General features: G+C 40.1%; 1 long non-coding RNA gene across 1 annotated transcript; it reads left to right on the top strand.

Moving 5' to 3' along the window:
• The first annotated feature begins 41,511 nt into the window (after positions 1-41,511).
• Positions 41,512-50,980, top strand: LOC142077734 (uncharacterized). The gene is made up of 3 exons (XR_012671987.1): positions 41,512-41,642; positions 48,792-49,110; positions 50,378-50,980. It is a non-coding gene; the product is annotated as an uncharacterized LOC142077734 (long non-coding RNA).
• The last annotated feature ends 21,109 nt before the right edge of the window (positions 50,981-72,089 follow it).

The following is a 72,089-nucleotide window of genomic DNA, read 5'->3' as shown; positions in this document are numbered from 1 at the left end:
ATTGCCTTTACTTCTCTTTTAATCCTAGACTGGTGTAGAATAGACTTTGTCCTGATTGCAGTTCTTTGATCATCTCTAAAATGCTTTTAAATATCTTTATTATTGTTTACATATTTTTCCCCTTTTAAATTCTTCCTATTACTGATTAGGCACAAACTTCATAGAATCATAGAATCATAGAATCATTAAGGTTGGAAAAGACCTCTAAGATCATCGAGTCCAACCGTCAACCCAACACCACCATACCCACTACACCACGTCTCTAAGCGCCTCATTTACACGTCTTTTAAATACTTCCAGGGATGGTGACTCAACCACTTCCCTGGGCAGCCTGTTCCAAGGCCTCACCACTCTTTCAGTAAAGAAATTTCTCCTAATGTTCAGTCTAAACCTCCCTTGGTGCAACTTGAGGCCATTTCCTCTCGTCCTTTCGCTAGTTACTTGGGAGAAGAGACCAACACCCACCTCGCTACAACCTCCTTTCAGGTAGTTGTTGAGCGCGATGAGGTCTCCCCTCAGCCTCCTCTTCTCCAGACTAAAGAGTCCTAGTTCCCTCAGCCGCTCCTCATAAGACTTGTGCTCCAGGCCCTTCACCAGCTTCATTGCCCTTCTCTGGACACGCTCCAGCACCTCCATGTCCTTCTTGTAGTGAGGGGCACAAAACCAAACACAGTATTCGAGGTGCGGCCTCACCAGTGCCGAGTACAGGAGCACGATCACCTCCCTGCTCCTGCTGGCCACACTATTCCTGATACAGGCCAGGATGCCATTGGCCTTCTTGGCCACCTGGGCACACTGCCGGCTCATGTTCAGCCGGCTGTCAATCAGCACCCCCAGGTCCTTTTCCTCTGAGCAGCTTTCCAGCCACTCTTCCCCAAGCCTGTAGCGTTGCCTGGGGTTGTTGTGGCTGAAGTGCAGGACCCGGCACTTGGCCTTGTTGAACCTCATACAACTGGCCTCAGCCCATCGATCCAGCCTGTCCAGGTCCCTCTGCAGAGCCTTCCTACCCTCGAGCAGATCAACACTCCCGCCCAACATGGTGTTATCTGCAAACTTACTGAGGGAGCACTCGATCCCCTCATCCAGATCATTGATAAAGATATTGAACAGGACCGGCCCCAAACCTGAGCCCTGGGGAACACCGCTCATGACGGGCCGCCAACTGGACTTTGTTCACCACAACTCTCTGAGCTCGGCTCCAGCCACTTTTTTACCCAGCGAAGAGTGTACCTGTCTAAGCTGTGAGCCGCCAGTTTCTCTAGGAGAATGCTGTGGGAGACAGTGTCAAAGGCTTTACTGAAGTCCAGGTAGACCACATCCACAGCCTTTCCCTCATCCACTAGGCGGGTCACCTGGTCATAGAAGGAGATCAGGTTGGTCAAGCAGGACCTGCCTTCCATGAACCCTTGCTGGCTGGGCCTGATCCCCTGGTTGTCCCGGACATGGCTTGTGAGCGCCCTCAAGATGAACCGCTCCATCATCTTCCCCGGCACTGAGGTCAGGCTGACCGGCCTGTAGTTCCCCGGATCCTCCTTCCAGCCCTTCTTGTAGATGGGCGTCACATTGGCAAGCCTCCAGTCGTCCGGGACCTCCCCTGTTAACCAGGACTGCTGGTAAATGATGGAGAGCGGCTTGGCAAGCTCCTCGGTTAGCTCGCTCAGTACCCTTGGGTGGATCCCACCCTGCCCCATAGACTTGTGAGTGTCCAGGCATAGCAGGTCATTAACTGCTTCGTCTTGGATTACGGGGGGGTTTATCCTGCTCGCCGCCCCTGTCTTCCAGCTCAGGGGGCTGAGCAGCCTGAGGATAACTGCTCTGACTATTAAAGACTGAGGCAAAGAAGGCGTTAAGTACCTCAGCCTTATCCTCGTCCTTGGTGGCAACGTTCCCCCCCCCCCGCATCCAATAGAGGATGGAGATTGTATTTATCTGTTTGAAAGTGGCCAGTCTAAAGTGGCGTGTGTAAGAATTACTGGTTGTGTTACATTCTATTTGCATGCAATGAATGTAATCAAGTTCTCACTTTCATTTAAGGAATGACTACTTTTAGTCCTGGAATAAATTTTGATTTCGTTTTCAGGGTGACATCTAGTACAAAATTCTCTAAGGAGAGACACAAAACTTTTTGATTTAGGAAAATTTTATCAATCAATGTTCAGAATTTCAAAGGTATTTTATTACTGGAAATGTCAAACCTGTAGAGCTACGTCTTTCAACCTGATATTCACCAGTGAAAAAGCTTTTTTTAATGCTCCTACAGCAGAGACTCTTCTCTCTTCTTCCTCTCCATAGACGTTGTAAGTGGGGGTTTAAGGGACCGGTCATCCTGCTCCGTAGGGTAGTTTGATGGTACGTAGCTGCCTGCATCTAATTACCCTTGTCGCACTCTCTGTGTTGGGAGATTGATCTGTAAACACTGAAAGCATTTACTACATAGTTGCAGTGGGTTGAAATTGGTTATTGCCACATACTACCTTTTCTCCTCTTCTCTTGCCACTGTGTTTTTCCTAAATTGCTTATAGCAAGTGAGTTTAACATTCCTATCACAGAAATCTTCCTTCAAGTTCCAGTAATATCAAGCAGGTCAAATTCGTTCTCATAGTCCGAGTAGTTCCTACTCTTCCTGTTTACTACACAAGCTCCTGCCACTCATGAATAGGCAATTAAAGAATTTATTTTCCTTCTGTCTTTCAGTGTCTTGATTAATTTTGTTCTTGACAACTTGACTGTGCTAAATGAGTGTTTATTTGCTGCCCCTTTTTAATCTCCCCTTTTGTTGTAAGTTTAATGCCATTATTACTAGTCTAGTCAGCTTGTCCCCTGTAAAATTGATTTCCCCTTTAATGAGCTGGAGGCAGTGCAAACCACATAACTCCTCAGTTAGAAAATGGCTCTACAGTCCACCAAACTAAAATCCTTTCTCCCTCTTACACCTCTTTAATTGGCAGTTTATTCTTAAAAACTCCTGATTCATGTGTTCATTTCTGGGACAGGAGCAACCTCCAAAAAGCTCATTTGGGTATTTTCATATTTCAGCAGCTTTCTGAACTCTCTGAAATCATTCATAACTGGCGAGGAGACACATGAAGCATAGCTAGTACCAATACATACCACTACTAAATTAAATCTCCCCCACTCAGTTGGGTAGGGATTTTTTTTCCTTCATTGAAGAAGAGTTGAGACTCTGTAATAAGGAGTATCCTAAAAGCCTTATTCTATAGAGAAAACTGGTAGTTTTGACTGCAATTAACCTGTCCAATACTTTCTATTATATAAGGTTATTGAAAAATTCCTTGAGTACTTTCCCTTGTTTGCAACCAACTTTTGATATTTTGCAGGAGGAATGCTTTAGGGCAACAGAAATATCTTTTATCTGTTGCATGAAATGCCTTTCAGCTTTTCTTCTTGCAGGTACCCTTTGGTCCAAGCACATGAACTTAGAAAAGTACTTCTGTTGCTGAGGAAAGGTAAAGCACACTGTTCCCATAATAGCCAAGCTCTTTAGGTCTGTGGAATACAAAAGAAGAGAGAAAGAGCCAGACTTCTTCCCCATGACTACTTCTTTCATTCAGTGCGTGAACCATCTCTCCATCACCCTTTTGGGATAACACAGTTCTGTAGCTGCCATCTAGTTGGTTAAAATGAAAACAGTCTGTGCTGCTGTGCTGCAAGCCCAGAGGTAAAACCATGCTGTATATATATGTGGGTTGTTGAAGTTGTGCATTATCAAGTTTACTCTTTACCTTTGTCTTTAAAGAATGCCAGAAAAACATATACATTTGTTGGTTGATATTTTAATGTAGATTTTGCATACGGCTTTAATACAATGTTAAATACTTGAAAGTTAGAAAATAGTCCTAGGTTGCCTGTGTAAGTACACTCAAGAACTCTTGCTATAAAATACTAGCAAAGGGGTTGTGTAGTACATTTGTAAATGCTGTATCCTAATTACAACACAGAAAGGAATCACATTAAAGCTCCATGAGAGCATCATTTCCTGACTTTTATGTAATACCACCTCAGTAACCTTATTTGTCATGCTTGACATTGGTATGTCTTTGAAGGTAGATAAAGCTATGGTGCCCCTGGTAGTAAAATCACTTCTCATTAAAGCTACACATTCTGTTGAGGCTCGTTATTTCCTCTGTTAGACTAAGGCAAAGGATGGAAAGTCATTGTACAGGATAAAATGGAGAAGTGACACACAGAAAATTTGAGCTCTGTACCAAGAAACATGTTACCTCATGCAAGTCTCAGAGCTAGATTTTAACACCGCGACTTCCCCAGAACGGACACAGCCTAAAAGCCCTACCCAACCCATAAATGGCCTTCTGAAAAAATCATAGTTTTGTACTGCCAGCCAGTGCCTGGGCTGCCCAGCTTGGCAGTGATGCTAGAGTGCCCTGAAGGTGACACTTGCACCATTTTGTATCCTTTCCCTTTATGCACTTCTAGGACATCAGTCTCTCTAGACTATAATCAGCAATGCACATAGCCAGCAGAGGAAAGAAAAGCTGGAGGGAAAACCTTCTATTTTTTACTCAGTTGAGAACAGGGAAAGTGGACAAGTGACAATTTTACCTTTAGTAAGCAATTTACCCACCACAATTGTGTGTGATTGTATGTGCTTTAGCACTGAAAGGCTCCTTTCAAAACATGATTCCAGTTTCTCTATGCCTCAGTTTCCTTATGTCTAAACCAAAGATGACTCCACTTCAACAAAATATTGTCAGTAATGTTTGTGAAGTTGTGAAGTGTTCTGTAATCTTCACATGCCAGCTGCTCTCTCATCATTACAGTTTATTTGTTATGAACTGCCTTGTTTTGTTTTCCATAGGCTAGGAGGCTTAGAAATTATTGTAAAAAAGATGCCAGTGAGGTTTCAAATTATACTTATTTGTTTCAAAATAGAATTGTGGTTAAACCTCGTCAAATCCCCTCTATTGCCTTTCTTGCTATTGCTGATTAGTTAAGAAGCAGAAGGGAACATTGCACTGTAAAACATCCATTTATCTGCCAGTGTCAGGTTCTCCTGACATGATGTGCTAATGCAAAGCACATTAAGCATTAGCAGCAGGTGCTCCAGACCTAGCAGTTCCTAGACAGGCATTAAGAGACCTCAAATGAGTCAGTGTCACTCTATGGTTTAACCTAATACCAACCCCTTAGGGCACCCCTATCAAATGTAAGAGAAATGAAAGGTTTTAAAGGCTATTAATCCCAGTGACTCTACATTAGAAGAGCACAAAGTTATTTGTCACAGGTCTTTTTGTCATCCTGATATTGTGGTAAAATGTGAAGTATTCGGTATTCCTGAAATTCCTTCTTCCACGTACTTAAGCATGGAGGTCTGTTGATGATACATTTATAATGCTGAGCTGTGATACCTATCAGCTACTGGCTGTAACTGGCACTGTCTGAACTCCCTTTTTTTTCTCAGTGAATTCTTCTCATATCTACAATACATGAGAAGCAGCAAAAACATCTTTAGAAAACAAGCTTTGAACTGAAAGGTATCCTGTTTACTGTAAATAAACAAGTAAGCGAACTCTCTGCCCTCAGACAGACACCATTACAGCACATGTAAGAAACATTAAATCGCAGCTGAATCTAATGCAAGGTGTTAGCTTCTTTTGCCATACTTGTTATCTGGAGCTGCTTTATTTCTAATGTGATAGATGTTTTGTTCTGTGTTTCTTACCTTGAAGTTGCTGAGACTCAGGAATAATCCTGTTGTTTTAGAAATCTCTGATCCAGTGTTTGCATGGAAAGCTGTCTCAGATAGCTGGTCGTCTGGCAGCGGCTGCTTCAAAGGGTCTGGCAGCCGAATGTGAGCAGCTCAGGTTTTACTGGAAGTGGTGACAGTTACATGACTTCAAACTCTTGCCAGGGTCTGAATTTGTATATTTCAAATTCACACACATTCAGTTGACAAAAATTGTCCAACCATCAGATTGCCACACTGGCAGGCACTCTGGCTTCAAGCTTTACCTCTGATAAAAATGCAGTCCCTTTAGCTAAACACCCCTGCTTTGATATTTGTAAAAAGGTTCATGGGGTACTTAAACCCGTAAAGTGTTTTGAAACCTATTGATGGAAAGTCTATGCAAGTATTAGGTTCTTTTATTGGCTGACCTGCATAGTAGCAAAGATACACAGCTTACAGTGTGTGTTCATTTGTGCATACATATGTATATCTGTGTTTATGCGTGAGGTAAGTGTGTACAATTCCTTGGCTCCAAGGCGTTAGTCAATATTTTAAGCTTTTTCAGGATGCGCTGAAATCAATTGTAAACATCAGTCATCGGTGTTTATACAAACGCAATCCTATTTATTTGAAAAGAGTCTGGGGAAAATCCTGTACGTCTGAACACAGTAGGAAAAAGCAGTCGGAGCACAAGAACGTAGTGACGGCTGTTCCAAGTCGGACCAGAGGTCCATCTGCCACAGTCTCTGATGGTGGCCAAAACCAGAGGCCTGCAAAAGAGATTAAGAGCAGAACAAGTGTATTTGATACTTCCGTGTGTACTCTCCTACCGACCAGTAATTTGTGGCTCAGAGCCAAGATTTACTTTAGAGATTTCTCTTCTGTGAAGTCGCCCAGCTGCTCCCTGAACCCGTCTACAGTGAGGGCTGTGGAGCAAGGATTTTGGCAGTTTAAAACCACAGTGTGTGTAGAATCACTTTGTTTCATTTGTTTTGAAGTTACCAACTGCTAGTTTCATCTGATGACCTGTAGATTTGGTACTAGAAGAGCTAGCTCTACCTATCCTATACATTCTCCTGTGCCATTTGTGGTTTTACAGACTTATGTCATATCATACTCTCTTTTCCAGCCCCGTACAGAAGCTGTTCCACAACTTCAAATGTGCTTTTCACTCTGCCATAAGTCTTTCTAATAATTCCTAAATTTCACTTTTTTTTTCTTCCCCCCAACTACTACTGAACACTAAGGTGAGTTTGTCCTGGGTCTATAAGACCAGGGTCTCATAACTCTGTAATTATTAGTCAGCTCAGAGCTCATTCTTCAGTACATAAAGTTAGAACCTTCTCCCCCTCCCATGATCCTCCCTTTAAATTTGCCTATATTGAATGTCACTATTTCCTTGCCTAGTCACATAGTCCTTCTGGATTTATCCTAGCAAATGAATCAGGGCCACAAATGCTTTCCGGCACTGTGCCACTGGGATTAGCATTTATGCTGGAAGATATAATAGACCAAATTTGATTGCTTCTCCCTGAAGACAAGTAGCATTCCTTGTGAAAATAGGACTAAAACAGGACTAAGCTCTTTTTCTTAAAAAAAAAAAAAAAAAAAAAAGAGGGTGGCCTTCTCCTTACTGTCTTCAGAGCATAAGTTTGCTGGTTTAGACTAGAAAGCATCCTTGGTCTATTGCTTTCCCTCCCAAACTGTACCAAGGCATTATCTGGGAGAGTGTCAGGGAGCACCATGCTGGCAAATGACAAAATGGGCAACCATGTGCCAGGGCCTAAGACCATGAAAGCCCTGAGTTAAGCTACTGCTTAATTGCTAGCATGTCTTCTGATATGCTTTTGATCCCTGCCAACTAGTACAACTAGTACTCTCCAAAACAATGCCCATTCATGGTTTGGAGACAGCATGCGCTGGGTGAGAATGCTCTAGTTTTGGTTCCCTCCATCCCACATAGTTTTCCAGCAGTATATAATGCAGACTTTTTACTCTGCAACATCCATATCTACCTTCAAGCCAGAGGCAGGGTGTACAATAAGTATACGGTTTCTTGCTAGACGAATGACACTCTGACAGAGAGTAACACTGCCCTCTCATTTTTGTATTCACTTTGAACATAAATTAAAAAAAAGAAAGAAAACCAGTTCATATTTTTTAGGGTATCTGTATGAAGATCAGATGAGATCCAATGCAAAGTGCTGTATAATGTGGATACTACCAGCCTGTATCACTTGAATCAGGGCTGGAAAACAGTGCTTGTTTCTGTTTTATTTAGTAGTATGAATATACTTATATGGCCCTTCTGCTATTCTCCACAGTCAATCTAGAATAACTAATATTGTGAGTGATCTTGGTTCTTTTGTCCCTTTTTCCACATTGCTTATGAATATTTTAAACAGCCCAAGCACCTGAGCAAATTCCAGTAGGACACAGCTCATGGTTTCGCCTTACTGGGAAAGCTGACCATTTACTCCCACACTGTTTTCCACCTTTTTGCCAGTTGTTTATACATGTGAGGACCTTCCCTGCTATGCTATGACAACCTAGGCTCCTTAACAGCCTTTGGCGAGGGACCTTGTTAAACATCTTTTGGGAATCACAGTAAGCTAATGTCTACTTGCTTTAGGACCCCCCTCAGAGAATTTCTGGAGCTTTTATGGTCATGACAAGTGCTTTCTCTTTGTTAAAGAAACTCTGCTGGTTTTCAGCATGTGATATTTATCCATAAGCCATCTTCATCATAGTTACTCATTCATTCAGTGCGTATGCTAGATCTATTGGTCTGTAGTTTCCCAGTTTTCCCTGTAACTTCTTAAGATTGATGCCACATTAGCCACCTTCCAAGACTTCTGATAACAAGGCAGCTTTAAATGAGGATTGACATACAGTGCTGAGTTATTCCGCTATTTCAACCTTAAATTCCTTTAGAACTGATGATATGTGACTATTCAATTGATCCATTTGCTTCATAAACTCTTTTGCTAATACAATCAGCAAATTGCTCAGTCTGAGGCAGATCTTCTGATAAACAAGAAGTATGAAATGGGAACTGCCTCAGATTCCTTCACACTGCAATGCAGATACAGAAAATTCCTTGACTGTTTTCTACTCTGGATTTTTCTTCGTTGTGTGCTCCTTGATTATGTTGACACTCTGGCCTCTACTTTCTTGTGTTAAGTAAAGGAAGCTTAGTGGGTGAATCCTTGTTCCAAGGCCAAGTGGTACCGCCTGTCTTACATCCACCGTGCTTAGGGCCCTAGGGCAAACTGGTCCTAGAGATGGGACTTTCAGGCAAATCAAAACAGAGGCAAAGAACGAGCCAGGAATTAAACAGTAGAGACTACAGCAGTCCAGTGTTTGAGCTTGTTCCCCCCTCTCTCTCATTTATCAGAATAAATGTAGGCACAGACTCTCCAGCAATCTTCCTGTTCCGGTGTGTTAGAAAAGGATTTATCAGAAGACTTAATGCCTTTTTTTCAAGTTCAACCTCCAACTCTTTTCAAGGTGATGGGAGATGGGTTTTTCTGCCCACATGTTTCATGGAGAGTCCTGTTCTCTCAGAAGTTCATCTTCTGCCTTCTTTCATGGCTGTGCTTCGAGGTGTTTATCTCAGTGTCTCCTGACATTCTCTTCCTGGCTCTGCTGCCCAAATCTTGAGGGAAGCAACTGGCCAGCCTTTGGATTTACAATCAAGGGAAAAAGGAAGCCATCCCATTTTCCCTGAGTTAGTTCACTCCCAGGTTTCAGTCTGGCCAGTTGAAACAGTCACTTCTACTGTTTCAGCACTTTTAGTACATGAAGGAGTTCAGTGGTTTCTTCCACTTAGCCTAAATGGCTAGCACTCTCAACAGCTTTAATTATGTCTCTGATATTGTCTGTAGTTCAAAGACAGGCTTGTTAGCAGCCATTAACACCTTGCAGCGCCAAGAAGGATAGTTCAGTAATAATTATAGAAACCTTGAAAATAGAAAGTGTTACAGAAACAATTGTACTTATTTGTCAGCTGTACGTGTTTACTCTTCCTTCTGCTGGCACAGTGGGCTTTCTTCTGTGTGACTACAGGCCTAGTGGCTTGGCACGTGTTAATGTGTGTTCTGGTTTCAGGTTAATATAGCTTTAAAATTATTTTATTACAAAATTAATTATAAAATATTTTAGAGCGAGAAAGAAATCTTATTATTTTCACTCCTCAAATTTCCTAAGGTTTCTTCGCAGTGATAAGATTGTCACAAGGGTGTCCGTGATATCCAAGTCTGGGCGGCATGAGCTTGTCGCCCTTATGATGAAGCAGACAGCAGTGCAGATCTTTTGTATTTGCACATGTCAGGATGAAGTGAGATTCAAGAGGCAGCTAATTGGCAGCCATCACGATTCTACACTGGGCTCCAGGGCACTAAAATTTAATATAGATGTGATCATGACTTATCATATCTAAGTGATAAGTGACATGGTCACAACATCTACTTTCAACTTCATCTTAATCTGCATTGGTTGAAAAGATGTAGGAGACAAAGCACACATTTGTTTTACATGCAAACTAAGTATCTCCGTAAAAACATCTCTGCTCTCAAAGTGCTCACTAGCTGCATCTTATATTGAATTTAATGGAGGCAACTGAGACCATAGGGGTGTTCAGGTATATATTTAACTGACTAACTTTTGGCACCTACAGTTGAACATAACTTATATACAGTGTAAGGCCTTGAATTACAAAGACCACTCTACTACTAAAAATATTCATAAGTCACAGTTGCTGGGTTTTGTATTTTTTTTGTAGAGACCTAATTTAAAGCCCACCAAAATCAATAGAAAGACGTTTTCCCACTGGCATCATTGATCGGGCCATAGGACAGTGGTGTGCATACATCACCTTTAGACACCATTAAATCCCTTTTCATACTGAGCTGAGAAATACACAATAAGGATTTCATTCCTGATTGAAAAATTGCAAGCAAGAAAGTTATCATAACATTTCCCATGAAAACCTTATAAAACACAAATGAAACAAAAATATTAACAGTTCCCTAATGTGTACCTAGATAGGTATGTATGCATTTAGATGTATTTATGTTGTTAACACTTTGCATGTACAGGAATAGAGAAAGAGCCAGCATAAGAATTAAATAAATAACAAAATAAAATCTTAGAGAAGAATGCACATGAGAATAAAGCATTTTCTTTAAGAGGGAGAGTTAACTCATAGCCGGTTTCCTGAATGGTGAAGCATTTTTATGTAATTATCTTGCTAAGGAATGAAGAGTCAGCTATAGTAATGTGCTCTAAGCACTTTTTCACTGACTGCTACATATAGTCATGCAGAATTTCTTAAAACAACCAGTTAACAATGGCATGAACATGCTTTTGGTGACTAAAACAAAATAAATTGTAACTGAAAATCAAGCAGTGAAACAAATGTCCACCTATCCCAGCTAAAACTGTTTAAGTGAAAACCATTCCAGGAGACTTTCCTTACCGCATTAGATCCATGAAATTAATTAACATCCTTTACTTGTGGATGGATATAGGAAGAGGAAATGTTTCCCTCAGGATCCTGCCATTAAGTCTGCTTTTTCCCTTCAGTATGTATTATTGGCATCATGTTTTCTAGCCTTCCCTAGTCACAGCTGACTTCTTCCTCATGTCAGATCCTGCCACTAACTCACACTGAGTTGTACATATTCTCAGGCAAAGGTTTGCATTCATTAGTCCCATGGAATCAATGGAATAACTACTCCTCTACTCACTGCGAGTAAGGGAGGTAGACTAGGATTTCATATAAATGAGCTTGTCACATGAAGCAGCAGCAAACAATAAGAGAATGTGCATCTGGCACCTCATCATCACGAATGTTGCATCCATTTTTTGTGATCTTGCCGTTAAAAGGCTATGCAGATGGATAGTAAAACTGACTGGAGTAGTGTGCACTGCGGCAGAGTATAGGTACCCATGTGAGACAACATGGTAAAGCACAGAATTATTTGCAGCTTTATTCACAGGAAGCTGGTAAGAAACATACTCAGAGCAGCTATCAAAGGTAAATGAAATCATGCAAAGATTGTCTTGTGAGCCATATGTTTCACTCATAGAGCCAGAGACCGCTCCTTTCCCACTTCGAATCTTAGAACTTCCTGTTGCAAATTCAGCTTGCAAGTTATTGTTTTACAAGTGAAAAAGCAATTTTAGGAAAAAATGCTTTTTGTTGAGTGCTAGAAGGTTTATTTTTAGCTGTCCCTTAAAGTGCTTGAGCCGCTGGGAAAATAAGACAGAAGGGACAAAGCCACGTGGCCAATTGTACACAGATTGCAGTTTGAGAACCCCTGATATTGTAAATGCCAGGCTGCTGCACCTATTTACCCTATCCTTTACTACAAAATCAATCAAAATCCCTACCCTCTTTAGGGTAGGGATCGTGTCATCTGGGAACAAAATCAGCAAGATGCCTTATGTTTGTTTGTTAACTTTCAGCTTTAGGTCGCTGTTGGATGCAGGAAATTTGACTAAATGGAGTATTGAGAGTTAGTCCAGTATGAAATGCTCTAAGAAAATTGTCAACAAGCTGCCGATTTCTGTCCTGCGAGATGATGCCAGAATACATTTGAGAGGCACACGTTTCCAACCTGGCATTTACTTTAGACTGCCAAAGATAAAAGGTTTCAGACAACAGAAGACTCTAGCAGTGTCAAGAATAATTCATTACGCAGCACTATGACATTCTTTAATGAATATGAGGAATTTAGCATTGCGTCTTGCTAACATCTCTGTTGCAGACATTGTTTTGGACTTTTGAAAACATTGTTCACATGCATAAAGCAATTACTGAGTCATACCATTGATTGTGTATCTGTCTATTTTTATGAGCTTTCCAGTATAACTCTGTGATGCCTATTAGGCTAAATTTACTGAACGGTGCCCTTCTTTCCTTGTTTTGTTTTGTTGATTTGCTTGTTTTTTTTCTTGGATAATCAGCTCTTGGTCTGTGTGGAGGCTGGGTTGATGTCTGTATGGAACAAAACATCTCCAGCTTGCCCTAGCTATTCATTTGGTTCAGTAAGCAAGCAAGGAAAAGTATAAGCCTGTAGCCCTGTGGTGTAGCTGACAGCCCACAGGTTCAGCTGTTTGTGCTCCAGGGCTCAGGTTTGTGAAGCACAGCTGTGTGACCTTGGCGCAGCTTTACTGAGAAAAATTGTTGTTGAGTTGTGCAAAAAGTATATAAACCAAAGCCACTCAAGGTAGGAAAAATAAAAACAGAGAGAAGTTAAATTGTTGTGCTGGTAATTGTAACTCAAAGACTCAACAGAAGAATACTGACATGAAAAGGTCTAAAACCCTGAGAGAAATGTAGAGAGGCGGAAGATGATAGGATCTGCCTGTTCTGCAGGGCAATGGGGGCTGATGCTTCCCCATGCTGCCGGCTGGCTTGCAGAGACTCACCTGGTACACGCGGCAAGGTTGGTGAATATATTACTGATCTGTCTGGTTGGATCCTATTAGCCAATAATTGTTGTGCACTCATCAAACTGTGTATATTTCTGCTTCCAAATCTCTACTCATGGTAAAAGATGCCCAAAGAAAAACAGCAGCAAATAGAAGGTTACAATGGACAGCGTGTTGAGGTAGAAAAGGTGCATGCTGAGATATGAAAAAGTGAAATATGGTATGATGAGAACAGATAAGGTATGATAAGGCATTCCTAGGTATCTACGCCAGTGGACGTTCCTGGTTTTACCTAAAGATTGCTGAATGTGAAATATATGATCAGTCTAAGAAGCCAAACTTTGAATTATGTTACCTCCCCTTCCTTTTCACCCATGCGTTTTTATGGAAATTGCTATAATTCTCTCTGCTAAGATATATGTGTACACAGTGTTGATATGTGATGCATTTACTTTGTGTAGGGAACTCTACCTGGAGCGGTATGACCAAGGAGAGAAACGGGCTATATTCAGGCGGAAGCATAACTTCAGGTATCCTGACTCTTTGTGCACTGGCTGTGTCAGGATCCAAGGTCTGGCAGCCATGGATGGCAGCCAGTCTGAATCACTCATTGCTTCTTTGAACTTTGATGCCAGAGCAGCCTCCTAAACAATTTTTACACCTATCTGTGTCATTCAGATAAACTCACTCCTGTTCCAGTAGAATAAAAGAAACATAGAAGCTTTCCAAGAAAAATCACAGTTCAATAGTATCTTTAAAGCACATTTATTTTTCATTTTGTTGAGGACTTCCCACTTGGAAAAGATATTATAAAGCCTGCCTTTTTCTAAATATGGATATACTGTGTGGAGGAGGAAAGAATCAATTTGTTCCATTTCTTTTCCAAAATGATTCCTGACATATGTTATGGAGACCGTTTTCAAAATAAAGAGAATTCCTTAAATCAATAAATGTAAATGGTTTGTTAAGAAAGTATATGATTCTTATTGACAGCAGGGATTTGTGGCTTCCGATTGGAGAATAGCTGTGGTTTATGTTTGAGTTCACTCAGCTAACGAGTATGTGGAGAAAAAGCTTTCGAAAGAAAGAAATGATCTTCAGAGAGGCTTTTTTCTGGGATACTTACTATTACAGCAGAAGCCTCTGAAACGGCATTTGTGTCAGCTAAGGGGAAAAATGCAGCACGTTTGTGATAATTTAAAGCATGTATCACTAACGAAGATAAAGAGAGCAAAGTATTTAAAGCTTAATGATACAGCAATAGCAATTGCCCTGCGATAATGAACAGTGTAGATTATCAGGCAAAGCTTAATGAATGCCTTGCTTACAACAAGCTTTTTATAAACAAATACTGGCTGAGTCCTCTTTCAGAATTAGTACTGACATGAAAGTGAAATGATTTAATTAAAATATGCAAGATAAATAAGGACTTGGGCAAGGATGCTGCATAGAATAGTCTGGCAAGTGTTTGCTCACAATAGGCCTTCCAAAATTACGGGGTAGAGTACAGTATGTATCTGGTTTAACCCACAAAATAATGTTAGCACTCTGAGGACAGACTGTGGCTCTATCTACAACTCAGCCCATGCCCTAAGTGGGAGGAGACGCTTTTATTTCCTTCTGCTGGATTCCCACATTTTGGAGGTACACACCTCCAATGAAAAGCGTTGACTGGTTTCCCCCTTGGTTGCCGAGGAGAGAGGTGGGAAATCAGAGCAGATATTAGGACCCAGTGTGGAGGTCTGGTGTAGCCAAGGCAGTGCTGGGCAGAGTGAGTGTTTTTCTGATACGATTGCCTTCAGTCTCTGAATTCATGGACCGTCAAGGAGGATAGGAAATCTCAGTGCAAGGCTTGTCTGTCATTCACAGGGATTCCTTGGGCTACTCATCAGCTTAGGGACCGATCAGGTCAAGACTGATATCTGAAGTTAAAATGTAGCCTTGGGGTTTCTTTTATTAATGCCTTAACACCGTGTTATCAAAAGCTCTTGCAGGTTTCACAAAGCTGTGTGGAACATTAAGAAAATGTGCACAAAGAGCTCCAACTTTTCTGTAATGGCTCTTTCCTTTGATAACCAGCATTACTGAATCATAGAATCAAACAACAGGTGAGATTGGCAGGTCCCTCTGGAGATTATCTAGTCCAGCCCTCCTGCTCAAGCAGTGTGAGCCACAGCAGGTTGCCCAGGATTGGTCATGTTTTGACTGTCTCCACAGATGGAGACTCCACAACCTCCCTGGGCAACCTGTTCCAGTGCTTGGTCATGCTCACAGTAGAAAAGTATTTCCTGTGTTCAAATGGAGCCTCCTGTGCTTTGTTCCCATTGCCTCTTGTCCTGTCATTGTGCACCACGGAGAAGAGCCTGGCTTTGTCCTCTTTGGTCCCCCATAAGGTATGGATATACATTGACAAGATCCCTCAGAGCCTTCTCTTCTCTAGGCTGAACAGTCCCAGCTCTCTCAGCCTTTGCTTTTATCAGAGGTGCTCCGGTCCCTTAGTCTCCTTCTGGCCCTTTGCTGGACTCTTTCCAGTATGTCCATGTCTCTCTTGTACAGGGGAGCCCAGAATCAGACCCAGCATTTCAAGTGTGGCCTCCATAGAACTGAGCAGAGGGGAAGGATCACCTCCTTCGACCTGTTAGCAATGCTCTTCCTCATGCAGCACAATATGTTATTGTCTGCCTTTGCTGCAAGCAGACATTGCTGGCTCGTGTTCAACTTGTTGTCCACCAGGACACCCAGTCCTTCTCTGCAGAGCTGCTTTCCAGCTGATTGGCCACCAGCATATATTGGTGCCTGGATTTATTCCTCCAGGATTTGGCGTTTTCCTTGAACCCTGAGGTTCCTGTTTGCCCATTTCTCCAGCCTGGGGAGGTATTTTTAAATGGCAGCACAACCAAGTCTGATGTATCAGCCACTCCTCCCAGCTTTCTGTTTTCTGCAGGCTTACTGAGTGCGCGCTTGATCCCATCATTGACATCATTAATGAAGAGGTTAAACACTATCGGACCCACAACTGACCCGTGGGGTATACCATTAGTGACTAGCCTCCAACTGGACTTTGTGCCACTGCTCACAGCCTGCTGAACCTGGCTATTCAGTCAATTTTCAGTCCACCTCACTGTCTACTTACCTAACCTCTATCTCATCAGCTTGTCTACGAGGATGTTATGGGAGACAGCATCGAAAGCCTTACTGAAGTCAAATAACAAATAACTTTCATTGCTCTTCTCTAACCCACCAAGACAGTCACCTCATTGTAGAAGGCTATGAGGTTGGACCTGTTCATAAATCCATGCTGACTGCTCCTGATCACCTTCTTGTCCTTCACGTGTCTGGAAATGACTTCCAGAATTAGTGGCTGCATCACCTGTTCATGTATTAATATGCATCGACATCTGCTGCTATGTTCAGACTTTGGTTGGAGCTGCAAGCAGAACTTTGTTTTGAAGGCTGATGTCAGCTGGGTGAATATAAGATAATTAATTTAATGATTAGTTAGAACTCAAATTACTTTATGCAGAGCTAATGGCTAGTTGGGGCCATCAGAGCAAGGCTACAGAGAAGATTCCCATGAGATGCCTTCTTGCATGTTGAGAAATATGGTTCTAAACATCCATTGATATCCTATAGCTTAAAAATGTTTAAGATATTTTTTCTTTTTTTCCTGAGAATATATGTGTCTTCATTAATGCAAAAAACCACTAATTAGAAACAATTCAACACTTGGAATTTATGGTCAGATATAAAAATCTGTCCTATACATCTCTGGGCTTATTAGATGGATACAAAATAAAGTCGTAGGCTTTGAGAAAAAAACCAATCCTGTCTTCAATGAAAAATTCTGTTCATCTTTATGTTAAAATTGGGGCCAGATTCCGGTACATTGGGGTCAGAGTCTGGTATATATATAGCAAGAGTGTGCGGAAGGTAGAGCCTGTAGACTGTGCCCATGGTGAAATGCATATGCCTCTTTCTGTCTCTGTCATTATGAGAAGAGACACGAAATGTCATATTAGTCCCACAGAATTTTGGGAGAGTAGGTGTTAGTTAGCAGGTGATTTAATGAAATGGAAAGGACTGGAGCACTGGAGGAGAACACAGTTAAAATGCAGTAGGAGTAAAATATCCGTTCAGCCTCTCATTTGCTCCTTTCCCTGTAGTCCCAGAGGGCTGGCTTAGTTTTCTGTGTTTTCTATCGTTTAAATCACAAAACAATTTAATTTCTTTTGACGTCTGTCTTAAACACAGGATCGTTAGCATGTCCGCTGATCTCAGGATGACCTGTGATAGCCTAGAGATCTAGGTCTAGCCTGGCTACTCGCCACTAGCAGCCTCTAGCATGAGAATACACACAAAAAAAAAGAGCTTCAGTGAAAAAATGCACAAAAGTGAAAGGGTGAGACTTCTAGGAAGGAAAGACTTCCAAACTGTAGGGGCAGTGGCTTCAGGGAGAAGGAAGAAAAGTTTACTTTTATCTCAAAAACCTTTGCTAGTTCTCTAGTACTCTGAAGGACATGTGCATACGTGCAGGGAGTCCAGGGTATATAAAACACTCTGAATAGAACTGGGAAGAAAAGAGAAAAGCTTTTTTAAAATAAACCCAAGCATACACACACATATATATGCCAAATCATAAAATATTTACTGAGCTATGAGCTTATCGGGTCAAGTCTACCAATTATGCTACATGCAATGATACGTTAGAAGAAGATCTAGGAGGGGAAAAAAAAAAGCCAACAGCATTTTGTAGCTGAGGGAGTGCTGTTCTTCTAAAACATTACAAGAGCCATTACTGCTAGCTGCACATGGATAAGAGAAGCTTTTTTTTTTTCCTTTGAAAGTAGGCTTTCTGTGAAGAGGATGGCAGCTCCTTACAGTGACTCCCTCCGCTCCCACAGGGCACTGTGCTGGGATCTTCAAGGCCAAAGAAGGTGGTTACTTTTTTCTGTTTCTAAAAGGGATTCCTACTTGATAAAGTTATGCTCCTTCCTCTCTGGAGGCCCTCTGACAACCATTTCAGTATTGTGGGATGAGAGATTGCATGGAACAAATATCCTTAGAAACTATGTGGGTTTTTGTTTTTGTTTTTGTTTGGTTTTTTTTGTTTTGTTTTGTTTTGGTGGGGTTTTTTATGTCTGGCTTGAGAGTATCTCTCACTTCTTTATACAGAAGCGGGTCAGTCTTCTAAAATAATTTGCCAATAATAAAGAAGGCAATACTAGGCTCAGACTTCACTGTTCTGCAAGTGGCATTTCGTGTGCATGAATTCCCTCTAGTCATGCCCATCCTAAAACTGGGGTTAGATTTAATCTATTCTTGGCGCCAGAAAAGGAATTGTTGTGCTGGAAAGGCAAGGCAGACATGGGTAACAGTGATAGTTTCCCAAAGAGACTGCACTTACTTTAAGCTCTTTTGAAAGCCACGGAGCCCATTCAGAACTGTAAATTGAGTCAAGCAAATACATACTGTGCATATTAGTCGTTTTTTGAAAAGGCATTGTGTGCTGCTCTTTTGTTTATTTCTTATACTCATAAAGGCAAACTGCAGAGCTCCTAGCATAACCCTACTGGTGAGAAAATCAGTTTGATACTAGTGGAAGTAGGAAGATTTTTGCAGGGAATGAATCAAGGTTGAAAGAGTTTAAGGACATGTAGAAAAATTATGACAAAAGTGAATTTTCACATCTATCAGTCCCAGTATTTGCACTCAACCTCATGCACTCAGTCCTAAAGTTAACCTAAGAAACAAGTAGGAATGGAACTTTTGAACAGTCTGCTGATCAAACAGCTCAAATTTGGGAAAGCAAACGGTGTCAGTGACTTGTTTACAATCCAATTGTTGGCCAAAACCTTTTTCCTGAATTTATTCGGTTAAATTCAAATGATGGCTAAATTCAAGATCAGTTCCTGGACAGTTGATGAAAAGGAATGGAAGAAAAATGAAAGTCATAAAATAAATTGCTTGCTACAAGTTTCTTGTTTAGCTCCAATTACAATAAACACAAAGGAAAAATGAGGCCTATAAGCCATCTGTGTGTACATAACCTCAAGGCTGGCAATGACGAGATAAGTTAACAAACAAAAATCTGCCCAATGGGGTTAACAACTGTTGACAGCGTGGTGAATGCTAAGGCAGGTGATACTCATCAGATATGGCAACAGCAGAAAGTATTGAGAATTTAAGTTCACTCTGTATTTCTCACTGTGTGACAGTTTCCAGTCTCAGAGTGCAAAAAAAGACCAATGGGAGCACAAGGCCAGAAAAAAGCTGCCTTTTGTTTAAGCAAAGCCAGGCATATAGTTCAAAGCAAAATCATGGCAGTGAGCTTTTGAAAAGCTTAAGTAGCTATTTAAGGGTTGCTATTTTATGGCAAAAGCTGTACTAACAGTACAAGGAATCAAATTACTTCCAGAGGATTTCTGTGGCTGGACCTGATATGTTCTCCATATTTCAGGATGTACAAGGCACCGTGGCTTGCTGGCTTAAGGCAATGGAGTTCTAGTCTTACGATCTGGATTTCAGCTTCCCTGGGGTGTCACAGTATCAGTGATAGAGACTTCAGTTGCAACTTCCCAACATCTCCAAAGTCACCTCCAAGTCACCACCTTCTCCTTGGTGATCAGTCCTTTCTTTCCAGGCAAAGAAATTTGGACTGCTCTGACACCGCAAAGCTCGCCTCTGAGTGATATAGATATAAAATAATAAAAAAAAAGGTTTTAGAGTGTAAAAGGATGAAGATAGCAGATGTTGATTTTTTACCAGAGTGTTAGTTTAGGGAAGCCTTCATTTTTCCATGCCTTTTTTTTTTTTCTTTCTGTCTTCTGTTGTCAATGACTCAAACGAAAGAGTCCCTCCTGGTACACATGTATGCAGTAGATTCTTGTTAGTTAAGAGCTCCTTGTACTATTGTCATACAAATAATTAAATAGACAAAAGTTGGTGACATGGAAAAAATTAGTATAGTCTTGTTGAGTTGCAGAGCAAAAGATAACTTGATTCACAGTTAGCTTGTATCACGGTAATCTCCAGTTTTTGTGTTTTGCATGAGTGTTTGTAGTTTGTGTTAAGTAAATAAGTGGTTTTCAGGTGTTACACATGGACCTTTTGCTGTTTCATCTTCATCAAATATGACAAGTGACAGAAGACGACAGAAGTAATAAAGAAAAAAGAAAGTTAATCCACTTTGAGTTCACAGGAAAAACAGATTACAACTGGAAAACCTGGGAACAGTATTCTCAAATCTGTCAGAGTGGGAATACACCCCAAAAGAAAAAAAAAGTTGAGCTATTCTAAGTACTTCCTCCCTAAATAAAACACCACTGAGTATACTAGATCTTGCAAAACTGCTGTGTCATATAGTCACAGCTTAAGAAACTTCTGAGGGGGGAAATGTCTAATTAAATGAGTGATCTGTCTTTCCTATGGGGGAAATAATCATTTTGCAGTGAGATTGCTCTAAAGGTTACACATGCATTGACAATATTGATGCAGAAAGTACAGAGCCTTTATCCATTTAAAGATGTGTTTGAAGAGTTGGGTTGTACAAAAGGCATCAAATTAAAGTTCCTCAGCTTGTGAAGTGCTCACCTCTCAGAGCACCATTAGTATTAAGAGAGCAGATTAAACACAATTTAGATCACATTGAAAGACTAAAGTCAATTTAGCAGGTATATAACCATGCATGATAATGGTCTCTAAATCTACAGCAACAAGGTGAGGATATGCTTGGATATGCAAGATAAAGATGTGAAACTAAAATAATTTCCTTTGAGGACTATAAAAGAAGCAATGACGAGGAGGCAAATTTTAGATGCTAGTTTGTTTAAGTATGTAAATTCAATGGACTGATCTGGAAGGGAAATAAATCTGATAGCAGTTTTATATATGGTCTGTAGGGTATTGTGAACTTGACCTTTGTTGGAGTAAATGGATTCTTAGCTGAATGGCCTAGTATTTCATTATTATTTGCATGCTGATAGTAGCATGCAGATGCAATATGGGGGAGACATGAAAATCTTTTCCAAAAAAGCATATGATCTTCTAGCCTCTTCTCCATTCAAAATTTTAGGTGTAAGGTAATTGACATTGGTTTTTTTTCTGGTGCTAGATTCTTAACTGTGGCCCACTATATGCTAGAATGTATAGGAAGCTCATAGGGAAGAGGAAGCTTTAAACTGCAGCAAAATCACATTGTAGATTAGAATTTGTATTTATCTTGGCAACACATAGTTCCAAAGAACATGGAAAACATGAGAAATCAAACTCATAAATACTTTAAATTTGTATAGTGCTAGGATAGCAGGTGGGCTTAGAAAAATAAACAAGCATTGCAGCTGTCTACAGCAGTCTTATTTGATTAAGTTGAAAAGTATCCAAATTCATCTGTATTGCATAGCTTGACAGTTTGCTCTTACTTATAGGCATAAGTAAAGCATGTGATTAGGCACTTAATGTTCAGTCTGATCTATCTAATGAGGATGCTTAACTTTTGCCTGAACTTTAGGTAGGGAGTGAGGGCAGAACCCTAAGAAAAAAGGAGGACACGTTCAAGGAAAAATAAATATATGACTGCACAGCTTTCCTTTGCAAACAATCTAATACACTTAAAGATAAAGAGATGTAAAGATATTGCAAGTAAGCTGTCCTTGCACATAGTAGTTGACAATACTGACCTTACAATATAGCTTTTGCCTGTGGATTGACTTTGTCGTCCTGCTTGTAGGGACCTCCTGTCATGAAGTGACCGGGGCTTTGCTACCTTTTATAGGCCTTTTATCAACCCTAATGGATCAGCCATCAGTGAATATTTCCCAGGTCAACTCCACAGTCAAACTGCCTGCTTTCTCCTTTGTCTTGTGCTGCTGCCTGCCTGATCCCACCTCCACACGAAGTCTGGACTAGCAAGTCCTTAGGCTCTGCTCAGACGCCTAATGTCATGTCTTGCGACCCTGTTGCACTCTCCTCACCAAGTGTTTTGTGTTTATCAGGACTTGTAGTAACAACTCCAGGAATTGCAAGAGCCTCCTGAGTGTCAGCTTTCTGAGCCCACAAAAATGCATTATTTTCAGAGATTCCTCACTGCCAGAATAAGATGGGACAACATTACCTGCTAATGAAGAGTTATCGGAAGTCTTTCTTTTGTTCATTTCTGAAAGACTGTACTTTGCAAACAGCAACATAAAAACTGAAGAGTTATCTTTTATAAGTTAAAAAATAAAAACCCATGGTGAAAAAAACGAATTATGGTCCTCTTTTGGGAGGGCCTATAAAACTACAGGGTTGGGCTAATACTCATCTGGCGTAACCCTCCTGTTGCTTCACCAAAACAATTAAAAATCAGCTTTAAGTCTAGGCAAGCATTCCAGTATAGCTATACTGCTCTAGTTCTTATGATGTGCCTGTACCCATGCTTTAATATGTGTTTTGACCTCCTGTGATGTTGATATCATTCTTAACTCTTTTACAAAGAGAATGTGAAAGGCTCCAATATCATGAATTAACATCCTGACTCCGTTAGGTAGTAAACTGTGTGCTTAATTGGAAGCAGTAGTTATGTTGTAGCAAATGGGATTTCTTGCAAGCACTAAATTAGAAACGTACTTAAATACCTTGCTGAATTTCAGCCTGAGTTTGCATATTGCACTCTTCCTAATAAACAGCGTTGTATTCTATGTCAGGGTGTCACATGCCATAAGTAACCCAACATTGCATACAGTAAACTGAGCAGAATTGCAAATGAGAAAAAAAAAAAAACAAAAAATCACCTTTCTGTAAGAAGGCAGGGGGTTAATTAAGGGCCCCATCAAGTTTTTTATTTTGATCAGAACACAAAATTAAATATAGGTTGCATGGTACATTAGTGTGTCTTTCAAAGGCTGTGGTTTTGGCCAGGCAATTAAAGAGGGCAAAATATTCTAAATGAATTTTTAAATAGCTTCTTCCAGTCATTAAGCACAGTTATCACATCCGTATTTTGTAAATGTAAAACACTGAAGTTCTTAAAAGTCTGTTCTCCACAGTAGTTTTTATTGATGATCCATCTGAGCTTCATTTCCTAACTGAAAACCCTTGTCGGTCAATTTATTCCAACATAACACTATTTGGTTGGGTAGTTATTAATCCTGTAATTGTTCGTGGCATGCCAGGAATAATTCAGCTAATTATTACAATATGTCTTACTTTGCCATGCTTCTATATGTCAGAACAGCTTCTGCACGTATTGGAAAAAATCAGATTCCTAATTTAACTGAAGATATAAAAATTGATTATTAATTCACAAAAAAATGGGAAATTACATTTTTTTTCTCTGCCCCACACTTAATTTCTACTGGTCTGGATACATTTTTGACAAATATTCTGCTGCTAACTTTAATTGATCCATGAATAGCACTATGCAGCAAAACCTAGGAGTGCTGCCCTCACTGAACATTAGTTTCAATTATAGGACAACTATAACCAGAGCATGCTGGTTCATAATAGAAAAAGGACTTCATTTTTTCCAGTTCATCTTAAACGAAAAAAAATACTACTGGAAAGGTGAGATTAAGAGCTCAGTTATCCTGGCAAAAAGAAAAAGTGTTCTATACATACGTACTCTATTAATTACAGTATACATACTTTAATGCAGTTAAAATGCACTATAAAATGCATTATAAAATGCACTATATTTAATTCTGTGTTGGTGAATTCCCATCAATAAAGTGCAGTTTGTTGATCTTTGTATTTTTCACATTTGACAATATATCTGATTGCACTGAAGTCAATCTCTAATCTCTCTTTGGCCTAATCAGGCTCTTATGGCCTGAAATACCTTTTTAGTTCACAATACGTGCAAGAAAATTGAAAGCACAGTGAGTATCAGAGTATTTGCTGTTTTATAGCTCTCATTAGCACATTTCCATAGTACAAAACAATGTTCTTAAATTGTATTCTGCTGGGGCAAAGAAGATCCCTAGCTCCTAATTAATGAATGACTGTGCGTACACTGACTAGAACAATATTTTACACAGTGGAGTTCCATGCTGTGATATATCGAAACAAGACAGGATATTTGAAAATGATAACCACATAAAAAGTCAGTAATTTTCATTCTTGTGAGAATTGTCCCAGAACATTGTTCTCACTGTGAATTTCCTCCAGAGAAGATGGCTCACTCAAGGCCTCGTACCTTGTTTATGTTCCACCCCGGGACTTATCCAGAGATGTACAAAACAATTTTGAGAAGCTTCTGAATGGTGACAGTTTTTTTTTTTTTTTAATTTTTTAAAAGATATAACTCTGAAGCCAAATGAAGAGACAAAGGAAAAATGGTCTGAAAGAACAAATCAGCCCCAAATTAGCTATTGAAACCAGTGGAAATAATCCTGTTATTGTGATAGCTGCTACCTTGACTGATAATGGGGGTTTAATTGGGGAACTCCAGAACTACGGTGATAAATCTGAGCAAGCCAGACTCGGTAGCAGTAATTGCAGGAAACTACCCTGCTCTAAGGAAGACATGTAACCTTCAGGAGCCAGCTGGTTTCAGTGACCAGATATAGTTAACACATTTTTTGGAGAAATCTGCCAAGTCACCAAACCATTTGAACCTTTTGGTTGATTAGGTTTTTGAAAGAGCTTTGCAAATGACATTCATTTTTGACACACACAGCCAGAAACTTGAGATGTCTGTGTGGTTTATCTGAACTGTGCAGATCCTCTGAATTTCAAAAATTGGATGGGAATGGGCTTTCTTCTAAGATTTTGTTACATTTTAAATTAATGGTTCCAAGTGGTGTCTCACTGGAACCACTATCATGATATTATGATATTTATTGTTGTGAACAGGAACAAATACAGCAAAAAAGCATCAACTCTCAAACAAAATGAAACAGAAAAACCAAACCCTAGAAACTACAAAAAAGATTAGGAACAAAGCTCAAGAAATAGAGGGCTGCGAGAGTGGTCTGCCTCTAACTGAACATAAGTCTAAATTAGACATTTTAAATGCTGTAGTGTCTAGACGCTGTGAATGCTGTGGTTAAGTTACTTGTGTCTATTTTCCCTTTCCTACTTGTAATGGGACTACCGTTCAATGCTTACTTTTCCATTTATATAATTCTATTTTTATAATTTTTTTTCTAACTAAGGATATTGTGTATTAGCATAATGTGCAGGGATGAGGAAATACAGATCTGCAAATGCATTCATCCTCAGCATCATGTAGCATAGGTGCTCTTACTCAGTTGAACTTGTAAAATGAGAAAGCACTCTTAGGAGCACTTTGAAAGGGAGTTGGCTAGGAAACAGTAGAAAGCAATTCCATTCTTCTAGATATTTTGACACTTTCACCTAGTATCCAAAAAAGCAACAAAAAAAAAAAGCTTAAATTTATAAATATCTCATAAAATACGCATTGTGAAGAAAGCAGGCATTCTTCTGAATTTTTGAACGTTAAATCATTTTATACTGGATGTGAAAATACGTGGCTTAAAATGATGTTAGAAAGTAATACTCTTAGTAGTAATCATAGAGCAACATAATACAGCAGACAATATAGTGTTCGATCATATGATAATGAAACTTACAACTAGATATAGCAGCAGTTTAATATTTAGAATTTCAAATAATATTATAAAAGTGAAATGAATGCAATTGTTAATTAAATAAAAAATTGTTAATGAATCTATCAGTTGTTTAGATACAGTAGAAATGAACTGAGAAAGTCCGAAAAAGTTCTGTAAGTTTTCCTATTCATTTCTTTTTAAACTATGTTCCCATAAAAGGATTCCACTTGAACAAAACCACATTTTCCTTTGAAAATATACTGCTAAAAATGTTTCAGTTTCTTTCTTCTGGAGAGCTCGTGATGTTTGCAAGTTCAAATAAAAGAGCAGTCAGGTCAAATAAGATGCTTGTTAGAAGTACCTAATCTTACCTCTGCTTCAAATTGATCATGTTTCTTACATGAAAAGTGCTCTATTATGAAAGCAAATTGAAAAGTAGGAGACAGCCCATCTCACACTTACACTGTGTTTGACTGGGATTCAGCATCCTTTGGCTTAATCATGCTAAATCAGGGTCTTAAGGCTGTGGCGGAGTGGACATGGGAAATGTTCATGGCTGTAATTTCCATTGCCAACTTCATGCTGCTGCTTACTGCCAGTTCAAATCATTGCTTATGCGGTTACAGAAAAATAAGTGTATATCTATTTGCATATAGATTGTATATCTGCCAAAGTGAAAAACTTAAAAGAGTAAGACTACCTATTTTTACTGTGCATATTGCAGGAGAATCTTTCATTTAAAATACAGGCCTAAAAATTAGGTGGAGCACTGGTCTACTCTTTGTTTTGCCTTAAACTTTCTCTGTGACCTTGAATAAACAATTTAGTGCTCTTTTCATAGAGAAAATATGTGTGTGTAATCATAAATATGTTGCTGCTCTAATTGTGCAGTTTAAAACATAAGGTCCTTCCTTTTCTATTCTTCATATGAAAAATAAGGTTAACATCACTCCACCTAATTTGCTTTGTAATAACTAGGATGGTCTTGCGTTGATTCATTAGTTTATCTTTTTGCGCAGTGCTTTGAAAACTGCATCGTTTTTTGACAGTTATATATAATTACCATCAAAGGCAGGTAATTCTTCTTCCTTGATCTATTCTGCTACATATTTATGCTATTGTTTTTATCATGATATCAGGAAAGCAAATGGAAATTTTTTGTGCATATGGAGTTGATAAGGACCTTTTGGGGTGTTCAGGGGGAGGGAGCACTACCCTGCTCCTGGATCAGGGTGCACACCACGACCTGATTACATTTCTGAACAAGACCTGACCAGGCGCTGCCTTCTGTCTTCTCCCTACCAGGTTTCTGTCCTATCCTATGAAGAAATATGACCATACGGCATGAAGTAAGCCATGGCAAACTCCAGCAGATGCGTTTATTTCAATGATCAGGGAGCTAACACTGTGAAACACATCATGGAGTGCATCAGCCCCATGGTTTAGATAGAGTTTCTGGATAAGGTACTCATAACTACTTGTAGAGGACCCTAGTGGATGGTGGTGGACTGAGAGTTGGGAGACGTCGATCCTGGATGGCTGAAGTACTCTGAGCAACTTCATTTGCTGTCCTTGGGTTTTGACATGTATAAATACTAATGAACTTTGAGAACTGAGTAATGAAAACCTCTATCAATTATTATTAATGTTACTGTTATTGCTGTTGTTATTAGTTGAATTCTGGGAGAAGAGCTGGAATTCTCAGAGCTGGTGGATCTGCTGGAATGCCTGTGCTGATCCTGGACCCATTAGATGAGTCTCTGTACTGCAAAAGATAAGTAAAATGCCTCAAAAACATAGCCTGCCCCATAAACACTGGGCGGTGTGGGATAGATTCTTAGTCAAACTCAGAAGACTTTACCGGAGACAACTTCCTTGAAAAGGAAGTTCAATGTTAATATGAATAGGTGTGAAAGATTCTGGCCTTTTGTTGTTAGTGCAGTTATTAAACCATATTTTTCTAATATGAAAGAAAGATGCAGGTTCTCACTTAGTGTGCTAGAAATATCTAAACTGCAGTTATCTGTAGCACTTGTACTGACTTTATCTAACCTACATTATAAACGTTCCCATATTTTTTGTCCCTGAAAAGCTTCAGGCATCAACTATGTTTGTGACCTAAGCGTAATCTCAAACTTGCTTTCAATTATTTCTAGCCCAAGAGGCCTGGACTAAACAAACCTAGTTTGAAAACCTGAAAAAAACCATGTTTTTATTTTTCCTGCTTGATACAAGTTATACATAAGAGCCATTTCAGGGCAAAACATTTGTCTCTAATATCTGGCAGTCTAGTATTTCAGTTTTTATGTACCAGCCCAGAAGCTTTGTTGAACTTGGAGATTATTGTTGTAATTATTATTTATAGCTTGTATTGCCACATTACCTTGGACAGTCAAGCTCCATTTCTGCTAGGTACTGTACAAGAAAAGCACAAAACAAGTCCCCAACAAAGATCCCAAACCCCAGTGTGGTGTGGCCACTTCAGGATACCCTGGTATCTTAATTTTCTTTCCTATTCTACATGTTACACAGACATTGAGGATCATTTGGAATAGAGAGAAGATGCACAGTGATGATAGAGTGCAAGCTTTTAAATAGGTGTAAATTGGTATTTTTATCTGTACGGTGTCTGTCTGTGAAACTTCATTTTATTTTAATTTGATTGGCCTCCTTTTTTAAATGAAATCTTGAGGTTTTCTGTGATATTTTTACTGACTGATGTATAAAATAGGATATATTGTATTTCATAACAGGTTTTTATGCTTGCCAAAATAGATTGTACAAAACCTAACGGTAAATAGAGATAGTTTAGTTCTGTCTTGAAGATAGAGTACTAAGAAATTGGGTCCATCACTGTCATTTTTCTCAGAGATTCCTCTCATCTGTCACAACACAGTAGTTATGAAAAATGAAACCATAAATTCAATTTAGAGGGCAATTTGCAGCTAATCTTTGGAGTAATTCCAGTGTGAATAATGCAGCAATTTGGATGCATGGTCAGTCAATTCTGTCTCTGATTTATTAGGATTTAAGATTTTTTTTCTTTCATTAATGATAATTACCCAAGAAGAGAAAATAATTTCTCAAAAATTATCTATCTTCACATCTGTGGTCTCAGTTTTGAAAAAGGCTGCAGTGTTGTTTAAACTTATTATTATAGGAGGGGGGAAAAGCTTTTTACAAAAGATATATGAGGTATTTAAATTCTGAACTGTATCTCTTTACAGCACATGTGTGAACTGATCATCACTGGTTTATGGCTGCTTTTATATGACTCCCATTAGAGCTAACATTTTGAATATCTCAGCATAAGGACACTGGGATTTGCTATTGATTTTCCACACTTCTTACACCTTGAAGTTTGCATTAAAATCCAGCTCAAGCAAGAGTGACATTTTTTGTTCCTGTTTAAAAGTCAAATTTATTATCTGAGACTTTTTCTACTTATTAAATCCCCACTTCCTCTGATACATTATTTATGTATATTTTTTTCTATATCTTTCCTTCAGTTCTCAAGGTCTTCTCTTGATTTTGACAGACAGCATCTACAACAGATACGTACAACAGGTATTATCCATATGTTTGTGTCTGTGTGCTGCTAATGGAGGGGGGGGAAGACGAGAGGGAAAACCAGCTCATTTAACATTGGCTTTGTGCTTCAGTCAAAATTTTTAGACATCTAAAGAAGTACTTCTCACAAAGTAAGTGCCTTTGAAAACCTCTAGAGGAAGATCTCAAGCTAGATACCTTGACTTACTATGCCTTCAAAGCCCCCTGCCTCTTTCCAGTGCTGATGAAGGAAGGAGGTACTTCAGGGGTGCTGGCTCTCAAGGCACCTAGAGAGTAGCTGCTAGTTAGAGAGATTGAAGTCTATCCTTGCTCCTCACACCTGACCCATGGCCTTTTTCATTAGCTTTGTGTCAGGTATCTCTACTATCACACCACTGCTCTTTGTAGGGAAAGCATTTCATGATTAGGACCAATGAGAGTGAAGAGAGACTGACATCACCCTCCAGTCAGACCAAGATGCTGCAGAAGACTTAGCCCACGGACAAAGTTTTTACTTATATATCCCTGTTCCTTCCAACCATGGATTTCTATATCTCTACCAAAGTAGTATTCTTTCTTTTATTGTCTTTGTTAAAATGTTGCAGAGTTAATTTGTCTTCTTCAGGGTTCAGAACAGCAAGCTCTGAGCTACAATGCTAGTCAAAGCTGGAGATGCAATCCACAAATTTGTGCATCCTGGTTTTCCAAAATTAAGGATGATGATTCCATCCCAAAAGATGAAGAAATACTTTCTTCCCTGACAGTATTACAGTTAGGTATCTAAACAAGAGATCACATATGCTTGGCAAATTATTTTCGTTGAAGCATTATGTTGCATATGAATCAGTAGAATCTGCCAGCTGAAACATACTGTCATTTTCCCCATGTTCTTAAGTATCTTGAGTATTTAAAATGTGTTCCTGCAGCTTTGCTTTTATTTACAATTGTATTTAGCTAATTTTTAGTTGAATTTTTCACCTGACAGAATAGATTTCATATAAATATGGGAAAAAGGAAGAAAGACAATTAACTGTTTTCACACATTTCCTTACACTAGACCATGGGCCTTTTAAAACAGGTCTGTAAAACTGTGAACCTGGAAATGGTTTTTGATTGCTGAAGAAAGTGTATGTTTACTTTCTCTGAGCACGTCATCTTTTTATACCTGTGAGAAGAGTTTAAACTGGCTTCATAGGAAATTCACACACTGATAACAATTCTCAAATCATCATACCACGACACTAGTGTTATTTAAAAAATAAAGTATTTATTTCATCTTTTGTTTGAATAAATTCTATGATTTAGTTTTTATTCGTTGAATAGGTTTCCAAGAATGTTCTTTTCTTACTGTTTTTTTTTTAAAGATTTTTTTCACAGATGCCTTTTAGTCCTATAATCTACCGGTCTTTTTCACTTCCCCTCAGCTAAAGGTCAGTCCTATTAACAATTTTCTATGTGAAGATGTTAGAGAACAGTATTTTGTTCAAGTGGCACAATACTATATCTTTAAGCCGTCACAACTGAAAGATTCTGTGTAGCCTTCTTAATGTTGTAATTATGTTTGATAATAACTTCAGACTGCATCACAACTTCCACCATAATTACAAAAAACATTTTTGTGAAGCAGTATTTAATTTATTATTAGTCTATCTAAGTAGTTTCCCTAAGCATGTCTAATTAAGATATGAAAAAATCATATTTATTTAGTTCCAGTTCTCTGAACATTTCAAATCTTTTCCCAACTGCAGTGAAGTTGATGATCGGTCTGTGAAGTGGGGCCATTTCTGAGATGGAGCCACCTTACCTGTTAACTTCCAGAACCTGTGAGTTGGTTTTTCTGCCTCCAGCTCCCATGTCAAGGATTTCTGATGACCTGTTTTGCCTGCAGTACTGTTCCGCACACCTTGACAAACACACGGTGACTGCAAGGCAACAGTGCACCCGCAATAAGCAAAATATAGCCTGGGTACATCAGGCTTGCTGGGAGCATGCAGTGAACATTCATCCAGCAACTCGGTGGACTTCTTTATAAGATCCGAAGCTTACCAGTAATAGTGAAATTCTCCAAATGATATGGGGGGATATGGGCAGGTGTGATGCTTGTGTAGGAATCTGGTCCTACATCGGTATGTGCTCTCCCTAGCAGGCTGTCACAAATCAGAGTTCAAAGCAGGTTTCAGGACCAAATTCTTCTTGTATTTCAGAACTTGGGAGAGGTCTGAAAACATAATGCACTGCACAGGTAGTGCGAAGACTAGTCATCACAATTTTGTAGCTACATGCTTCAGAGCTGGCTCACCCAACATGGCCTTGACTGATCCGCTGGGCCACTCTAATGGATGGCAATCTACACAGACTGACCAGCAGTTCCCTTCCACAATACCTCTAGACTCCAACTAAGCAGAGAGTGGGAGCTTGAAGCAGAGTAACCCTTGCACTGGAGTCTAAAGGCAGGTAATATATTATACAGTCAATCTACTAAAGATCTGGCCTTGTGTTAACACTGTAAGAGAAAATAAATGGGAGGGAAAGGGGGATGTCGCACAATGTTTTTCAGTTTAATTTCTTTCCCCAATATATGTTACCTGCTAGGTTAACTTTTTTCTAGTTGAAAACCTTTTAAAAAGATCCAGCAGGCTCTATGGCAAACTACCTCATAAGAAATCACCGAAGCAGGGGATGAACTGCTTCTTTCGCTGCCAGTTCTGTAGGGGCTGAACCAAGTGCAGTACGCAAACTTAAATTTACTGTGACTTTGTGCATTGTGCCAGTTGCTGAATAACCTCAAATTGCTTTAGGCAAATGCTTCTGGGAACATTACCCCTTCGTTTACTTATCGAGGTGTTTAAAGTCTTCATTAGTCAAGGGATAAATACATCTGTGGAATTAATTTATCAAATTAATACTTGTATTCTTGGGCTGCATTGGTTATCTTAACAATGACTTTGAGGTGTGCAGCCTAAGTGAGATTCACTTACAAAAATATGAGGTTTCTGTAGACACACAGTAGGCTTGAGATGATTTCATAATGTGCATGAAATTACATGCAAAACTAAATTATGGATGGCAATGTGTTCATGGCATTCTCAGCTGAGTGTCCTTAAGTGTAAAATATAAAATTACATGGGCTATTTTATTCCAAAACACACATAAAGACTGTGTTTTGTACCTAGACATCATCAACTGATTGATTTTAAGGAACAGGAACAAGTATTTCTATCACTGCCTAGTAAAAGCTATGGAAATAGCTGAGATTTTCAATTTCCCCTGAGTCTGATTTTTTTAAAAATCAAAGTTTTCCCCAAAGCTATTTGTAAAGCAAATTGTAATATTTTACAAAATTTCAGTTTAAAATTAAAATTATCTTCAGAAGTATGCTTTTCTTTTTGTATCTTTTATTATTTCAAACACACAAACAGAAATGCACAATATTATGCCATAGTATACAAGATGGAATTGAGGAGAGGTTAATTTCTCCTACATTTGAGTTGCAGACATCCAAATGAGAGCTATCCATCTAGAATCCCTTTGTGACTGGCAGAGGAGATTGGCACTTCTAGCGTGCAACGCATCTCAGCTGAAGCTAGATGACTTCAGTAAGTCAGATGAATCACAAAGGACCTACCTTACTCTATTGACTCTAAAGGGAATGTAGATAAAATGTATGTATTGTAACTTTTGTAGGTGTCAAAGTGAGATAAATTTCCCCTTGCATGTCCTACTATTACATCATATAATGACCACAGTATTTAAGTATAAATGTGAAATGTAGTTGCTACTATATGTATGTGGTGGTACTCAATATATATGGTACGTATCAAGCATAATTTCTTACTTCAAGCATCCTCTTCAGAGACTTGGAGGATGAAAATAATGGAAGCAATCAGGTTTACGTTCATCTCATCTAACTTAAAGCATCTAACTAGCTTAACTTAATAATTAAGTTAAAAGCTTAATTGCCTCTGTAATCAATGGTGACAGGCATCTCCAGGGTCACATTTTAAGTTGGCTGAATAATCCTCTGGAGGTACCTCTTTTTCTAGTGACTTTAAGGTAGCACAGAATAACAAGGAACATCAGCTGAAATCCCTGCATATTGGGACCTAGTTTCCTGAAACTCATTTAAGTCCCAGGCATCAATTTAATCATCCAAATTTTCAGGACTGTCTAAGCTTAAGGCCATCTAAATTTATTAGTTAGCTCTGTACTTAGCTTGAACCACCCTGGGCACCTAACTCTAGGGACCTATGCGTGTTCATACTTGGGAGTTAAGCACTTATTTCCCACCAAAGCTCTTCTGCAAATCTTATTCAGGCATCTAAGCTCTATCTATATCGCAGGAGTAACTTGCTAGAGAAATCTGGAGCTTTAGATGTGGTTACCACCAATTTTTGTCTAACTGCTGAGCAGTTAGACCATTCATCATGGAAATAAGAGAGTTGGAAAGTAGGATCTCCTTAGCTAGGAGACCGAATCCCCATCATTTATATTCTAGGAAGGTGTATAACCACCTGGGAAGTAACCTTCACAAATGTATAAATGCACATCCTTTGAAACAGAGTCCCTGTGCTGCCAGTAAAGCAAGATTCAGAGAAAGTGAGCTGGAAGGAGGGACTCTTGCTCTGATCTACTAGTGCACTAAAGTGAAACAAAAGAGATACAGGAAGATTGGATGAGAGAAAGCAATTAATTAGTATTTTCTATTGGTTCCTTATATTCATAGTTAAGGTGTTGACAACTCTCATAAGCTGATCTGCTGGAGACTTCATATTTGTAGGAAGAAAGACCTGCTGTAATTAGGGGATCTTTCTGTGCAGGTCTTCAGAGGTATCTGTTGTTTTTCTGTTGTCTTCATAGAGAATATAGCTTTAAAGAATGCTATTTTTCCCTTGCAATTCTTCCTGCCTATCACCCTAGCCAGCTAAAAGATCTGTGAAAGAATTTACAAATTAAATTCCCCACAGATCCCAAAGACTTTCAGTTTGGTGTCTAAGGTGGAGCAGGATGAATCTGAGCCAATATACTCACCAGTGCAGAAACCTTTCCAAAATTTTGGTGTTGGCCGAGAATCATCTTTCTAGGATACTGCAAAAAGCTGTTCCTTAGATATATAAACAGCCATCTAACTTTCTAGATCAAAAGTATGAAATTGTTTGATTATAACACAGACTGATCTAGAAAAATAAGATTTTCCAGCAGAATTGAGTAGTATCAGTTCATAATAATATTTCTAAAATTAGAACATTTCAATTATCATATTATTCATATTAAGACATATTAACAGCAATGTAGATTGCCATGTCATATCTAATATGACTGGAAATATGTCCTGTATTTCATGTTGCTGTTTGTATCACGAAATATATGAATAAATTAAAAAAACTGAATTGCCATTGTTATATTTTATTTTAAAATAAACTTGGAAAAATATTTTAAAGAAATATCCCAAAAAAAGTTCACCAGAAGTCAAAACTGCACTTTTGACATATCTGTTTGCATACTGGATTATGGAATTCCTCTCACCAGAGGTAGATGTATGACCTAGGGTGACTATCTCAGATGAGGATGTCTACAGCAGAAGTGTCTAGGTTGCGATTGAGCTGCCTAAACATAAACTTCTAGTACCATGTGACATGTTGCAGGGTACTTGTGATAACAGCTGTGGTGAGTTGACCTTGACTGGATGCCAGGTGCCCACCAAAGCCGCTCTATCACTTCCCCTCCTCAGCAGGACAGGAGAGAGAAAATATAACGAAAGGCTCATGGGTCAAGATAAGGACAGAGAGAGATTGTTCACCAATCACCGTCATGGGCAAAACAGACTCGACTCAGAGAAATTAATTTAATTTATTACCCATCAAATCAGAGTAGGGTAATATGAAATGAAACCAAATCTTAAAACACCTTCCCCTCACCCCTCCCTTCTTCCCAGGCTCAACTTCACTCCCTATTTTCTCTACCTCCTCCCCTGCCGAGTGGTGCAGAGAGACGGGGAATGGGGATTGTGCCGGTTGCCGTCATTTCATCACACGTGATCTCTGCCACTCCTTCCTCCTCTTCCCCTGCTCCAGCGTGGGGTCCCTCCTACAGGAGACAGTCCTCCATGAACTTCTCCAATGTGAGTCCCTCCCATGGGCTGCAGTTCTTCACAATCTGCTCCAGCGTGTGTCCTTTCCACGGGGTGCAGTCCTTCAGGAACAAATTGCTCCAGCGTGGGCTCCTCTCTCCACGGGTTCACAGGTCCTGCCAGGAGCCTGCTCCAACGTGGGGTCTCTACAGGGTCACAGCCTCCTTTGGGTGCAGCCACCTGCTCTGGTGTGGGGTCCTCCACAGGCTGCAGGTGGGTATCTTCTCCACTGTGGTCCTCCATGGGCTTCAGGGGGACAGCTGGCCTCACCATGGTCTTCACCAGGGGCTGCAGGGGAATCTCTGCTCCAGTGCCTGGAGCATCTCCTCCCCCTCCTTCTTCACTGACCTGTGTGTCTGCAGAGTTGTTTCTCTCACATATTCTTGCTCCCCTCTTCGGCTGTTACCGTGCTGCAGTTTTTTCCCCTTCTTAAATATGCTATCACAGAGGCGCTACCACTGTCGCTGATGAGCTCAGCCGTGGCCAGCGGTGGGTCCGTCTTGGAGATGGCTGGCATTGGCTCTTTTGGACATAGGGGAAGCTTCTGGCACCTTCTCACAGAAACCACCCCTGTAGCCCCCCCGCTACCAAAACTTTGCCATGCAAACCCAATACAACAGCAAAGCAATGGCATATACAACACAGGAATTATGGGAGACTGTGATGACAGCTGCATATATTAGTCCACAATGACACCTATGCTATGGCTGCTAAATTGCACGCCCAAAATAAATTGAAAGGAATGGTATTGAATATGGCTTCCCATTTCTAAAAATAAACAATATTTTCAATATAGAAAATTGCAAGCCTAGAAATGCAGATTTTTAAGGCATCTGTCATGTCTGAATTCTTACTGCATGAACCAATAAAGGAAGCATACTCACTGTAAGAGTTGGAAATCAAGCTTCTGCTGTGCCATTAATATAATTGCAGCAGACGGAAGGCTTTAGAACATGTTTTGCATTAAAAAACAATTTTTTAAAATGATGATAAGTAGAAAGTAGAATAGGCTTGGAGAAGGGCTACTAAGATGACCAAGGAGACAAAAAGTCTGTCTCCTGTAAGACAAAGTTTTAAAATTTAGCTTGTTTAGCTCAGACAAATACATCAGACAGGAGTAAGCAGTAGGGAAAAAAGAAGAGCTACTTAACCTAAGGAACAATTTTGTCGTAAAAACAAGCTTATGTAAGTTGGCCATGAATAACTGAGCTCTAAGTTAGATGGGTGTTTTTTGATCAGAGTAATGATTTTCAGAACATCCTTCCAAGTGGCTGCCAAGTGGACTAGTGACATCAAAACTCCCTCCTCTACCCTGTCCTTGTCCAAAGGTTTAAAACCAGAAGATGATGAATTTATGAATCAGATTATCTGCTGTGATTGGCTGTGGTAGTGGGCAGTGGAATCCCCTAGCTGCCTTCTTACTACTCAATAAAAGATGATCAGAGCTAGATTGGCATGGCCTGGCTCATCCCTTCATTGGTGAAGTTCAGTCTATCTCCTCTAAGTAGACTGTCCACATGGCATGGCACTTTCTTTTGGTCTCCTCTGTAGCCCATGTAGTGCCCTTAGGAAACAAAAGCTATGTTGTGTGGGTTTTTCTTTTTTTTTTCATTTCAAAGCAAATCAGATGATCTGAGGGCTGTGCTGTAACCCACCAGAGTGATGTTGTATAGCATGAAACAGGTACGTGCCGCACACCTAGGGGTTCACTAGGCAGCACACTGTACCGGAGGGTGCAAAGCCTACTGAGTTTTTTTGGTTAGTGCTGCTTTTTGTTTAGTTACGCTTAATTTACCAACCACATTTCAAGGCTCAGTACCTCAGTGGCCATAAGACCGGTGACAGAAAACTGGGAAACTCTATGTTTTTGCTCACAACTGTCCATATAGGACCCCATATTCTCTCTGCCAGAACTGTGGGGAGTTTGTCCCTTTCAGGGGAATGTGGATGGAGGAAACCAAGCCTGGTACAATCTCATCCATACAGTCTCATCGGAGCAACCCTGGCATGAGGGATACCCCACGTCTTCCCTTGTCTTGGAGGCAGCTAGTTGGAATAACCCAAAGCAGAGCGGATAGGAAGCTAACAGTGAAGCAATGTGGGTGATTACGGGTGCAGTTCCCTGGTTCTCTTTTGTACAGCTATGTTAGTAGAATCTTCTGGGTGAGATTCTTTATCCTCAATAGAGGTGTGCTTGAGAAATTCAGAAAAATGTTTAAAAGAAACAGGTAACCTGGTAACCATGGTAACCCTAAGGTGCTAGAAAAATTATTCCTAATAATGAAATACTGTCAGTAGAAAAATTCATCTTCTTAAACTTAAAATTATTGTCCTTATGTAGCCACTGCCAGCCCTGCTGGTAGCAGATGATCAGTCTAAGGAGTTTTATGGATGTCTTAGTGAGATTGAGAGTAGTCCTTATGAAACATATGAACTTTTCAACCATAGGTGTTGATTTTCATTGGATTTCAACACTGTTTTTGACAACAGTAGTGGCTATGAACTCTGCTTTAAAGGTAAACTGACTTTGTTGTTTACATGTGATTCTTCCTTCTGCGCGGGGGAGCAGCATTTTGCTCCTTTTGCTCAGACAGCCTAATGCTGTGGGCAAGATGCATGCTAGAAACCTACTGGTGGCTTGAATGGAATCTGCTGGAACTGGGAGCTCTGCAGGCTGGCCCTGCCTTTCTATCATGATCAGTTCTGTTCACAGAGCTGGCACGTAACTTTCCATAAACAACAACAAGGAACAATGTTAGACCCTGTTAACAGGGTTTCCCTCTTTGATTTCTCTTTTAATTTATTTATTTTCACACATATCAATTATATATGTATATAAGTTATATTCGTATATATATCATATATACATATATCACTCAGGAATAATCAGAGAATTAAAAGAATTAGTTACACTTGCAACAAATTATGTCCTATATGTGGGTATGAAGGGCAGTAGAGGTTGAAAGAGTGACTTCAGTTCTGACAAGAGAGATAAGGGTTGTGTGCAGCGCTGTGCATCCAAAACTAGATGTAAAAACAATATCTGAATAGAGTTTTAGTAATGTGTCAGGACCAGAGATGGAGGTGAGCCAGTCTATATGACTTTTTGCTAGAAGAAAGATATCATGGTTTAACCCCAGCCAGCAACTAAGCACCACACAGCCGCTCGCTCACTCTCCCCCAGTGGGATGGAGAGAGAATTGGAAGGGTAAAAGTGAGAAAACTCCTGGGTTGAGATAAAGACAGTTTAATAGGTAAAGCAAAAGCCGTACGTGCAAGCAAAGCAAAGCAAGGAATCCATTCACTGCTTCCCATCGGCAGGCAGGTGTTCAGCCATCTCCAGGAAAGCAGGGCTCCATCACACGTAACAGTTCTTGGGAAGACAAACACCATCACTCCAAACGTCCCCCACTTCCTCCTTCTTCCCCCAGCTTTATATGCTGAGATGACGTCATATGGTATGGGATATCCCCTTGGTCAGTTGGGGTCAGCTGTCCCAGCTGTGTCCCCTCCCAGCTTCTTGTGCACCCCCAGCCTGCTCGCTGGTGGGGTGGGGTGAGAAGCAGAAAAGGCCTTGACTCTGCGTAAGCACTGCTCAGCAGTAACTAAAACATCCCTGTGTTATCAACACTGTTTTCGGCACAAATCCAAAACATAGCCCCATACTAGCTGCTAAGAAAATTAACACTACCCAGCCAAAGCCAGCACAAAAGATAGCCCATGTTTTTCAGAGGAGGGAAAGGGTGAGGAGGAAAGGAAAGGAAAAAATCTAATTTTTGTGTGAATGGAGTTGATGAATGCATGAGAGTGAAAAACAGAAGAAACTTACACTTTTGTGATGAGAGTACCAAATTATTGCAATAAAGAGTACAAAATTATTGCATTAATAACAATGGCTCACAGACCTGAATGAATGGCTGCAATGAATTGTGCAGTTGCCTGGATTACATATACTGCCACATACAGACTCAACATACTGAGGTGTATTAAAACTGTTGGTAATGTTGATGGTGAAACATAAAACTTGCCTTAAAACTCAGATATTTATCAAAAGGTTTGCTAAGGTTCATGGGCCTTTTGAATGAACTTGAACAGAATTATGGCTTTGCAATGACATAATGAAAAAATTGTGGTGCAATATGAAATACAGTAAAACTCCTCACTTACAGAGGCAATTTTCAGCCAGGCAGCACCTATTACCTCCTGCATGTTAGTGAGACAAGCATATCACAGCCATTGTGCCTTTGAGAATCTCTCTTCTTCAAATAAAATAAAAGTTGCAATATAGAGCGTCTTTGCATCTCAGGTTTAAATGGCAGATTGTAATTAGTGTTTAGAGCATGCGAAATGTGACTTGGGGAATCTGCTGTGTACGGCTTACAAATTCTGATTAATTTTATAAAAAACTGTTTCATTCGGTGCCTCCATATGTGATGAGTCACCTAGAGCTGGCGAGATTCCTGACACATATTGCTTGTCCTGTCTGAAAAGATATCACAGATCTTCCACAGAAAGGTTGTTAGCATTAGGGACTGAGAACTGGTAAAACAATGCACGTGCTAAGGAAAAGAGTTAGAAAAATCTAGTTTGGCAATGCTATCTAAGGGAATGGGAGTGGGGAAATATATGTTGAATCTCTACACAAGAACAAAGACCAAAGGTGTAAAAGCAGGTTTAAAAGGATAAAGGCACAAATTTTTTATTAGATTTAGGATTTCATAATTTACTGTGAAGTCCTTTCCCATCCATCTGTCCTTGCTTCCTGAGCCTAGAAACATCCATGAGACAAGCTATGCCAAGAAAGGTCCATTATGAGGAATTCGCTCCCTTTTGTTGCTCCCACTCTTAGCCTCATTGCTCCCATCTACTCTTTCATTCCTCCTCTTGGTCTCACTTGGGTTAGAAATAGGAATCTACTGCAGAAGCAGTTGCTGTTGCTGCAGTATACTTTGAAGTCCTGCCAAAATGGCTCCTTAGCTCTGTGCTGGGACTACAAGACTGAACCTTTGTAGTAGTGGTGTGCTTTTAATGTCTTCTCACCTGGTATATGTTCCTGTTGTGATCATCCATAATGATCCTTCCGCAGGGTAAAAAAGGTAGCCTAGTTCTGGGAGGTCATGGAAGAATGGAGGGAAAAAATCACAGGATTTTTAGTAGCCCTCTTCAGACTCAATGCAGAGAAACTTCCAGCTACCTTGCAGAGGATATCCTACAATGCATATATTGCAGCTCTTTGCTGTATGATTTATTCAAAGGAAAAGAAACCCTGGATGATATAAATGATTTATACTAAAATAAAATCTGAGACTTTTTTTTTTCTCTCCTAGGAGATTAACACTGCTGGGAGCAACCTAAACCACGTAAAACACAGTTTAAAAATGCAGGGTTGAGTTTTTGTTTTTACCTGGCCTGTTATTCCTTATGAGAAGTTATCTTAATTTTACATAAAGCAAGACCGGAAATTATGGTAGAACAGTGACAGCATCTGGGACTTTCAGGCCTGTTTTAGCACCTCAAAAATCAGTTCCTAAAGCTGCTCACTGCACCTGCACCATCTTGAAGTGGATGTGACGGCTCCCACACTGTCCTCCAGAGAAAACCGTTCTCCTGAACAAAAATAAACATTAAGTGGTGCAAGAACGGTTTTGGTTCGTATCCTGTAGTGAGTAGAAGAGTTAGAATGGTAGAATCATAGAATCTTTTAGGTTGGAAAAGACCCTTAAGATCATCGAGTCCAACTGTAAAGCTAACACTACCAAGTCCACCACTAAACCATGTCCCTAAGCGCCATGAATGGAAGTTGAATGGAAGTTCCACTATGTGATGGATTCTGAAATTTTAAAATTTGGCTACATTCTGTATGAGAATTGAAGCAAAATGTTTTAAAATTCTCTGAAGGAAATTATTTTTGAAGTTGTATCAAGTCATTAGAAACATTTGTTTCAGGAAAATTGAGGTGTTTAATTTTGATGTTGACAATTTTTTTCACCACAAAATATAGTAATACACAATTAAAATATGCAAATTATAATAGATTTTTTAAAAGTAGTTTTAAAAAATAAAACACTTTGATCTGCATACACTGTGAAAGGAAATTCAACCTTCTTGACAATTTCCTTGCTTTTTTGCTTCCAGAATGAAATTCCAGGAAAACTGACCTGTTTTTACAAGGGTTTTGATGGTACTGCATATTCTCATGGAAAATGGCTCTTTGGGAGTGTCCCTGAGCAGCTCTGGTAATGAGTTTATCCATGAAACATTTGCTGAACAGGTAATGTCTACTGAATTGAATTACTGTGCTTCCTTTATAACACACTGATCTTTAGATTCATGATTTCATCTGTTTACTTTCCTGTTTTATGGCTAAAGTGAAACTAATCAAGGAATAAAAAAACAGGACAGAGCACTATATTGGCATGCAGTTTATGTTTTCTTATTTGCAGAGCTGCAAGCTTTTCAAAACTAAGGCAATAGAAAATCAACTGTTCTATTGAAGGATGCTGGGAATTGCTCTCACTCCCACCAGGGAAAAGTTTTATCTTTTGAAACATGGTTTGACTTTAGTTTTTATTATAATTAACTCAGCTAATAGAAGGAGGAAAAAAAAAATACCTGTCAAGAAATTAGCTGCAAGACCAGTCAGTTCATTAAAAGTAAATAAATAATAATAAAAAAAAATCACCCATTCTATCTCTGCAATATATCACAAAGTGGAGAAGAGATTATAAAGAGGAAAAATAAAGTGATTACTTTGATTCATTATAAGTTAGTGTAGTAAATTTTAGAAATGCTGTACTTCAAGTCATTCTAACAAAATAAAAGCCACAAGTCGCTCATTCACCTAGGTATATTCTGAATATTTCAAATTCATCTTTTTAGGAAATGTATGGCTTTGCTGTATAACTTCTTATCTTTTTCATTGCCTTGAAAAAGTAGAGCACTGAACTGGTAGGGGCAGGTGTATCAAAAATAATTGAAGTAGTAATCCTCACTCTGGCATCAATGCCCTTGCGATACCACTATAGGATACCACCAGTTGCTAACAGAGAATTCTTCTCATCACTGCTTAACAGTTTAGGGTTTTTTTGACCTTGCCTTCTAAGCTGCCTTCCCCTCACTGTTGTTTGCACTGCTAGGTAATTGTGTGCCGCGTGTGGCACAAGCACCGTGTAAGTACAGCCTCTGCCCCTGAGACCTTTCAATCAGATGGGAAACACGAGGAGTCAAAGACAAAACTTCACCTAGTGATTAACAGCAGGGTTGGCTTATGTGTAGCTTAATCACCATCAATTGTCTCCTGCCAGGAGAAGGAGAATTTTAAAGAAGGGCTTCCAGTAGATCACGGTTTTGGTATTTCTGTGCTCCTGTGTAATCTGCAGAGCAGTTGTATCCTGGGAATGTTATGCAAAAAGGCTCAGTGAGATTAAGGCATGTTCTGCATAGGGGATCCTGGAAAGATATCTTAACTGAAATTATACAGCGCTGCTGTAAAGAGGGAAGGAATAATCCAGTATCCATGTCCAGGATTGCACTTTGCTGGTGACACAGGGGATTTCCACAAGAGGAAAGACTCTTTGTCTTTACACTAAGGGTAGAAAAACACTGAAACTGAGTGTCTAGGGCAGCTTTGGAGTCCCCATCATGGGAATTAAAAAAAAAAAAGAATAGACCAAATACCTGTCAGAAAAAACAGAGGTAGTATAACAATGAAACCAAAGAGTGGAAAGATGATCTCCCAGGCCCGTTTCAAACCTATCCTCTATAATTCTGGGATGGCCATTTTATGAGCTTGTGGGTGAGGGCAGAGGGAAGTCAGCTCTTCCAACCAAACTGCAGCTGCTCATCCCTGACCGGGGCTGCTGCTCCCCGGGTCCGTTTGAAGGAAGCGCACACTGCAGACACGTAGTTTTTGCCCAGTGTAGTTCTCTCTAGATAACCTGAGTTTGCTCAAGGTTGGGTGTATTAGAGGTTTTCCAAAGTGTGTCCACCCATGCCACGTAGCACTTGGCCCTGTGTCTTTTCTGCGCTCTGCATGGCGTCCCTCTAGCCTAGGACACAGTCCCTAAGTTTCCTTTGCCAGAGCAGACATACTAGCGCGATTGATCTGACAGCAAGAATGACCTGGAGGGGCCAGACTTTTACCTAGCTTCGGAGAGCCTCGGGTATAGCCGATCACTAAGAGTGTGCAAGATGTCGAGTTCAATAACCGCCTGGCAGCTGAGCTTTGTAAAACTGCTGTCTCACGCGGAAAGGCAGATTGCCTTTGACCGGCACAGGCTCCTGGAAGAGCAGAGTCACTGCTCCCTCCAGGGACCTCCCAATTTCATTTCTCTGGACGGGGCTCCCCCAGCACAAAGGGATAAGGGACATTGAATGAGGCCACCGTGAGGTTACTTACTCTGAGCTCCCTCTGCAGCCCATTCTCCTAATCTGCTCCTTGCCTCCCAACGTGATAACATATTAGTATTGCCATTTTCTGGACAACTTTAATGACGCCAGGGGCTGTAACAGAGACAGCCAGGCCTCCTTATCTGTATGGGTCTTTAACAACAACTTTAGTAATTTGGATTTATATGAGTCTCCTGAGACATGTTAAATATTTTCCCTCGGGGTACTCCAGAGCTGTATTATGCCTGTAAATTTTGCTAGGGAGAGGGTAGGGTAGCTTGTCTTTCTGTGTGATACTCCAGTCTGCATGTTGGATTTCCATATGGTGTAAATACTGTCACTCCGTTAACTTCACAGCCATCTCCTCCTGAGACAGCTGCATCCCCTGGCTGCGTGCAGCAAAAATTAAGACTCGAATGAGAAGCATATGAGGGAAATTCAGATTCTGTAGGAAGAAATATCAGTGGGCCAGGGCAAACAACTTGCAAGAATGGAGTGCAAGGGGATATTTATCCTCCCAAACCAGACACTTTTGGCAGCAAAATTACTAAAGTTAACAAGTTGAAGGCCTTGTTGGATCCCAGCCGCTTATTTCTGGGATCAGCTCATTGGGCTCCAAATGTTCTGGCAGTAAAGACTAGGGGCTGGGACTTTATTTGCCCCCCTTATCTTTGACTATGAAGCTGCAATCTATTCTCCATACGCTTATCATTCTTCTCTTGCCTCTTCCACTTCCAGGTAGAATCACCGAGATGAACTTAGTTTAGGGCTAACAGTGAGACTGGTTAGGAACATGAACATCATACAGCTTTTCCTAATTAAGATTATTTAATGAGACGTCCAGATTGTGCACTGTCTTTGAGTTTAGTTGTGGAAGAAGTTCATGGTGCTAGTGTTTCTCTATGACACCTTTAATCATTTAGACTAAAACTATCTTACAGGCCACCTTTTTTACATTTCTTTGACTTGGCATTTGAGAATAAATGATTTGCTCAGGTTTGTAATTCCCACACATATTTTCCTGGGATTGAAGCACACAATATCTGTAAAAAGATCCTTTACTTCTAGAAGCACTCCTTCTTATTTTCTAGCAGCCCATACACTTGTTGACCTTCAGAACAGAGCTGTATGTATCACTGATTTTTTTTTGGTTCAGTGGTTCAACAACAAAAAAAGTCATTTTGGGTCAACCTGAAATGAAAATTTGTTTGGCTGCTTCTCTCCCAGCTCCTGAGAATCAAAACTGAAAATCATTTTGGATTGAAGGAAGTACCTTGTTTGACCCCAAATAACATGTTGGATAAATTTTATGCTGCTTTAGTAATGCAGAGGAAATTTGGGAGCAAAGTACTGAATTTACAAGGGAAATTCATTCAAAAAAGTGAATGTGTTCTTCTGTCTACCTCCTTTTTCTTGCCCCTTGAATCCCGATGTTTGCAGCAGCTTTTGGGGAAGTGGGAGACGCAGGTTCAAATTCCCCCTCCCTCTGATTTTAAATATAGATTTTCTATCTCTGTAACATGCCTATTGGTGCATTTCCGTCTCGCTTGCTGAAGCTGTTCCATTTTTTGTAAATAATTGAGTATTCATTTTGACAGACAGGGAAATAAATGTGAAAGCCTGGTTCTTTAGCTTGCTGGTTATGACATTTTAGCTTAGACGTATGAAAGTCAGTTGAAGTCCTTGCTGCAGTGATAGTTTAACCACTTCTGCTGGTTACAGGGCCTTTGAAAAGAGAGCTCATTCCTAGAAATATTGGAATGCCTAATGGTAAGAGTACTTTTTGCTAATAAGGGAGACTCCGAGTTCAAGTTCTGGTGCACACAGGGTAGGAAAGAAGTAGAAAACAGCCTCCTGCCCTCCAGCTACAAGTGCCTTCATTGGTGTGTATGCATGACGAGGGGCAGTACCACTCTTCACTATGTAGTTCTCGTGGAGCTGCTGTAGTGTTTTTGTAGCTTATGAAACGTTGCTTTCTCTGACCAACAGTGTTTGTCTAAGCTGAGTTGCACCCACAGACAGTTTCAGCTGCTCCAAAGTTTCAGCTTCATTTTTTTGGTGAAAAGAGACATCCAAGCAATGTCTACCATTCAGAGCTAATTCAGAGCTCTTAGATTTAACTTGATAGTTAGGATTTTTTTTGAGGTGCTAGTTGAGTGAAGGAGAGGCTATATAAGGTAATTATCAGGGTGTGCAGCTTGATGAGGTTTTCTGTATAAGTGAGTAACTGTGTGTGAATTAAAAATGTTCCAGTTTCAGTCTTGTTAGACTTTGAGACAGTCGTATTTTATAAATAGAAATAATGAATGTGATCAGAAAATGCTTATAAGCTCTTTGAAGATGTAAAGTGTTAAAAACAACAAAAAAAGAAATAGAAGGAGAAGTTCATGTCAAGGGAAAAGTCTTGAAAATTTTGACAGTTTGACAGACATTTCCCTTTCTGGGTGCTCCTGCAAGTGATATCCCAGACTTTGTTTTAAAGGCACACCAAGCAAATGCTGTGTGTACATACCAGTGAATTTATCTAAAATAAGGAAAGGATTTTAAAGACGACACATAACAACCTCCTGAACAATTATTTTACAATAAATAACTGAATGCAAAATGTTTTTAGGAGAGCACATGTTCAACATTCAGAGGACTGAAACAGACTGTATGGGTCACTGAGTCCACTCACTAGCAGTCATATTGAATCATGAAATTATGCTATTGAGGACAAGTCCAGAGAACACCTACTTCACACATCCTTATACCTGTTATCCAAAAATGCCTCCCAGCACCCCTATATTAATTAAAGACCTAGATTATAAGTATAACATATAGGTATAAAAGCCTTTACCAGTGTTTTGCTTTTTAGGGAAATCAGGACAGCTATATCTTGACATTATGCTTCAGAGGAAGGCAGAAACAACAGTGGTCCCTACGAGTTTAAAATGAGGAGAAAAAAAACAGCTGAAATTTGATGCAGACGACACCAAGTTGGGCGGGAGTGTTGATCTGCTGGAGGGTAGGAAGGCTCTGCAGAGGGACCTGGACAGGCTGGATCGATGGGCTGAGGCCAACTGTACGAGGTTCAACAAGGCCAAGTGCCGGGTCCTGCACTTCAGCCACAACAACCCCAGGCAACGCTACAGGCTTGGGGAAGAATGGCTGGAAAGCTGCCCAGAGGAAAAGGACCTGGGGGTGCTGATTGACAGCCGGCTGAACATGAGCCGGCAGTGTGCCCAGGTGGCCAAGAAGGCCAACGGCATCCTGGCCTGTATCAGGAATAGTGTGGCCAGCAGGAGCAGGGAGGTGATCGTGCCCCTGTACTCGGCACTGGTGAGGCCGCACCTCAAATACTGTGTTCAGTGTTGGGCCCCTCGCTACAAGAAGGACATGGAGGTGCTGGAGCGTGTCCAGAGGAGGGCAACGAAGCTTGTGAAGGGCCTGGAGCACAAGTCTTATGAGGCGTGGCTGAGGGAACTGGGGTTTAGTCTGGAGAAGAGGAGGCTGAGGGGAGACCTCATCACGCTCAACAACTACCTGAAAGGAGGTTGTAGCGAGGTGGGTGTTGGTCTCTTCTCCCAAGTAACAAGCGATAGGACAAGAGGAAATGGCCTCAAGTTGCGCCAAGGGAGGTTTAGATTGGACATTAGGAAAAATTTCTTTACTGAAAGAGTGGTCAGGCCTTGGAACAGGCTGCCCAGGGAAGTGATGGAGTCCCCATCCCTGGAAGTATTCAAAAGACGTGTAGATGAGGCCCTTAGGGACATGGTTTAGTGGACATGGTGTGTTGGGTTGACGGTTGGACACGATGATCTTAGAGGTCTTTTCCAACCTTAATGATTCTATGATTCTGTGATTCTATGGTTAATTTATGCCTGAGAACGTGAATCGGACTACAGATCTAGAAAGCATGGCAAAACACTTACCTACCTAAACTTGGTTTTATCACACCTTATTTTAGTTTTATCATACCTTATTTTTCTACCATGTAGAAGCCTACATTTGAGCTAGTCATAGAGACTACTTTAACAGAAGATGTACAAAAATAAGCATTTCTGGAAGACTCCTGGTGTTTTAGTATCTAACATATGTTGACATGGATTGTGCACTGGAAGAGACTGTAAAGGAAACATTTGCTCTCAGCTCAAATGTAGGTATCAGTACCGCAGGTGTCCAGGTTTGGACTGATGTACTGCACCCATTTTAGTTAAGCTTAATTTATTACATAAGAATGGCCGGACGCCCACCTAAGATGTTTCCCTGGCGCAACTGAGCCATCATTCTTAAAGTCTCTTTGTATCATAAGTGTCCTATCTTCATCACTTTTGTCTTCTTTATTTTTGCCAGGTCAGGGCATAGCAGACTAGCAAGGCAATGGAAGAGTTTGTTTTACAGGGCATTGATTCTGAGAAACTCTAAGGTAACGTAAAAAGAAAAAATGAAGAGAAAGAGAAGAAAATAGAAAGGGCAATAAACAGTCAGCTGTGTAAAATGTCCTATTATGTGATTTAAGATTATAGAGAAATAATAATCTTGAAGCACAAAATGTACCATTTTGCTTTATTGCTGAGAAACCCCAAATTTATCTGCTCTTGAGTTTAAAAAGTCAATTCTTTAATGAACAAGAAGCCCTGCTGGTGTTATATTCTCTCCCTTGTTTCTGTAGAGTTATATGCCAAGCTATTTTATTAAACTGAGAATGTAATACAACACTACTTAAAATTTTGGAACCTTACTTTATTAAAGCTAATATTCAGAGTTTATTGGGAGAATGAGAAGACAATTGTTTCAATTGCATTAAGGCAACAGTAATGTTCATTTCAACTTCCTTTTTAATTCTTGCTTTAACAGAACCCTATGCCAATCAAGGAAAACTCATTAATACAGTTAACAAGCATAACAACAGTTTTTCTTGTGGAATCAAGTAGGCAGAACTCTGCCACACATTGTCTTAGTCCAATGTCTTTTGCCTTTTCTTGTGCAGAGCTTATAGCTCTGTTTGGTATAACATTTTCTTGAATTAATTTCATAAGTATTTTCTCAGGATCTGATCCTGTCCCATTGTACAACAGTGAAGAAAAGGGCCTTTGGAGTATTTCACATGGTGTCTCTGCATTCTGTGGGCACAGATAGTATTCCTTCAGTGTGTCTTTCAAGAAGAGAAAAACCAACAAACCATGACAAAGGAGCAAAGGATGCAGAGAGGAGAAGCAATTATTCTGTCTCCCCAAATATCAGCCAGCTATTCTGGCCAGTGGGCTATGGCTGAGGATGGTGTATTTGTTGGAGGGCTGACATTTTTTGCACACCTTACAGGTATGTCAGAGACGGGCCTCCGCTATTGTGGACTCCTCATCATCCAGGTAAGGAGTTTCACCTTGAAACCATAACTGAAAAAATAAGAATGAAGATTTTAAAGTGCCTAAAGATATAGGACTTAAAGTCTCATTAGCTTTCAGTCAGGTATTAGTTGCTTTATGTAGAAGTCACCTCTTAAAATTTTTCCTATGTGCTTATTTCTGGCAAAATTGTATCCAGTCTTCCCAATTTATGCAGAAAATCTTCACAGATGTGCTATCTATCATCTGCAAAATTTCTTTTATCGTGACAAGCAAGGACTTCTCAGACACATAAAATAAGTGTTCTCTAATATCCACCGTGACATGAAAATGCTCTGCATTTTAACTAGAGGTCAGAAAATATGGCTGCAGAGGTTGATACTAGTGATTTCCTCCTTCAATAACATAATAGTTGCTTAAAACTGAGTGCAAACTGTAAGTAAATTGTTGAAAATAATGGCTCAGCATTTGATAGATTCACATATTCACATTTCCTTTAGTGGGTTTTTCCCCCAAAGACATTTGAATAATTGAGTTCTACTGGCAGGAAAACAAATTCTGAAGTTGTAAAAACGATATTGAAATTCACATACAGATGTACTTATGCCCAGATTATATAAACACTCACCAAATTGGGAAAATTAAATAAAGTCACGTGCTTTACCAGACCAATTACAATGTACCGATGCAGATCATGTAGCAAGCACTACTTATATCAAAGGCTCACAGGGAACTGTTCAGGCTCAATCCATAGTTAAAAATACTCACCAAAAGTGGTCAGAAGATTTTGATTAACAAATAAACTAGAAAGTAGATTTGCTAGCAGATATTCAGCAAGCAGAAAATGAGGTTACATTCAGCAGATGAATTATTCATTGTGAATTATTTGCTCAGTTCTAATAATTACAGAAGGGAAAAATTAATTAATGTTACAGCAAATACTTTAATTTTTATAATAAAAAGATTGATCACTGAAATGAGTCTCAAAAAGAGATTTCTAAATGAAAGAAAGAATGAGACATGATCAAGAATAATACGAAACTTCCACCTGAATAAAATTTACACCTGTGAGTAATTTTACACAGATATAATCCCATACAAATATAGTTTCAGTAAAGCACTTGGACATGGAAATAGTTTCTTACTTACTTTCCTTTGCATTATGTTTATGAGAAATGTCCTTTTTTTAACCGTGGTTTGCAGATGTATTCACAGGATAATATCCTAATTGTATTAAGTAGTTCTGATTATTTTGCTGATAACTTTATTGCCATTTCTTCACTTCTTGCAGTCACAGTCCTAGAAGCTTTGCTGAATGGAGGGATTCTCAGCAATGAAGCAACCATGAAATTAGGGTTGAAACCACTAAACTGACAGTATGGATCTCAATGGAGACTATCAAGAGCCTGGTGACAGGAAATCTTTGCACTGGCGTAGAAGGAACACACGTATTCAATCTTAAAGGGAAATAATGGAAAACAGTGACAGAAAAAGCTCCTTTATCTCAGCCACCCTCTTTACTGTTAAATCTTTTAAAAGAATAAATAGATCGCACTAGGGAAAGGAATGTCCATGTGGGAACAGTTTGTAATAGGGGAAACAATATTTAAGGGAAAGACATTTTAATTATTATATCAACAGCCTTACAGAAGGGTTATTTAGTTACAGAGATTAATTTATCAGAAAACTAATGTGTTGAGGCATTCACAACATTTATTGAAGCAAAATCTGCCTTTCTATCAAAGTGAAAATTTCCACAGAAAAGCGTGGCAATGAAATTTTTCATGTTTTCATGAAAATAAATTCTTTTTTTTCAATTTTGGCATCAAAAAGGGTTAAAAGACATATGTTTTAGAAGAAGAACTGAAATAATAATAAAATCGGTTTAGTTTGGTTTTGCTGACTTTTTTATCAAGTGCAAATCTTTTCCTGACCAAGTCTAATAGAACTCCCCGATAATTTCTGTAGGTTGTTTAAAACTTGAATATAAAATGCTCTTTGTCTGTGTAGCGCTGATTGAAAGGGATACATTTAATTCCTCTACTGTGTTGTTTAACGAACAGAAGTTCTGTGCCATAATACGTTATTAAACTCATAATTTTAATCTGTGTTCCAAAAACAGTTTGTGAAAACATGGGTTACCGTCAGCATCTAGCTACTTTCGAGCTGAGTAATTGTTTTGTGGTTATGACTCAAGAGGGTGAAAGGCAGGAGCAGCACCTGTCAACACGTGTATGCTGAAAGCTGTCCCAACAATACAGTGGTAACAGTGGGATTAGAGATCCACTATGCTGAGAAGCCTAGCGATATGTAGCAAGGGTGTCCCCGCCCCCCAAAATTTTCCACTATGATATAATCCAAAACCACAGCATCATCACGAAATGGAGAGGTTCTGTGATGGAAGGCAGGGATAATAAGACCTTACAGGTGTAGCCACACAAAATACTTACGTGCCTAGTTTCATAGGCTTATGTTTAAAAGTGAAAATTACATAAGAAACAAGGGACATTAAATATGTCAGTATCCCTACTGGCTACCTGCTTAAATGTTAGTCAAAGTACTTATTAATGCAGCCTGAATTCAAAGGGAGGCAAAAAGCTTCTTGAAATCAGAGTTCAAACAAATGCAGGCAAAAGGGCTTTCTGCAGACTCCTTTTCCTTCTTCCCAGGGAAGCTCTGGCCCTTGGGTCTGTCCAAATTTAGAATATGAGAAAGTCATAAAATTCTTTTTGTTCCTTCTTTGTGTGTGTGTGTGTGTGTGTGTATTTTGTGATTTCTGTCCCTCGTGGAGCAATTAGCCTCATCTGAGCTCTGGTACGGTTTCCCATGGCAGATCTCCACAGCAATCTCTGCAGTAGGTCAGACATCTGCTGAAGTCGCTTGCTTTTATGGTTTTCGTTTAACCCTTTTCTTTGCTACACGAGGCAGTCATACAGCAGGGCACCAAGAGGAATCAGAAGCATGGATGTTAATTCTACCCATCACAGTTCTTTGCAGAGCCTTGGATGTGATGTTTTAACCCTCTGAGCCTCATTTGGTGGGTATGCAATGTGACGATTCATGTTTTGAGTTTGAAGGTAGCATTTGGCCTCGGCAGCTCTCTTAGCCCTTTGCCTACCTGCCAGCCTCCTCTGCCAGCAGCGTGCGCCTGCTGCATCCCCACCATGCTCTTGTGAAGCATGTTGAAAGTCTCTCTGCCTGTCTACTACATTTTTCCTTTGCACATTTTTTTTTTTAGTGTAATTTTGCCTAGCCAGGGGCAGCTGTTAGATCTCTAATTGGCAGTGGAATACCTCTCAAATTACAGGACTGTACCACATATAAAATATCAGTGTTTCTGTCATACTGTGGCATGGCAACCAATACATTAACTCGGGAGGCTTTATGACATCAGGTGCTACAATTCATCCTTTTAATTTTCCTTAAAAATACAGCTTGAGAGGGGAGAGTTTTCAATCACAAAGCTACACATTTCATTAGTATTCTCATTACAGTTCATGCTATTTATTTATGGAGTGCTCAGAGGTGTGATAGATGCTATATGGCTCTGCAGACCTTAGGAGCAAGCTTTAGATATGACAAGGCAAGTGAGACCTGAACAATAGGAGAATCAGTCAATTTCTTTTCGTATTAATTGGATCTGGGAGGAAAACTGAAGGGGGGAAAAAACCCTCCGCTATTCAAGTACCTCTAAAACTTCCACCGACTTTAATGGCATTAGTATCGAGGCCTTAACTACAGCCTCATTCTCTTCGGGGAGCGATGACTGTAATTTCTCACTAAGACTCTGTAAAACCTCCTGCTTATTTTTCCTTTCTACACCTTTTCCAGTAAGATTTCTGTGTCAGTTTCCCAAGTGTGCCCAGTGGGGAAAGCCTGATTTTCACTTTCGGTGGATTGCTGATGCCTAACTAACAATAATAAAAGCAGTTTGTGTCCCTGAACCCTCCCAGGAATATTGCAGCTCGAATTGGGTGTTACGCATTGCAGCTCGGCCTTTTGGAAGCACCTATGGAAACAGAGCACGCCAACTTGTCAGCCGCTGCTCAATTCTTCAATTAAAATGTGAGCTGTCTTTTTTATAGTTCTGTGTTTTGTCTCCATTTCTTATTGCAGCACTTCTACCTGATGCAGGTTATTTTAACACTTGCTTTCTGGCAGTCAGTTATATATTGAGGATTTTTTGTCCTCTGGGAGGTGTGCTCTGTTGTTTTGATTGATTTTCACTCTTTTTATTACCTGCAAAATACTAGATTCTGAAAGTAATAGGAACCATCGTTAAATAGCATAGGAAATAAAAGATACTTTGGTTGTCTTAAGGCTGTTTCAATCTCCTTTTCCCTTTCTACAGAGGCACATAAGTTTGTCTATGGCTTAGCAAAAAAACCCCTTTTTTCAATGTAGAGCTTTTTTTGTCCTTTAAAGGCAAGCTTGAAAGGCTATATATTGTTTGAAGAGAATAAGAAAAATAAGTTAAGCTCCAAGAGTCTGCTTTATTCTGCCCACTACATTTATTCCTGCTGTTAGCAGGATTAAAATTTACTACTAGAGAGAGGCATAAATAAAGACATGTTCTTGGAAAATATATGCAAATGCGAACACACCTTTCAAAACCTCATTTGGCAGTTCAGATGCCTAAGTGCCTGAGCTGGAAGCTACTGTAAAATTGAGTGCAGGGTGGAGAAAATGCATACAAAGTAAGCCAGAGGCAGAACAAGGCTGCAATCCAGGTCCATGAAGTACCAGTCCAGGGCAGCATCCTTTAGGCTACGTTGCCATACATTTGCCTCGGTTGTGTTCGTGAGAGTGCACTTGTCTTTTCAGGATGGTCAAAATTTGCTGCCTGGGGAGCTGGATCTGGATTTTAGGACACAGTCCGCCTCTTAGGATTTGCTCCCTGCTGTTCTTCCAACAGTGGTAAATAACCTTGCAGGATGTGCTAGGGAAAAGTCAGATTGCTGCCAGGAAAGGAGGGAGACAAAGGGCTAAAGCTGCTTCTGGGAGGGGTGGGCAGCAGGTTGACAGCATCATTTTCCACGTCTGGTCCCAGGGGAGAAGGCTAACTAAGGGCAGGCTGTAGAGTTTGCATTTGGAGTCCACCAAAATCAATAACGTACGTCTGTATTCAGCACCAGGATTTTCAGGGTCGGTAATTTAATATGGCTCTGAAATCTTCCTGTACAAATATCCCAGCTGCAATCGTTTGAAAATTGCCTGACCTGTCAGGCCTTGACACGCAGCATTGTTGGGAGCAGATTCTCTGGGGATCACTTTAAATTATACCCGGATAATTAGCTGCCGGAGGGCTGGGCGTGCCTTTATCACACAGGAACGGTACAGGCACTCCATGCCATTCCTGAGTCCTGCTGCTGGCCTCGCTGGGAAACAGAGACATGACCGAGGAAATGGTGTGGTGGCTGATGCACCCTGTTAAATGGGTGCTTGATCTCTTTTCTGGGCACCTTGTGATATTAAAGGCTGGTGTAATTTAAAACAACCTGTGGACTGCTCAAACACAGGCCAAGGGAATGCCTTTCACAAAGCGACAGACCTTTTGTACAACAGCCTCAACCTATGCAATTTGATTGCACCTGAGGAACCGACCCTTTGAATGACAAGGGCAATGACCTGAACCTGGCTTAAAGTAGACTGAAAGCTGGTTTTAATCCTTCCATTATTTCCTCCCAGAATGATTTCTAATCAGAGGGGCCAACCTGTGAAAAGTGTAGCTAGTTAGCATATATTTCATTCTTCCTTATGTGTTTATTTGCATTGTTTTCCGGGCATGTGAATGAATGATGTGAATAATCTGGTTTGAATGCTTCAGTGACTGGGTCTTTTAAATAAAACCAAGAGGGGATTGATCAGTGTCACGAAAGAGCCAAAGAACCCCTTAAGCAGCAGCTCACATAACTGTGGATTGCATAATTCAAAGCTGTCCTGGGGCATCTTTAAATGATGCATAGATTTTGTTTTCTTACTTTACATTTTTGAGAGGAGAAAGTTAGATGAAAGTTTTGCATTGGCCACAGTGTCACTGACAGATGTGAAGTGTTTTCCTTGAAAGAGAAGTAATGCCGCGCCTGCCTGCTTGCTTAGAGTGAGGGGGGAAATTAGCTCAGCTACGTTCAATAAGAGACGCTGTCTGAGCGATGCTTTCTCCCTGGTTAATTAAGATACGTGTTGAAAAGGTAATACAGGGAGACAAGTTCAAGCCTTTTAAAGTCACTATTAGATATTGTTAGCGAGGACTGTGTGAGCAGTCCTGGTTTGCTGGGGAGGGGATTTGCAAACCAAATTGTGGTCCGGTGCAGGAGGGCTGCCAGAGTCTTGCTGAACTCACTGAATGCTGCTCCGTGCAACAAAACCCGCCGTGCTGGGCATCAGATGGTGCGAGGCAGAAGGAACGGCGAAGAAATCCAAGATAATGATTTTATTTGTTCAGGACATTTAAGTTTTTTAAATCGGCAAATTAAGACAACGTAATTAGTTAACAACAAACCGTATTTGCTTAGCCTGTGAGTCTGAAGAACTGGCATCATTAAAATAGGACCTGTGGGTTATGTTTAATTACCGCATTTTTAATTTTCTGCCTTTTAAAACTGAAGTCAAAGTTTAACAAGTTGATATTTATGAGAGAGGAGATTTTAATTTACAGCACGAGCCCTCCTGGCGAGCAGCAGCGGTTTTTGCCCAAAAGCCACTAGGTGGCACAGCCCGCTCGCAAGTGGCTCCCGGGCGGCGCCGGGGCTGGGGCTGCGGCAGCCGCAGCTGAGAGACGTGTAAAAACCAGCCGGAGAAACGGCCAAGCATGAGAAATTATGATGGAGGCAAGAAGACCCTTCAGGTATGGAGCCACAGTCTTGGCTCCCGCCGGCAAACGGAGGTGGAGGCCTTGGTGTAGCAGAGAAATGAATGGTTCTTGTAAGTGGCGGTGTTCAGTGAGGGGATGGAGGGAGAAGGTGTCTGCGTGATCTTGCACCGCTGTCTGAAGATATTATACATCTTGTGTGTGCGTGTGTGACTGGCAATGCGGTATTCAGTCACTGACTTGCTTTCAATCTGCAGCTCCTTTTGCAGTTGGCTTAGAGATATCGTAGGGGTTGATAAACCTCTGAGTAAGAAAGGTGGGACAAAAACCCCAAGCTATTGTGCGTAACACATATGTTTTTTGGCATGCTACAGGATTGCAGCAAAGTGATAGTGGTCATACAGTGATCCATTCTTGAATGCCCTTTCTGTGATCACTTTGGGGCAGAGACTGGCTTTGTTTATGTTTGGGGCAGTGGTAAGTGTGGTGACAGTGCTTAAACAGCACATGGCATTTCATAGCGGAGCCTAATTTTAAGCACACTTCAGTGATAAGCTGCCAATAGATTAACATGGGGGATCCCACAAAATTATACCCTGTAGCTTGTAATAAAATCCATTTTCCAAAGCAACATGCATTTGAAGAGAGGAGGGGATGGCAAATACACTTGTTTGTTTACCCATTTAAACAAAAAATATCCTTTCAAAGCATGGAAAGGAACTTGGCAAGCGAGCTGATGGGAGAGGCCAGATTCCCTGATGTGTAAGGGGATTGCTGCCCTGTGAGTGGGGCTATGGGTCCCCTGTGGAGCATCCCTTGGATGCAAGGAATCTCCTGTATGTCCTCAGATACAGGGGATTTCTAGACACCTCTGCATCTCTGTGCTGCCTTATGACAGTACAGAGGGTAGTCTGGCAGAAGGGAAGGATCGAGGCGAACCTCCGGTCTCTTGTAACAGTTGTGGTGTCCCTGGTGGGAGCTCGCAACAGAAGCACCGTGAAGGGGCTGTCAGGCAGCAGCTCTGAGAGAGTTTCTGCATAGCAAATTGGGAGGGTGATTGAGGCACTGATAAGCTGGTTGTCTTCCTGGGGGTTTGGGGCTTACTGCCAGACTGAACAGTCTGGGGTGTGCATATCTGTCTTTCCCAAAACAAGTAATAGGGTATCACACCCGCATGTTGCTTAGTTCCTGTCAGTATAGGATTTCATCCTGTATTTTCTGATCCTGAAGGCTGTATTGCAGGTGGGTTAGGTCATTCAGGTACAGACAGCAAGGCAGGATCCTGAAACCAAGCTTTTTCCTCTTCCTCAGAGATTCGGGGAAAAGATGAGCTCAGAGCTTGTGTGTATCTAAAGTGCTGGTGCAATCCCAACATCCCCACAGCTATCAAATATTGGTGTGACTGGAGCACAAGGACTGAGCCTGGCATACATGCATCTACAACTTACACAAACCTCCCATTTCCAAGGTATGAGGTACTCGGAAGTGAGTTCAGTCTTCACTCTTGAAGCTGTGTTACCAGGCAGGTGACAAGATCCCATGGGCCACCAAAAAATCACTGAGGCATGGCCCAGGGGTTAGTGTACACACATGGGAGAGGTTGTTTTTGATTGCAGACCTTCTTCAGGTTTTTGGTGGCTTTTTTTTTTTTAATGCAGTGCCTGTTTCATGTAGAGTATGTGTTAAATTTTTCATACTGTATCATGGATGCTTATGGCAACATGCCAGGAGCTCATCAGGCGATCTCTGGCAGGAAGAGCACAGCAATATTCAGATGGGGAATGAATGACATCAGAAGCTGAAAACGATCCCAAAGCTTCCGTCGGTGTGGGAGCAGGACTGTAGCCCAGAGCTGCTGGCAGAGCAAAGACCCCCATCATAAAATGCCATTTGTAGTCTATTGTACTTTGCACTCTCTCCTGAATGCTGAAACTTTAACAGTAAGACCCACTTAATCAAAATACATGCAATCATAACCTGGCTTTTAAACAACTTTTGGAATTTGCACAGTAAAATCAAAATCACATAAAGATTTTTTAACAGGAAGACTGGAGGTTAAAAAATGACTGAGACAAAGTAGTAAGAAAACTAAACATCAGACTGTATCACAATCAATCATTTCAGTATAATTGAACTCAGAAAATATACATTCTCTCACTTGTACATTGGAATTTTGTTTATAAGGATATCACATTCACTACAAAGTAGTTGCATTTCACTGTGTATAGCTCCATGGTTTCACAGCACAACTTACTGCATTGCAATTAAGGCGCTTTTTTTTTGCCCTTTTTTTTTTTTTTTTTTTAAACAGTCAGGCTAGTGTTTTGTTCCTATGAGTATAGGATTTCAGCCTGTATTCTTGGTCCTGAAGGCAAACCATCCTGGGCAGTATGAAGGGGTTAGGCATAGATCAGGCAGGAATTAACAGGTTAGTTACTTTCAAGTGATTGAGCTTTAAACAGCATTTGGATTATCCCATGCAAAAGCACCTCAAGCTGTAAATCACAGTGGTAAAACACAGTGATTCCTGAGGGTATATCAATTGCAAACCTTCCCTAATGATTTTAAAATCTCCCAAATGAATTGGTGTATTGACAGAACTCTGTCCACAGTGGGGAATATTTGTAGTTCAACAGATATAAATCCTAGAACAGTTGAATAATCTTACACTAAAATCAACTCTGTAAATGTTAGACACATCCACTGTACGTTCTCCAACCGTATTAGTTTATTTAATAGCTCTAACAGAGAAATGCTATCTATTACTGCTGACTCTGCTGGCAGGCTCACCACAAGAGGACGTGCATCTCAGGAAGCTGCAGCCATCCCACCCCATTCACGGATCTGGTACCAAGCGGTTGTGTAGGCACCCGGCTGCGCACGCTGGATGAAGGCGCTGGGAGGTTCCTGCTCCAGCTCTGATGGGGAGAGCAGGCATCAGTTTTATATTAACATATTGTTGATCCTCTGCCTCCTGACAATTCACCTTTTCTGACTGTCTGAGCCCTTTCGTTTTTAACCCAGAGTCCTTGCTCTAAACATAATTTTGGAGGAAAATAAAAGAAACCCACCACATACTGGCAGCTGTTAAATTGTACTATCTACAACAACTTGAGTGCAAATAGGTGCATCAGAAGTATTGCTGGTATGAAAGAGTCCTAACTGATGGAAAGAGGGCAGATTTATGCTGGAGGTTGGGGTTCTCACGGTGCAGTATTCAGCTATGGTAGTGACAAGCGTTGATAGATTTAAAAGTGACATCTTTCATAGTGTGAGTAAGTGTAACATGCTGCATATGGCTTTAAGAAAACATTTCTTTTAATGAAATTACATACATAATTAATGTTCTGGACCTCATTATGCATGAACAGTGGAATAGTTCTGAACTATTCAAGACATCTGTCTAAACAAATCAATGAAAAGTCTTGGTGATCTTTACTAAAGAAACCTCTTACGATCCGAATGTAAGATTTTCCTGTTACGCACAATGATCTTGTTGCTGCCTTTAACTTTAACTTTTATAGAGAATGCATTAATGTGGTAATGGCATCATCAAACTTCCCTGCATTGTAATTACAAAGATCTGGTAGGGGTATATCCTTTTTCTAAACAATGTCACATCATTTTATGCTGATCCCTGATCCCACTTTCAATATATCTAGGATTACTGTACTGAACAGTACATAAAGCAAACATTCCCTGCAATCAATACTATAAAGGCCTGTCTGAGTCAGCTGCAAGTGCACTTCAGAAACTGCCTCTTCTTAAATCATGGCATGGCATTGGAGATCAAACAAAGTACTGAAGATGCTAGTCCCTGAATTTACATCTCAGGGTTTCACAAAAGGGCATTTACAGTAGAAGACCGGCAAAAACTCACATACCCTGCACTGTAAGAGAAATGACAAAGTCTGTTTATTCATCCTTGTGCTCAAATGGCCTGTTCAAAATCTCACTGAAGTTAATAAAGAGACTCTGACTTGAATTACAATGGGTTTTGGATTAGACATTTATTAAAATAGGTGTAAATATTTCTATTTGCTAATGTAAAATTTCTCTCTAAGCAATTACACTTACCAAGTCCTCAAGATGTTGAAATTTAAGGGTATAATTGAAGTTTATGAATTGTTTTATGTTCTGAGAATGTAGTGGCATTTTAGTTTTGGCTATCTCTTATTTTTTACCACCTATCTGTGGTCCATGTAAATAAAAGCCATATACACAGACACTTAGACATTCTCTACTATTTGCACATTACCATTGATAAATACAGAAGATATCTTGCTCTCTCCTCCCCTTCTCCAGGTTCATTCTTCAACGTCTTTCTTTACTACACAGATAATAGCAAGAAATAAAATGATGATTGTCTTCTGGAATTAAAAGACACAAATCTCAAAAATATTGCTAAACAGAAAGTGAAAACTGGGTAAACTTATATTAAAAACATGTGAACAATCTCAAATGAAGTGTGCATATCTTCACTGAGGACATATATACCTATTACAGGAGATGGTTGCTTACACTAACACATTGAGGCGTGCATAAAGTTCTCACAGTATCTAGCCCTGGTCAAAACATGGCACTTTCATCTCATGGGAAACTCTTTCATTTCAAACTGTGCATTACAAAGTTGAAAACTGAACATATTTTTAGTGATGGGAGTACCGGAAAACATTTGGTAGAGTACTATAAGTCTCCCTGGACTTCCCCTGGGAAGGGTTAATTAGCATGCCTAATATTCAGAGTGTAATTCCCTCCCTGGGCTAGACTTCCCAATGCACTGACAGGCCTCTGCCTGTTGTTTTGAGCCGTGTCTTCTCCACTCCCTCTGCTCCTGGGGGGATAAAGCTTAGTGGAGGATCCCAGACAATAAAAGAAACAGGACATTGACACTAAAACTCTCATGAGGGACAGCAGGAGCCAAGACAAATGCAGCTTTGTATGTATCGCTTATAGAGAAATACCTCATTTAGGGGTGATAAGTTGAAATATTTTTAGCCTTCTTTCTCAAGAAAACACATCTTTTGTGACTGTGCTCATTGTCTGTCTAGTCATTCATCTTTCAGTCATTTCCCCCAGAGCAGTAACTTTTGAACTTTTTTGGCAATGGTGATCCTAGCACTAAAAAAAAAAAAAAAATTCAGTCCCTACATGTTTCTTGAACATAGGCAGCTATGTAGAGAAAGGGGGCCTACGTCAGTGACCCACGGAGGGAACATGTTGCTGCGAGGCAAACAGTTATCATCTGCTGTGCTTCACCATGAGGATGCCCATCACCAAACTCATCAGTCAGAGCATACCATAAATAGGGACAAAACTACAGTTAAAGGTACTGTAAGGAGAAAGTGGGTAAAACTCAAAGAGAAAGGTAGGGTTGTTATGGGAAAACACTGGGGGTATGGGATGCAGTTAAGGATTTTAAAAGAACACGTAGATATGATATGAAGATGACTGGGAATGTAAGAAATGTATGGAAATATATTTCAGTAGTCTGTTCACTCACTTCTCATTGAATATTGCGCTTGTTTGCCGTATCCAAAGCAGTGTATTTAAATCTGAAACTGGGTGTATATGTATTTGTTGTTTTGGATCAGATTAACCCCAAACACGTTTTTATTGACCCAAACTGAAACATGTCACTATAGATGAACCTCGTCTGACCAAGTATAAACACCTACCGTGCAGAATTTGCTACCAGCCTCGGCCCTCTGCACTCCCTTTTTAATCAGTGGAAGCTGTAGACCCTTCTAAGGAGTGATTCATGTCTCAGACATTCATTTTCCTAATGGAAAATTGGAAAGCTTCAGCACTCTTGAAACTCTCTGTCAGGCATTTAGAAAACTCTCAATAAACTCCAGTTATTTCTGTGTCCAAGGTAATGGTTCTCTATATACTTCATTCTGAACGTGGGGTTTGTTAGAAAATGCTGAATTTCTAATGGCAACTACTTTATGTTCTGAGTGACATCCTTTAAAGTTCAGAGGAGGAAGATCTCCATTTTGCATAGCAAAAGACTCGTCATAATTGATTGGTGTCAGCAGAAACAGGTAGACAGGCAGCACAAATGTGGAAAATAACTGAATAATAGGAATGACGTCCAGAATTCCAGGAGAGACAATATGTCATAAAAATTGATGTAAGATGTATAAGGAGATGCACTCACCGAGCTCAGACATGAATCTACACAGACACTGCTGCTGTGTACCACTTTTACAAGAGCGGCAGTACGTTATCACTTCTACCTATACCTGAAGAAGAAATAACACGTACCCCATAAATGAGAGAGATACCCCTCTCTTCCATATGAGAAGAACATAAGTTATCTTGGCATTTATTTCTACGTTTGGTGCTGGACCAGCTCAATTTGTTACTGGTTACAGATCCAGACAGCATGGATTTCAGTACCAGTCCAGGCACTGCAAAAGCACTGGGCGCTCCCTAAAACAGCCTTGCAGAAATCCTCTTTCCAGAGCAAATGTGTTTATATAAGCCAATACAAAAGCAAAACAGAAGAAGGGCAGCATACTCAACTACAACTTCCTTATGAATTCCCTTTTTCTGAGTTTTCTTTAAAAGAGAGTACAGAGAGTAAGAGAGATATTTGCTCGAAACATAATACATACTAATACTTAAGTTTTCATTAATACCATGCGGCTAACTGAAGATGCCAGCCACATTTCATTACCTATCATGAACTAATGCCAGCACCAAAGCATTTTATTGTTACCAATCATGGGGAAAGTCTTAATAAATAATGGAGTCAAAGGTCTCAATTACTTGCTCTGGACCTCTCTGTGTGCATGCTCAGTCTTCATTCCTGTTTGCAGGGTCTTAATGCAGGTCTAAGCTACACTCAGTCCAAGACACCTGCTATTGTCAGAGGACGTGAAGAAAAACACTTCCCACACATGCGTTAGTAGTATTTCCAGAGACCTAACTCCGGTTTAGTCTTCCTACTGCTCCCTGCTGTAACCACCTCAGAGAGAGGACACCGTACTCTTCACAGTCTTCACAGTCTTTCCTGTGGAGGACTTAAGCTTTACACAGAAGTTTCATCTACCCTTCACTCTGACCTTAAATTGCCATCCGATCTGGATAGGCTAGGGCTGTAGAACCAAAAACATTCTGAAGGTTTGCAGTTTTGTGCAGACTTAGAAAAGAGGACTGCAAAAGATATTGAGACTTCACCACGTCTCCCATTCAGAACATGCCAATGGTTTCCAGCATTACTGTGATTTCACTGCTAGTCTGGAGCTGGAAGAAGACCAGAGTCCCGATTTCATATCAATCACCTGTTGCTTCTGTTGATGATAGACTGACAGTGCAGAAATATTCTGAGTCCAAACATGGGAGGTAGCTACCAGCTCTGAATGTGTCAATATTGTCACAAAGTCCATGATACCAGATTTATTCCCTGCTTTGCTCCATCCTGGGAGGGCCAGACCAGACCAGCTCTGTGCCACCTCACTATGCGTTTGTCTCCTCACCCCAGTACCTTTCGTCACTAGTCTAAAGAAGGAGATAGATTAGCATTGGACACAGCTCTTCCCCCACCTCCTGATTCATAAAATTTACCGTACCCCAGTGAAATGCTGGCACAGAGCTGCTGTGTATGTTAGGTCAGTTGGTCCCCGGAGAAGAACACATGGGGAAGGGAAGAATCTGGGCAAGGTAGGAGAAAAACATGGACTGGGAGGTAGTCCTTGTGCTATAACTTTCACACTAGCGTACATTTCCTCCAGGACAGGTCTTTGCCTGATCCATGCAGATTCACCGTGGGGCAGTAGACCCTCAACCCATTCAGCCTTCCAACACCCTACAGATCCCTTTGCCTAAAGGTTTACTGTGATCCCTGTCATTGTCAAGAGTCTTTTCAGGTATCATTATCTGGAAAAACCTGAGTAATATTGCCCATCACTTACAATTCTTTCATAATTTTCAGATAGCACATTTGGTATTACTTGCCCCCCTGACTGCTATGCTTATTATGCCAAATGGCTCCTTTTTGAAAAGTTCGCTGTGGCATGCAGCTGCACTATCTATTGCGGTCTGAAAGAATCTGGACTGTGTTACTTGTCATCAGAAATGTATCCAGGATTTTCTAGGATTTGAGAGAGTTCAAATTTGAGAATCAGGTTTCACCCGTTAGAGCGATCCCTAGGTGCCAAAGGGAAAGTCTGAGTTTAGAGCTGCTGCTCTTCAAAGTTTGGCAGTATTTAAAGTGGATGTTTCAGGCCTAACTCTGCTTGTTATATTTCCCAAAGCTTTCCTGCCATTGTACATTCTGTGCTATAATAACCAATGCTCTAGCACTCGACTGCACTACTTTAATGCTCCCAGTGCTACTTGACTCTGCTACTAAAAATGCACCTGATGATAATGCCACTTGCCCACTACTTCCTAATGCACCACCGGTTGGCTCATTACTGGATGCCTGGAGGCAAAGTGAACTGTCCCAGTCTTTCCCTCTACGTTGGCAAAGATAAGGGTAGCATAATAAATACCACTCAGCCATTCGATTTCCCAGTTCCACTGAGTTCACGCATTTGGAATAGGTTGTAAATTCTCTTGAACACAATCACCCATAGATTATCACTGATGCACATACACTGAACTTTGTGCTCTTTATTTCAAAACAAGCACTGTCTTCAGCAAAGCAGCTCAGCTCAGCTGCTTTCTAGTCTTCATGTGCAATAGATTGTATCTTTAACAAATTATTAATGTTCCTATTACAAACTGATTTGATTTATATTTTTGCTGCTAGCAATGGTCTAATTATTTTCGTATTACTGTGTGGTCATAATGATAATTGTCCTCAATTTACACACTGACTAAGCATTTACTTTCACAGATTTGGAGATTGTGAGATTACTGATGAGAAAAAGCAGAGAACATAGAAGTTTAATATAATTAGTTGTAAGGGGAGTCTCTAATAAGGAACCATAAAAACTCAATTTTCATTGAAAGGATCATTTTACATTGTATGGTTTTTGTGTTGGTTTGTGTTTTTTTTTTTTTTTCCTTCTTTTTCCCAGGAGCAGAAATAAATAAGCTGATCTTATTGTCACAGATATTTTATTTGATCAGTCTTTTATATGTCCTTTGCAGGTTTTTGTTTTTTAACTTCTTATGGAGGACTATGACATGAGAGATAATATGTAGATGTTAGTGCACTATATTAAGGACTGGGACTTGACTGTTCTGTACATTTTATGATATTTAAGGGAGGATGAGAAATCCTGGCCCCGCCATCTTCAACAAAGCCAGGATTTTGCCTTTGGATTGGCAAGATACACATATGTGTATAAAGCATCCACCAGGGAGGAAGGGGGGGATAAGATAACAACAAAATAAACAAATTATCGCACAAGAAGTCTGAGCTTGCTAACAGCTTGTCCATTGTCTGTAAGCCCTGTAGGTTGCACAGGGGAGGCACATTGTAAATAGCGATTTGACAGTAATTACGTGGATTTGTGAAGGAATGTTTGCCATGCATATTGAAGGTGGCAAGTTAAAGCCTGAGCTCATCACCCTAAGGTCTTTTTATAGTTAATAGAGAGACACAAACATCTTCAAAGAGGAATTCATCTGGTCTTTGTTAGATTTCTGTCTGAGTACCAGCCGGGAGGTGTCTACTGCTCTCCATTAACTCTAAGGGAAACACAAGAGAGTTAGACTGTACTTAGACAACTAAATTTTAGATGCCTAATTTAGGCAAGATCAATCCCACTGACGGAGGGATTATATTACCCACCTTCACTCATAAAATAGGGTAAAAGACAATGAAAGGAACTGCTTTTTTGAATAGTTTCCAAGCAAAACACCATCATACTACTGGAGCTTTGAAAGTTTCAGCTCACTGTTCTGTCCCCATAAGATGTAATTACAAAGGCAAAAAAATTCCTTTTATGGAAATGGTTATTCATTCTACACAAGAAGAGTGTTACTTCTACTACATTACACCTACAGAAGAATCTGAAATCATGCATGGTTATGAACATTGTGCAGAAAAATATGCAAAATATTTGCGTAGTAAACCCAGCATTTTGTGCTTATTCTAACAGGTTTTGAACATTTTTAATAGATTGGCTTATGTTCACCTGTAAGTTCATAATGGTGGACTTTCAAACCCGCAGATTTTCATCATGTGACATCAGAACCACAGTATTTATGAAAACAGCACAGTCTATGAAGGAACAAGTAGTTGTTGTAACACAAGTAACTCCATTAATTAGAAACCTAGTTTGACAAGGTATAACCCGACTTGCTAATTTTCATTCTACCTGGTGGATCTGTAGGAATGAGTTATTAATGCTGATATTCTGAAATGCCACTTAGGTCTTGTGTAATCAAAGAACTGTATTCTCTCAGAACACAAAGGAACCCCTAGTGTGAATTTGTAATTAACATGCTGAAGGGGATGTTTCCACCCATGTACTGAACGCAGTTGTTGGGGCTAATAAACAAGCACAATGGATTCATCCTTTCAACATGATCAAAGAATACATAAAGATACAGGCACATGTAATTTTGGGAAGTGTGGAGACATTGCTTAGCATAAGCTTATATCAGAAGACAGATGTTAGGTCTGTGTTTTTGGATACGAATAATTTCCAGAAGAGATACAAAACCATCTTGCTTAGATTAGCAGCAAGATGCACTGTGTAGCATTAGACAAAAGATAAGGCAGCACCTTTGGTACAAGTGAAACCCGGCACCACTCTATAGCCATGCCTGTATTGGAAAGATTGGGAAGACTCCTGAACTAACAGGACTATTTATAGGTAACACAAAGCTTTTAGGAAGAGGCAATATCTTTTATCAGACCAACAAAACAGACAGCTTTCCAGACACAATAGTCTTTCCTAAGGTCACTTCAGGCTTGTGAGTCTATCTGTTGTTTGGTGGTTTGTTTTTTTTTTTAAGTGCATCGGTTGGTAATAAAAGTTATTGCCTCCATACAAAAATTGCTTTGTTTGTGCCCTTGGGACATCATGGTTACTATATATGCCATCCTAATGGCTGCCTTAAGCAAACTGACCAAAGGCATAACTTGCCATGTCTTAGTTATGTTCCTGTAACATTTAAGTTGAGCACAAAAATGACTGAAGTTTTTATCAGGAGGTGAACCATGGCCAGGGGGTGGCCCCATTTAGCTATCTCACAGTAAGAATACTGTAAAGATACAAGAGACTCATCTTGCCTGTTAGATTTGAGAGTAGGGTGGCTACTCTAGTCAGCAGATATCCTGCTGACAGAAATACCCACCATTTTTCAATGAAGATACAGTCTAAAAGTGCTGACGTGAAGCAACACCTATTCATAACAGCCTGTTGCATTGCTATAATCTCCACAAGAGGAAAAAGTCTTGGATTTATAGCGTATTTACTATAGGTTAGGTTACTGCTTAATAATCAGTGTTTAAGATTCACTCTAAGAACAAAATCATATTTAGGCATATTTAGACACGTATGAGTAACCGTACCGTTGAGCTCTCTCGTTATTTTTAATCATTCTTCTATGGATACTTGGCTATTGCCAACATTTGTAGAAAAAGAATTTCCAGACTAAAAAAATGCAGTTTCTCCCCTTACAAAAGCAAGCCAAAAATATTCCAGAAGTCATATTAAGTACTTTAACACTTGACCCTTGTGCCAGGGTCGAAGGATATGACCTGTCTTTAAAATATCTACTAGTTATCAAAATAAGAAATCTGTAACATAACATATACTAAAAAAAGGGAAGGCTGATAAATTCTGCTTTTAGCTGAACAGACAGCAAAGGCCTGAAAAATAAAAAAGTATTTGAAAACCTAAATAAACAGAAGCTTTATCTATCTATCTCCCAGCAAGATAGCTAGATAGTGTCTTAGGTTTTTTTTTCAATGTAGAGCCTATTATCACAGAATCTAAACACCTAACACTCTAAACAATGTGCAAACTGAAGAAGCTGACAAAATACTTGCCTGGAACATTGCAAATCTTGCTATTTTGTGCTATGTTTGCACAGTTCATGCATGAATGCTCTCCCCATATTACTGAGTTTTTGTTTGTTAAGACAGTGAGGATAAATGAGGAAATATATATTTTGTGACTTGAACTGAAAGTGCAGAAATATTTCCAGTGTTGCACACTGCAACTTATTTTTTATTTTTTAACATAAAGGTTTATGGTAATGAAGAGGAGTTCATGGACATTGCTTTCTATGTTTTCCAAATCTTATTTTATTTATTAACGATTTTAAAATATCACAAAGCCTCAGTTTGCTACATGTGACGTTACTTCTTCTGAAAAGAAAATCATGTGGATTGTTAAATTATCAATTCAATTGGTTTATCTTTGAAACCAAAGAGACCAGAAAGCAAAGAGGAGCCTTGGGGAATTCATAGTAAATCTAATCAGATACAAAAGCATTTGTAAATCTCTCTGCATCTTCACGTTATTTTTCTTTGTGGTAACTGTATTTTCAGGAAAATGGTTGTGGTACACTCTTGCAAAACTAAGAACAGTCATTCCTTACTCTTTAACAGGGAATACTACACATGTGTATACTCTCTCTCTCTGTAGATACTGTTCTCACCTTCTGAACAGTATTCATTGCTTGTTTTGGAGGATCCCATAATGGCCTTTCTGAAGCAGAACTCACTCTGGAAGTTGTATTCACTCACTCCTGAAATTAAATGCAAAAGATGGAGCATAATACAATAAAGGCCACTACTCTTTGAACACCTCCAAATTCTGTATGTTTTCAGTTTGGGAGTCTATACCTACTGCATAAACTCTGGCCGGTGGGTGCTGCACGCTGCCAGAAGCGCCGTGGTGCTCGGCTCCTCCGCGCTCGGGCTGTGAGGCTCAGGTGCCCACCACCTCTTTTTTTTTTTTTACTGCTCTCTCTCAGGCTTCAGCAGTTATGTGCTTCAGAGTCATCTTCACACCAGTGGAGAAGAGGAATCTTCTTCGAACAGTTTTGCCATCTGTGAGATCCATTTATAAGTCATTTGCCTCTGCTGTTCTAAACCCATCAGCAGTTATGCACATGGATAATTTTATGGATTGGGCTAGATCCTTGAACGGGTAGAGACACAGTCTGACAATTAGGCTATGTAAGTGCCAGGCTGTTTGCAGCAAGAAGGCTTTAGCCTTTAAGATTTTCTGGCAGGGACTATGTATTATGGATGCTTTTTACAGCTCCTAGCACATGTCCTCCATTTTATTGAACACCCTTCTTGCCCCAGTTCATAAATGTTCACCTGGCACAGGGATGGATACGCCTCACTCCGGAGCCAAGTGAGTTTGGCACCAGGAGTGTTTGGATTATGGACCACCCAATAGGCAGAGGTGCAATTAGAACAAATTCAGAAATTGTGGGTGAACACATGGAAAGTGAAAGAGTTGGAGAATTCTCATTTGGCCCTGTTGTTATTCATAGGCAGAGAGTAAAGATCTGTGTCTGTGACAATTGCATTGGTGTTTATCAGCAAGGCAAGTGTTTTTAAAATGAAGATTAAAAAATGGCATTGCCTGTTCATAATATCATATCAATTCTATCTAGTTTTTTATGGTATATGTAAATTGTGTTTTGGATTTGATGTAATCTACAAAAATATGATTAAAATGCTTTTTTCTGTTTATTTCATTCTATCATCCATGATAAGATGACATCCCTGAATTGAAAAGCCATATTCATTAATAAATAGTCCCATATTTTCAATAACTGCTTAGGAAAAGATGGGTTTTATCCAAACAGTGAAGTAAAAGCTTCAGCAGAGTTTCATTTCTCTGCAAATAGGAAAGTAATCTTTGGAGTTTGCAGTCTCCACTCAGTGCGCACTATTTCCACACAGCTGTGTTACCTCCGACAGAGCTTCACTCTCAGGACCTGCCTTTCGTCAGTGATTCTCCTCTCAGCATTTATCTTCCCTGTCTGTACTGACAGCACAGGGCTAGATCACCCCCTCCAGAGGCAAACCCCACATCTGTAGGATGAATCTCTAGCTGGGGTCACCCTGCACAGTGCTCCCAGCATCTCTTCAGGCAGCAGGGTGCACGCAAGGGTCTATATTATTGTGGCTGCCTGTTTGTGCCTGCTTGTAGGACTGGAGGTAGGGCAGGCTCCAGGGAAAAGATAATGCAGCTTCAGTTTGCTGTTTCCTAGGAGATTCAGTCGAGAGCAATAAAGGTGGCTGAGCCTGTTTGGAAATCCTGGTCCCTCGCTGAACCAGCAAGACCTGCTCACACACAGCTCACCCTTCGAAAGCCCAGCACTGCTGGGGCTGCTTTTGTGGGAAATCTTGCTGCTCAGCGTGGCCTGCTGAGACAACTGAGGTTCGTGGGCTCGGACCAGAGGACCACTCAGAAGAGAGGATGGCACACAAAGTCTGGAAGGATCTGGAAGCAGTGAGTCTAGCTTTTGGTAGAGCTACAATGCACAGCTAGAGCAAAACTGCACTTGATGTGTCTAGGAAAGGGATTAGAAATGGCCCAAAAAACCCCAGTAATCTTGCGTTAGTTGTATATGAAGCTTAAGTACAACTTTTGAATGATATTTAAATATATGGAGATGAATGAAAAAGGGGGTACAATGGCCCGTGAATTAGCAAGTGGATTGTGTCTGACTGAACTTTGGTAACTGAGCTTGTCTGAAGAGATTAATTTAGCACTTAATCTACTTGGATTCAATGCACATGGAAAATTATTACATACTTGGAATAAAAGGTGGATTAGCACAAGATCACAGTGTGGGAACCACAAAAATTTGTGCTAAAATAAAAACGAATTGTTGGCAGTAATTCCTCAAGAATCAATATCAGACCCAATGCTATGGAAAATATCAGCAACACCTTGAGTACAAAAAATAAGAATAAATTAATAAATATTTTTCAAGAAATACAAATGTAGCAGACATTAACAATATGGAAGATGATCAGAATATCACATGGGAAGAAATGGATAGGCTTGAGAACTGGGACAACATATGTGATTTAATTAGTTTGAAATGCGAGGTAATGAACATAGGGAGCAATGAGAATTTCTTCAATCAGAACTTCTGCAATCATCCTAAGGCCCACTGGTTGAAACAAGAAGACTTAGGGGTATTAGTCAGTCAAAGAATTATTATGCACCACCTAGGTGCATGTAGCAGTAAAAAATGGAAATACAATTCTCAGATGCATCCAGCGAGGCTTTTACAAAACGAAAGCATTAAGTATTAATTATAAGTTGCACTGGTGAGACATTATCTGGTATCAAGTTTAGAATTCCAGTCATAAAAACTCAACAAGTTAAACTCCTAATGGAGCAGGTGGAGAGGGGAAAAAGAGTTAATAGTACTGCTATAGGAACAGAAAGCCTGTTTTGTGGCTAAAGTTTATCAATTTCTTTAATGTAGCAAAATAAAAACCAAGAATACTTTTGGTCTGTTTGTATAAAGATATGATAAAAGTAGATGGAAAAGAAAAAGAAGCCCCATTAAAGCTAAGGGACAATTTTGACATAAGTAGGACATAATAAATGTGGCATAGAAACTGGAAAAAAGATGTTCTAGAAAAATCGTATAATAGAAGTAATGGTGGCAAGAAACTGAATTGGTTTCAATGCATAACATTTTCTGTGAAAGGGATTTGATAATGTGATTGATTATGATGAAAGAGAGCTGGCATCAGTGATGCAGAAGTGTCCCAAAGCAAGGGACCTCATGTTGGAGCTGGGAAAATGAAGCCAAAAAAGATGAAGACCCCAATTTTAGAGACCTACATTGTTCTTATGCATATAGAACTAATCTTTTGAAATTAACTGAACGAAGCAGCAAACAATGTGCAACAATGAAACTGAAACTAGCAAAAGACTAAGCAATAGAAAGGAAAAAAGTGCTAACGAAATTATTCAATGGAAAATAGCCACTCTAGTTTGCTATGTGCGTATCAGTAACACGTATGAATGTATACCTATATATAGATATCCACCTATATTGACCTGTCTACCTATGTTAATTATCAGGACCCCGTGGGCATCACTCCCTGTCCTGGGGACTGGATGCCTGGGCTGAGGGCCAGCTTGCAGTGAGACTCTCTATCCATGTCCCTGCTTTGCTGGCCTGGCTGGGGCACCGCAGGACTGCACCCTTGCCAGGGAGGACACTGCCCCTGCCTGCCTCGCCACCACCCAACCTCCTGGATCCCCTTCCCCTGCGGAGC

This window comes from Calonectris borealis, chromosome 1, assembly GCF_964195595.1.
Source record: "Calonectris borealis chromosome 1, bCalBor7.hap1.2, whole genome shotgun sequence".
NCBI classification, from domain to species: domain Eukaryota; kingdom Metazoa; phylum Chordata; class Aves; order Procellariiformes; family Procellariidae; genus Calonectris; species Calonectris borealis.
The sequence above is the reverse complement of the archived record's forward strand: the minus strand, read 5'-3'. Positions and strand labels throughout refer to the sequence as shown.